Source organism: Saccopteryx leptura, chromosome 7 (assembly GCF_036850995.1).
Source record: "Saccopteryx leptura isolate mSacLep1 chromosome 7, mSacLep1_pri_phased_curated, whole genome shotgun sequence".
Classification (NCBI taxonomy): domain Eukaryota; kingdom Metazoa; phylum Chordata; class Mammalia; order Chiroptera; family Emballonuridae; genus Saccopteryx; species Saccopteryx leptura.
In genome coordinates this window covers 21,267,858-21,339,946 of record NC_089509.1, presented here as the reverse complement: position 1 = coordinate 21,339,946, position 72,089 = coordinate 21,267,858, and the positions used below count along the sequence as shown (strand labels likewise).

Genomic DNA, 72,089 nt, shown 5'->3' with positions numbered 1-72,089 from the left:
TGGTGTATAAAAATGTCACTGATTTCCAAATAATATATATCTTGTCAATTTGCCAAATTCATTTATCAGGTCTAATAGATTTTTACTGAGGTTTTAGGGTTTTATATGTATAGTATCATGTCAGCAAATAACAGTTTTACTTCTTCCTTCTAATTGGGATGCCTTTTATTCTTCTTGTCTGATTGCTCTGACTAGACTTTCAGTACTATGTTGAAGAAGAGTGGTGAAAAGGGGACACCTCTATTTTATTCCTGAACTTAAGGGGATTGCTTTTAGTTTTTCCCATTGAGTATGATGTTAAAGACACCAGAACTGTTTTCAATTTTTCATATACGGCCTTTATTATGTTGAGGTATGTTCCCTGTATTCCCACTTTGCTGAGAGTTTTGATCATAAATGGGTGCTGGATTTTAGCAAATGCTTTTTATTCACCTATTGATAAGATCATGTGACTTTTATCCTTCCTTTTGTTTATGTGATGAATCACATTTATTAATTTGCCAATATTAAACCAGCCTTGCTTCCCCAGAATAAACTCCACTTGATCATGGTGTATGATGTTTGTAATGTATTGCTGGATTCAGATTGTTGTATATTCATTTTCATTGTTTCAAGGAAATTTTTTATTTCTTTCTTGATCTTATTGTCTACTCATTTGTTACTTAATAACAAACTATTTGGCCTCCAAGTGTTTGAATGCTTTTCAGTTTTCTGTTATAGTTGATTTCTAGTTTCATGCCATTGTGGGCAGAGAAGATGCTTGATATGTTTTCAATCTTCTTAAATTCATTAAGACTTGTTTTATGTTCTAATATGTGGTGTAGCTTAGAAAATGTGATAAGCACTTGTAAAGAATGTATATTTTGCTGCTTTGGGGTGAAATGGTCTGAAGATATCAGTTATATCCAGTTGGTCTAGTGTATCATTTAAGGCCACTGATTCTTTGTAGATTTTCTGTCTGGAGGATCTATCCATTGATGTTAGTGGATATTAAAATACTCTATTGTTATTGCATTGCCGTTTATCTCTCCTTTTATGTACATCAAAATATGCTTTTTATAGTTAGGTGTTCCTAGAATGGGTATGTGAATATTTACCATGGTTTTCCTGTTGGATTGTTTCATTTATCGTTATGTAATAACCTCCTTGTTCCTTACTATAGCCTTTGTTTTAAAGGCTATTTTGTCAGACATAAGTATTGCTACCCCAGATTTTATTTTTATTTTATTTGCACAGCTCTTCCTGGGGATGCCAATCTCCCTCTCTTCTCTCCTGGCTGTAGTCTACTCAGCCCACCCTCTGATGGAGCACAAGGTAAGTGGCTATGAATGAGATTTTCTGTGTCAGCCCTTTAAGAGGGTTGCTGTATCAAAACTGCAATGAGATACCACCTCACACCTGTTCGATTAGCTATTATTAGCAAGACAGGTAATAGAAAATGTTGGAGAGGCTGTGGAGAAAAAGGAACCCTCATACACTGTTGGTGGGAATGTAAAGTAGTACAACCATTATGGAAGAAAGTATGGTCGTTCCTCAAAAAACTGAAAATAGAACTACCTTATGACCCAGCAATCCCTCTACTGGGTATATACCCCCAAAACTCAGAAACATTGATACGTAAAGACACATGCAGTCCCATGTTTATTGCAGCATTGTTCACAGTGGCCAGGACATGGAAACAACCAAAAAGCCCATCAATAGATGACTGGATAAAGAAGATGTGGCACATATACACTATGGAATACTACTCAGCCATAAGAAATGATGACATCGGAACATTTACAGCAAAATGGTGGGATCTTGATAACATGATACGAAGCGAAATAAGTAAATCAGAAAAAAAACCAGGAACTGCATTATTCCATACGTAGGTGGGACATAAAAGTGAAACTAAGAGACATTGATAAGAGTGTGGTGGTTACGGGGGGGAGGGGGGAATGGGAGAGGGAAAGGGGGAGGGGGAGGGGCACAAAGAAAACTAGATAGAAGGTGACAGAGGACAATCTGACTTTGAGTGATGGGTATGCAACATAATTGAATGACAAGATAACCTGGACTTGTTATCTTTGATTATATGTATCCTGATTTATTGATGTCACCCCATTAAAAAAATAAAATTATTATATATAAAAAAAAGAGGGTTGCTGAGTCTCTGTGAAATCCTGTCTCTTTCTTGCAGACAGAAACCTTGCCTCTATCAAATGCTGTATCGGCACCTCTTCTAAGCCCTGGTGTTGTAGGCTCTGTACCTGGCCTGGGGCTTAGAACCCACACCTCTCAGGAAAACCTCCCCCAGCTGAGATGAGCCTCTAGAACCTCAGCTACTACTGGTGGGAGCTGGGGCAGCCATTTTTGCATCTCCACCTTTCCTACCATTTTCCAGACGGCTTCTTCTGTGAATCTTTGGTTATAGACTCCTCTTCATTTAGTCCTGAATTGGTTTTCAGGATGATTTTTCTTAAGTTTAGTTATAACTTCTCTTTGGTCTTGAGATAAGGCAATGAAATGTCTGCCTACTCTGCTGCCATCTTGGATCTCTTGATTTACGTTCTTGAAAATGAGAAAGAGAGCCATCATCAGATGACTCATTATGCTTTTGTTGGCTTTCAGGTTGATTCCAAATGGCAAACTATTGCCTGGCAAAATATTTGAAGTCAAATGACCCTACTCTGTCTGACCGGGTGGTGGCGCAATGGATAGAGCATTGGACTAGGACGTGGAAGACCCAGGTTCAAGACCCTGAGGTCACCAGCTTGAGCACGGGCTCATCTGGTTTGAGCAAGGCTCACCAGCTTGAGCCCAAGGTCACTGGCTTGAGCAAGGGGTCATTCGGTCTGCTATAGCCCTCTGCTAAGGCACATGTGAGAAATCAATCAATGAATAACTAAGGAGTCACAACGAAGAATTGATGTTTCTCATCTCTTTCTTCCTGTCTGTCTGTCCCTATCTGTCCCTCTCTCTGACTCTCTCTGTCTCTGCCACAAAAAAAAAAATTAAAAATAAATAAAATGACCCTACTCTATTTGTTTAGAATATTTCAGTACTCTGTTGACTATGCAAGTCATATTCACCATTTTAAAAGACATAAAACTTGCTAGGAAAAATCTGCTATGTGTTGGAGCACTATGATGGAGTTTGAGAAAAAAGCAAGTGAAGCGAGTGAAGGAAGAGATAGCCATCACCGAGTGGCAAAGATACTCACAGGGGAAGAAAAGAATCTGAACACTTTGTGGAATTTGACTTAAGGTGGCAGACTTTTATCTCAGTGTGATCAAACTCTATTTGCTTTTCTTTTAAAGACACCAGAACTGTTTTCAAAAGAAATGGTGGGTCTTGAATTATGGATTTTCTTTTAAATAAGGTAAAGAGAATATGATACAATTTTGATAGAACCAATCATCTTTATGAGTAAATAAAATTTACTTTTTTCTTTGTGTAAAACATAAAATCACTGTATTTTGGAATAGCTCTTGAAAATAAAGAAAAATAAAACAGCAGAATAATGTATGACTAAAGAGCAAGTACTTGGACCTGAGAAGAAAAAAAAATTGAAGCATAGTTACTTAATTACATGAATTTAGGTTTGAATGGTGGGAACTAGCTGTCTCAATACTCTCTAGTATTATTAGAGATTGATTTCAAAACAACAGTATGGGTGCAAAGAGGCCAGAGTATGACACAGCCTGTACAATTAGATCAGCCCTGTTCTGAATTCCCACTGTACCACATAATAATTGTTTAATATAGGCAAATCTTAACCTAATTTGCCTTAGTTTCCACATTTTGCTGAAATATTTTGCTGAAGTGGAAATATTAAAACCTACTTTTTAACTTTCAGGAATGAATATGTATTATATTGCTTAGTATAATATATGGGACATAGATTTATAATTTTCATCTAGTCCTTCCCAGAAAATTTTCTATACAAAGTATTAAACTGGTCGGCAAAGTGCTACTTGCAAGCCACATGCGGTTCTTTGTCCCCTTGAGTGTGGCTCTTCCACAAAATACCGCATGCGGGCGCTACCTCGATAAGGAATGTACCTACCTATATAGTTTAAGTTTAAAAAATTTGACTCTCAAAAGAAATTTCAATCGTTGTACTGTTGATATTTGGCTCTGTTGACTAATGAGTTTGCCAACTAACTCAACTATTTAATTTTTCTTTCAAAGATGTTAAAAAATTGAAGGATCAATGTCCTGTTATTGTAGAGGCTAAAGGGACTTAGATATTAGAGTTTCCATGAAATAAAAATTAGACTTATTCCTTTTAGCTATGCTTTGGTTGCTCCCCATCTCTTTAAGCAATTGCTACCTTCTGGCTCTGATTTTGTCTTTGCCACTTCTAGAAGTTATACAAACATAAATTAGTCCACTCCACCCCAAGCTAGTGGTCATTCCTGAAATAAGAATCTATTTTTCTTCTCATGTTGTGACATATCCCAGAAAAGGGCTTTGCACTGGGGGGTTGATACTCTCTAACAAAAAAAAAAAAAATGCAGTAGAATTCTTCGAGATCCAGTTCAAATTGATCATGTTCATGAAGTCAGTTTTTTTAATCTTACCAAAGTAAGAGATTACTGCTTTACACTCCCTCAGTTAGTTTCTACATACAGCTTAATTTTGCATTTATGTTTTACTTCAGTATTATATTGTATATTTTTGTTTGTTTTCCTACTTGTCAGTCTCCCTTAGTAGTCAACACCTTTGAGGGCTAAGCCAAGTCTTCTCCTTCACTGCTAACATTTTCACTCTATCTAACACCTGGTCTTGCACAACAGTGTCTAAATGAGGTCAACCCCTATTTGTTACTCCCTCTCTGCAGAGCCCCAAGACCTAATACTCTTGGTTTCTATGATTGTGTCCATGAAAAATAAATGTCTTTACTCAGGTTTGAAGCCCCAAGTTTGCCAGCTTGAGCGCAGGCCCACCACCTTGAGCACAGGGTTGCTAGCTTGAGTGTGGGATCATAGACATGACCCCATGGATGCAGACTTGAGCCCAAAGACTGCTGCCTTGAAGCCCAAGGTTACTGGCTTGAGCCCAAGGTCGCTGTCTTGAGCAAGGGGTCAGTTGCTCTGCTGTAGACCCCAGTCAAGGCACATATGAGAAAGCAATCAATGAACAACTATGATGCCACGACAAAGAGTTGATGCTTCTTATCTCTTCCCCTTCCTGTTTTTCTGTCCCAGTCTGTCCCCACTACTTTCTCTCTTACTAAAAAAAAAAAAAATGCATGTTCCTAATTTGGAAATTTGGGCAATTTTACCTATAATTATGTAAAACCCTGTGTTGAAGTAAATAAGAAAGATCAGAGTTTGTGAAACCAGTCCCCATGGAACACAGATGAGAAGTGTCACAGACTGGGAAAGCTTGGCTCCAAGTAAAGGCACATCTATTTACAGAGTTGTGGCTATTTCTGTTTCAAATGAACATTTGCTTCTCCAACAATCCTCTCCCTTCTCAGTGATGTTTTCTCACCATTGCATATACATTCTTCTAGTTTTCAAATAATTGATCTAAATGATAGATATGTGTATTCCAAACTTCCCTCTTGATGTTCCACTTATCTGTCAGACCGCACCCTTACTGGACTATTGCCCCTGAGACAGAGGAATTCCAAAAAGCTGACAAGCTGCCCCAAGGAGGGGCTCCGGACATACCAGGATTTTTGATTCAACACCCACATGCTTGAAGCCCCCCAAGGAGGAGCATTCTGGACATACCAGGACTTTTGCTTCAGTATCCCCTCAGGCTCTATATAACTTGCCCCTAGTCTGTAACCCGGTGCACTTCTCCTGGAAGAATGCCCCGGCAGGTCTTTATCCTCTAATAAAGCCTGCACATCTGGTGATCCAGTGGTGTCTCACTCTTACACTAAAGAGAGTGGACACAGGAACTCTTTTCATGATAGGAAAAGAACACTTGGCATATGTAGTTGCATTGTATGCCTGACTTTTGAGTTTATGCAGCCTAAAAATTAAATAATGTGTTTTTAAGGCACAAAATTGTGACTGTTGGAAACTTCATAGATATCTGGGCCAGATCTAAACACAGTGTTGGTGGGAAATGATTGTGTCTTACAGATACCTTTAATACTATTGTGCACAAGCCAGCAGAGCTTTGTTCTTTTGAATGGACATGTAAATCACACTTCAGAATTGTTAACAAAAGAGTCTTGAGCTGAGTCTGTAGATACAAAATTGCAACTCACTGCAGATTCTGATAGTTGAGTTACAACTTACTGGAAATCAGAGATTTAAAATGGAAGCACCAACAAACCTTCAAGCCAGAACAGTACAAATGGCGTCTTGATAATTTATAGTCTACAGGCAGCTCTTGGGTTTATTATCACAATGACAAATGCACTGTCATTGTTAATAAGATATTCCCAGGAAGGACTTCTTGTTATGCAAGCCAGGTTCGGTATGTCATGCAGCATGATAGCAATAAAGTCTACAAGAATTTGTAATGAACTTCAATTACTAATACATTATGCTTAATGGGAAATATGTGCAGTAAAGATATGGGTTTTTATATGCACCTTCTGGTATTCTACAAGGCAGTGATTTATGCTACAATTTATGTTAACATTTTCTGCTATGAAAAGGCCCAATTTGGTAGAAAGCCACTTTATCCATAACAAATATTTAAGATAATTTTGCTCATAATATAAATGAAGGTATAAAATTAGATATTAATCTATTTAATTTTAGCATTTTTATTGAGAAAGGACACTTTTATTTCCCTCCTGAGTCATACTGTTAAAAATTCTTGCTATAAAACCAAAGCATGAGATCTATTGCTCTTTGAGTTAAATGTAACATTTTGTATGTGAGTTTATTTGCTTAACTTCCTACTGCAATTGAGGAACCAGTGATGATTTGATATGCACTAGTGTCCTGCTTATGTAAATATTATTTTAAATTAAGAAAACCATAAGTATTCACAGCTAATTAACATGATTTTTAAATTCACATCATGATTCCTCTCACTATAGAGACTGACAGCTGTGATATAAATGTGGAGATGCATATTTAAATGATTTATGTTTGTGTGTCTTTGTATCTGTGTGTATCACACACAGATGTATTTGGTCTATATACATATATAAACATTGAGAAAAAGTCACAACATGAAAAAATTGTAACTACAACTTAGCCATGTATACACCAAAAGCCCCCAATAATTCCTTTATTCAATGTCTCCATGCTGTATATGCTACCTGCCTGGTTGTCACTTAGTAGCCCTCTAGCTTACTAGATCTACTAGATCATCTGTGACAGTACTGCAGTGATTATGTTCAGGTCACCCTTATTTTATTGTTATACTTCTTCTATTGTTACTGTTATTTTATTACTGTGCTTAATGTATAAATTAAATTATATCATAGACATCCATGTATAGGGGAAAACATAGAATATAAGGGATTTGGTTCTGTCCATGGTTTTAAGCTTCCACTGAGGGTCTTGGGTATTCCCTATAGTTAAGTGGAGACCACTGTCATTGCAATCCTGCAGATTGACTATCGAGGATCTGCATGACAGATAAAATAGATACATGTATCATCTTCATATTTTGGCTCTATTTGGGAAAGAAAATATTTTCCTCAATAAACCATCACCTACTCTCCTAGGCCAAATACAACCTGCATTGTATTTTTCAAAATTGTTCTTTTATTTTGTCAATGTTCCTTTTGGCCCACTTTATAGGTTAGAACACAGATTCTGAAAAAGTAGGAAAGACTGGATCAGATTAATTTACTTTCTGTGGTTAGGGCCTGGGTACACATAGATTAGCATGACATACAGAAGGTAGAAAGTTATTTCTCTTTCATGTGCAGTCCAAACATCAGCCCTGATGTTTCAACTGCTCTCTCAGATCCAAGTTACCACCTTCTTCTACCTATTGCTTTGCATGTCCTAGGCATTGCCACTCTTGTCTGCATGACTGGAAATAGCTCACTGTAACATTCTACATTCTAGTTATCCAGAAGAAAAGAAGAAAGAGAATATACCTCTCCCTTTGTTCATATAGCTCAGGAATTGTTACTGCTCACATCCCATTGGCTAGAGTTTAGTCTTCTGTCTGCATGTATCTCAAAGGGAGTATAAGAAATTTAGTCATCTGGGCAGCTATGGACCTGATTTAAAAGAAAAGTCACATTATGTTACCATGGAAAGGGAGGATTGCTATTTTGGAACAGTTTCTGCCACCTTACCTTAAACTCTCTGACAGGCTAGAACTACACAAGTCTTATGACTTATCATTACAGTCTCTTTTGTTAAAGATATTCTTTTTTTCCCCTTCTTCTTCTTATTTGAGAGGAGGGGAGGCAGAAAGACAGATTCCCTCATGCGCCCAGACAGGGGTCCACCAGGCAAACCCGCTAAGGGGCAATGCTCTGCCCATCTGGGACTTTGCTCCATTGTTCAGCAACCAAGCTCTTCTTAGCACCTGAGGCGGTGGCCACAGAGCCATCCTCACCACCCAGGGCCAAGTCACTCCAATCAAACCATGTTTGTGGGAGGGGAAGAGAACAAAAGAGAGTGAGAGACAGAGAAAGAAGCAAGAGGGGGAGGGGGGAAGAGCATATGGTGCTTCTGCTGTGTGTACTGTGTGCCCTGACCAGAAATCAAACCCAGGACATCCACACACCAGGCTGATGCTCTACCACTGAGACCAGGACCTACAGATATTCAACAACTGTTTACATGAGGACAAAATAATAGGTCAATTCACTGGGATTGTCCTCCCCTGCCCAAGAGGACAGGCCACAGTCATATATGAGATGGGAAACTCATGGGTTGTTAACATTGTCCAAATCCATCCCATGAAGTCTCTTCTGAAGCAGTAAGAGCAGCTAATTTTCTTATCATGTTTTCTGGGTATCTTTTATACAATGAGAAATAAATCAAACTCTTCTTTCAATCAGCCCTGGATAAAACACTTAATAAAATAATAATAAACAAAACACAAATACAATAAAGCACTTCTCATTGGAAGTTGTCATGAGCTAGATTAAGCCTCTTGGAAAACCATGGAGAACAGTAGCAATATCCTTTTCTTTTTCTTTTTTTTTTCTGTATTTTTCTGAAGTTGGAAATGGGGAGGCAGTCAGACAGACTCCCGCATGCGCCCAACCAGGATCCACCCGGCATGCCCACCAGGGGGCAAAGCTCTACCCATCTGGGTCATCGCTCTGTTGCAACCAGAGCCATTCTAGCACCTGAGGCAGAGGCCATAGAGCCATCCTTAGCGCCCGGGCCAACTTTGCTCCAATGGAGCCTTGGCTGCGGGAGGGGAAGAGAAAGAGACAGAGAGGAAGGAGAGGGGGAGGGGTGGAGGAGCAGATGGGCACTTCTCCTGTGTGCCCTGGCCGGGAATCAAACCCGGGACTACTGCATGCCAGGCTGATGCTTTACCACTGAGCAAACCGGCCAGGGCTGCAATATCTTGATAAATAAGCCAAGTCTGCAATGACCTTGTGCTTTGCACTAAGTAGCATGGAACAACTGCCTCTTCTCCAGAACCCTGGGATTTATGTCCAGTCTGTCTGCACTGAAAACTAGAGAATGAACTCCTGAAACTCATTCATCAACACAGGGAGAAAAAGGAATCACAGCATAAAAATGAAATTAATATGGAATTAGTTCGCAATGGGACATAAATAGAAGTACTGACATTTTCCTGCATCTTCTGTGTCAAATATCTTTGGAAAACTCACCCAGTTTAGACTTCAAATTGATGGCCCCTGTGATTTATTTCAACATTTTCTACCCAAGGCAGGTTGTTCACAAAGTCCTTCAAGTGTCATTAGGATGAGTCGGGAAACACAGACAATTCTTCAAGAGAATATGATCAGGGGAAAAAAAAACTGCTTATCGAGAATATTCACAACATGTCACTGCAGCCTCCAGAAAAGCACATCACTGTATTTATTAATCCATCGCTACAGAGATTACGGCAATCGGACGTGGAGCCCTAATGAATTTTTGGCACGTTTAGAAATTGTGACTGTTGTTGCCCAGGGAGCGTCTTAAATCAACCCGCCTTTTACTGCAGTCTCTTCATGGTGTATATCACAGTAAGAAATAGATTACAAAATCCGTAGCTTTAACTACTCCTACGTTAGATCGCATACTATGGATGTATGTTGCACAGTGTATAAATCATGGAGGAGCTAGGATATGGAGACAGATAATTTAAACTTGAAATTAGTGATGCCTGGGTCTGGGTAGGAATAATAGAGATATACAAGCAAATGGATGGGAGAATCGAGGTACTTGTGATTAGATTAAAACAAACATTAGTGAAGCATAGTGTTTAGAAAAAGTTCTATTTCACCATTCAAGGAAGGGATTTTTTGCACTACACTTTAGCCCTACAATTGCTTCTTCTTGCCTTTGCAGATTCTTTTAAATTTGCAGATAGGCATTTGCGGGCAAAGGTAATTTAGGTCTATGAAGTGTTACTCTTAACTATAAGCTGCATCTAAGATGAAAGAGAGTCATAAATTTAACTTGCCCAAAATACAGACACACAATGTAAAGGCAGATGGCATAGGGTCCAGCTTACCTCCTGTTACACACTTGGTTAGAGGTGGGCTAAGCCATTTAACTTATCAGTTATCTCAGCTTCTTCACCACCATAATGGGATACAAACAACCAAACTTTTTTTTCTTTTTTTTTTACAGAGACAGAGAGAGTCAGAAAGAGGGATAGATAGGGACAGACAGACAGGAACGGACAAAGATGAGAAGCATCAATCATTAGTTTTTCATTGCGACACCTTAGTTGTTCATTGATTGCTTTCTTATATGTGCGTTGACAGGGGGGCTACAGCAGACCAAGTAACCCCTTGCTCGAACCAGCGACCTTGGGTCCAAGCTGGTGAGCTTTTGCTCAAACCAGATGAGCCCACGCTCAAGCTGGCAACCTCAAGGTCTCAAACCTGGGTCCTCTGCATCTCAGTCCGACGTTCTGTCCACTGTGCCACCGCCTGGTCAGGCACAACCAATCTTTTAAACTCAGTAATAATAAAATGAAACCTATATACTATTCTAGCTAGGACATTTGGGAGGCAAGAGGCAGACACAAAGTTATCTCAAGAAAAAACATAATTTGTTTTTAGGCTAGACTGGAATTGGAAATGACAAGAAGCATAATTTGAGACAGCCAACGCCCAACTTCTATTTAAAGGCTATGTGCTGTTATTCTCTCTGCAAATCCAACTGTGGTATCCTAGTGAGCTCCTCCCACATCTGGGCCACAGTAGCAACTTTGGACTTGAATCTATCTCATGACCTTTCAGTTTAGCTACTATAAAAAGCAATTCATCCTCCTGACTGTTTTCCAAATATGTCATTCTCATTCCTGCTTTCTTCCTCCTGAAATGCCCTTTCCCCAACTCTTTGCCTGGCTTGCTTTTTCACTTCATTTAAAACCTCTGTTCAAATCTCACACTTTTAAAAAAGATCTTCCCTGATCATTCCAACTAATATACCATCTGGTATTTTTCTCCTTGTCTACTTTTATTTTCTTAATGACTTTCACTGTCTCACTTTTTTTTTCTCTTAATTTGGTCTTTCTGTCCTCTTGATATTGGGTTGATGAGGTTAGGAACTTTGTTCTTTTTACTGCAGTACCACCCTTGCTTAGAACAATGCCTCACACAACCAATGTTGACTGAATGATATATTTTATGAATAAGTGAGAGAATGAATGTCGGACTTCTCCAGATTTATAATTCCAAATTTCTAAGATAAGAAGTAAATGATGCATTTCATATGTACTGCTCACAAAAAATTAGGGGATATTTCAAAATGAATATGAAACAATAAAAAAAGAAGCATTTGATATTTTTTATTAAACAAGAACATCAGAAAAGCAAATGACAAGTCAAAGAAAGTTGATTATGCAAATGAGATGCAAAACCAACTTTTATTTCATTGGTGAAAATGCACTATACAAAAGGCTGAAAGTACTGGAGGATCTGCAGCTTCTCTGATCCCCTAATTTTTGTGAGCAGTGTATTTCAAAGGGAACCACATCGATCTAATGCTGGCCAGCCTATGAGGTGCCATTCTTATGTTAGTGGCCCCATCCATTTGTCTGTTGGGAGACAGATGAGATGGGATCACTTCACAACATCCAGAGCACAGGGTCTTGCAGAGTTAGGGGCAGACTCCTAAGTGGCCCAGCTGTATGCCACCTTGAGGTCTATGAAGTGCCGGCTCAGCTCTGATAGACACAGAGAGGCCGTATACCTTTGACTAAAACTGTCCAAGGCCAAGAACAAGGTTGGCTTCTGTAGGTACTTTCTGGCCTTGGTCATAATTTTCCTTAATTTATTTTATCTGCTCTGAATCTTATATTGAATTTTTATGAATTAATGATAATCATAGTTAATACTTTTGAAATTCCTTAGGAGCCTCCTACTACTTTATGAGACTATTTATGTAGTTTAAGTCCTGAAATCTCACAACCCTCCTCTGAAGTAGGTCTTATGACTGACTACCTTCATTTTGAAAATAGAAGAAATGGGGGAATGGAGAGAAAATAAGTTGCCTGAGTCACCGAGGGCTGAGCAAGGAGAACTTAATTTCTTAGAAATAACATCCTGAGGGGATAAACACATGCAAATAAGCTCTTAGATTGTCAAAATATTTTGGGGATGCTATTCTTAATAAACATTTAAAATATATCAACTATTCCTTTGGGTCTGTGAGGTTTACAGGCTTAAGATCTAGTATTCTCTATGACCTTTGCATCTGTTTTTGCATATGTACACCAGAAATTTTAAATATTTTACCCAAATTGACAGTTTTCAATAGAGATATTTGGCAATTTTTATAATACACAAATACCCAAGCCCAAAACACTGTGCCCCACTTTAAATAAGTTAAAGTTTATACTACTAAGGGCAACAGTTTTGTTAGGTTTCTTGAGCTATGTTTATAATAAGAATATAAACACATAAGTATAAAAGAGATGCTTGGAGGAGAATTCACTGAACACCCATTATTTAGCATCTTCCACATGCATGGCACCATGTTAAACACTTGGAGATATACAGTGATGTATATGGACCGCAATGTTCCAAATTCATGTTGCAGATTTTTTTCCAAATCTCAATTAATGAACTTGAAGTCAGTATGTGACTGCCCTAATATTTTGCTGTATCATGCAGCCAGACCCAATAGTTGCATCTCTTGTATCAATATAGTATAGCTTTCCACCACCAACTGGTAAGAATTCATGGAGATTTTCTCTTAAAAGAAGCTTGAGTGTTCCTATTACACTAAATTGAAGCAAGGAAGAATTTTTTTATGCTTGTTTTTTATAGCTAAGGTCTGTATAGGGCCGAGGAAAAGCCATATTTACAAATGTGCATCTATGAATTACTATTTGTTTTCTGTCTTTATGTAGCATGTTAGTTCTACTCTTGTTTTGTTTTGCACATGTGTTTTTTAAAAAGGCCATAATTTGCTCTGTCAAGACTTGATTTCCATCTTTTTGGCAAAGTTGTTCAAGGTCACCATGGCCCATATTCATCAATCATGTGTGCTTCATGGATTTCCTCTGTCACTAGTACATATCAGTATGATTAATGGTTCAGGGTTCATATTTAGGAATCTGATTGAATAACTGTCGTTTTATTTGTAGGAACTTATAATTCAAAAAACATTGATGGAGTTGTTCAAAAAAAGAGGGCAATGCAAGTCAGTTTTACTTCTTATGAACAATAAAGCTTACTCATTCATTAACACAAATAGGCTGTGCACTCCAGCGTAGTACCTGAGCTTCAGCTATTAGACTAGAGAGGGACATTAACTCTGGGAGGAGACTCTCCTGCAGCATTAAGGAGAGTGCTGTAATGTGAGACTGTCTATCACACTGCGTTGCAGGCTTCCTTGCTGGAAGAATATGGGTTCCTGAGGGCTTTCACAAACCTAACTTTTATTTCTAACAGGGAGTAATAATTATTTATCTACTTTAAAAATATATTTATTTGTTAACTATAAAATTAATTATTTACTATTTTTATAAGAATTGTAGATGTTTCTTATTAAAAATAAAATAAAGAACAACAAGTAAGTTTTCAAAAATCCCCTGAAGTCTTTCTGTCAAAGGCGATTCTTGGTCTTAGAGGAGATCTTAGACAGAGAGACATGAAGACTACAGAATATGGAAAAAGATTTACTGTTTTCTAGAAATTTAGTAAGTGATAAAAGGTACATTTTAAGTCAGTGGACTTTTTTTTTAGATTTTATTTATTCATTTTTAGAGAGGAGAGAGAGAGAAGGGGGGCAGGAAAAGGAGGAATCAACTCCCATATGTCCTCTGACCAGGCAAGCCCAGAGTTTCGAACCAGAGACCTCAGTGTTCCAGTTCGATACTTTATCCAATGAGCCACCACAGGTCAGGCCAGTTGATTTTTTTCAAGTGAATTGAGATGATATAGGTGGCTTACCTTTTTGAGGGGCAACAGCTTGTTCTCAATCTCACATTAGTTTAAAACATCAAAGATTTATATTTTAAATCTGAAACTATAAAATTATTATGATAAAGTAGGTTAATATCTCAAAATAGTTTTAGAAGACCTTTCAAAATATGTCAGAAACCCAGATATTAAAAAAGAAAAAAAAATATCTTGATTGAATAAAATAGAAAAAATTCAGTATATAAGAAAAAAAAAACCACTATGAAAATCATAGATGAGCCTGACCAAGAGGTGGTGCAGTGGATGGAGCATTGGACTGGGATGCAGAAGACCCAGGTTCAAGACCCTGAGGTCGCCAGCTTGAGCGTAGGCTCATCTGGCTTGAGCAAAAGCTTGCCAGCTTGGGCCCAGGGTCACTGGCTTGAGTGGGGGGGGGTTGCTCAGTCTGCTGAGGGACCATGGTCAGGGCACATGTGAGAAAGCAATCAATGAGCAACTAAGATGTTGAAATGAAAAACTGATGATTGATGCTTCTCATCTCTCTCTGTTCCTGTCTGTCTGTTCCTATCTGTCCCTCTCTCTGACTCTGTTTTTGTAAAAAAAAAAAAAAAAAAAAAAAAAAGAAAGAAAGAAAGAAAATCATAGATGAGACTAAAAAGAAAACAAAATAAGAGACAATGGCAATATATGACATTTAAGATATTATAAAATATTATAAAATATCCTAAATGTGTTTACTTTTAACAATCAATAAAAATTAGATAGAAACTACAACAGAAGAATGTAAAAGACAAATACTTCATAAAAGGGGAAAAATCAATAAACATATGCTTTATTAGTGTTCAAAGTATCAATCAGCATATACTTTTCTAGTATTTAAAGAATCCATAGTACAGTCTTTTTAGTGTTCTGGGAAATTCCACTAAAATCAACAAATGGAAAGGATTTTGTTGTCAATAGCCAGTGAAACTTAGTAGTCTAATTTTTCCAGCTCAGGTGATCTTTAGCCTGCAATGTGGTCTCTTTGCCTAGAGAAGGAATGGGATAAGACCAGCAATATCATATATGATTGTATGTGGAAGTCCAAGAATGTATTGGAAATCTCTAAATTTTACATGAGACAATGCTCTATTCATATTATAAAATGTATTTGTAATTTTAATACAGAAATGATCAACACTGTTTCAAATATAATTTTTGAATATATTCTCTTGATTATTATTTATGCTTCCACTACTATGAAACTCAAATTATTATTAAAAAGAACTTTTCCATCTTTCTTTACACTGAATTCAGGCTCTTGCAGATCTTTTACAATTTCTGCTCTGAGATCACCTGGTGCTGTTGTATTAAAGTGGCAGGTTTCTGTCAAAAAATCCAAAAGCAGGTCTCCATTTTCATTGCCATCAATAAAACAGTCAGATATATCCATGGTGGACAGAAAGTCGTAACACTCATACTGAAGTCCCATCTTGTCCAGCATCTGAGTGAGATCAGTCGATGTGATATACAGGCAGAGGTCATCCCGGGGTAAGCGGGATCCATATTTTTTCCATAGCTTGCCCCAGCTACTGGTTCCTGTGAGACAGAACAAAAGTCATGCATTCATTTATTCTTTCTTTCATTTACCCACTCTGCCTGGCAGTACATTAGGTACTTGGGATAAAGGAATCAATAAAAAAATAAAATCTTGCCTTTGTGTAGCTGAATTCAAGGAGTGAAGGGTTTAGGGTAGGGATAAAGTTAATAAATAAATTGTATATCAAATATTGCTAAGTGCTAATGTAAAACAAAGCAGAGCAAAGAATAAAAAGGGTCAAAGAGTTGAATGGGTTGCTATTTTATATAAGCTGGTCATAGAAAGTCTCTCTTACTATGTGACATTTGAGCACAGACATGACAAGCCACATAGCTGTACCAGAGAGAAGGTTACTCCAAGATGAGGGAAGAATAACTGAAAAGGACCTGAGGCAGAAACATGTCTGGCATGCTTAGGAGCTAGCTAGCAAGGCAGTGAGATTGGAACTGAGTGGACAAGGAAAGTGGTAGAGGTGGGAAGCCATTGAGGTGCTGACTCAGAAACTTCTGGACTGATGATGGACATGTTCTCCATCTTCATTGTCATGTATGGTAGCCACTTGTGGCTATGGAACCTTTTAATTGTGGCTAGTGTGATTGAGGAAATGCATTTTGTTATATTTCATCTTAAGTCATTTAAATTTAAATTTCAGTAGCCAAATGTGGCTTCCATATTGAACAAGAGAGTTACTTATCCTGATTTGCATTTTACTAAGGTCACTTTGGCAGCACAGATAAGCATCAAGTATAGGGGCATAAGGACAGAAGAAGGAAGAACAGTAAGAAGGCTACTGTAATAACCTGGGTGACAGATGATGATAACTTGGACCAGTGAGCTTGGAGGTGATGAGAAATGGTTGGACATTTTATATCTTACACTACTAGATTCATTTCCATTGACCAACAATTTGGATACTAAGTGTGAGTAAAAAAAAAAAGTCAGTGATGATCCCACTAATTTTTGTCCAAGCACCTAAAAAGAGAGAACTGCCTTTATTAGAAATGAAAAAAATGAGAGAGGAGCATTTTTTAAAAATCATCAGGTATGATTTTAGAAATGTAAATTTGATCAAACTTGATCATGATGTATTATTTTTTTAAATGTATTGTTATATTTGGCTTGCTATTATTTTAAGACTTTTGCATCTGTATTCATTAGAGATATTGGTCTGTAGTTTTCTTTTTTGTGTTGTCCTTGCTAAGTTTTGGTGTCAGGGTTATGTTGGCCTCATACAATATATTATGAAGTATTGCCTCTTCTTTAATTTTTTGGAAGACTTTGAGAAGGCTATGTACCAAATCATTAGTGTAGCCATCTGGTCTTGGACTTTTATTTTTTTAGGAGGTTTTTGGTAGTTGTTTCTATATCTTCACTGCTTACTGGTCTATTTAGGTTTTCTACTTCTTTGTGCCTCACTCTAGGAAGACTATAGTTCTAGAAACCTATCCATTTCTTCTAGATTGTTGAATTTGGTGGCATATAATCTTTCATGATATTCTAGTATGATCCTTCATATATCTATGATATCTGTGTTAATTTCTCCTCTTTCATTTCAGATTTTGTCTATATGAGTCCTTCCTTTTTTTTCCTTAATGAGTCTGGCCAGGGGTTTGTCAATTTTATCAATTTTGTCAAAGAACCAACTTAGGAGTACAAGGATGGTTCAACATATGCAAATCTTTCAACGTGATACACCTCATCAACAAAACAGGAGACAAAAACCATATGATCCCATCAACAGATGAAGAAAAGGCATTTGAAAAATTACAACATCACTTATGATTAAAACACTCAATAAAATGGGTATAGAAGGAAAGTACCTCAACATAATAAAGGCCATATATGACAACCCCTCCCTCAATACCATACTAAATGGTAAAAAACTAAATACCCTTCCTCTAAAATCAAGAACAAGACAAAGCTGCCCACTCTTTCCGCTCTTATTCAACACAGTACTGGAAGTTTAGTCAGAGCAATAAGGCACAAGAAAGAGATTAAAGGTATCCATATCAGGAAAGAAGAAGTAAAGGTATCACTTTTTGGAGATGACATGATTCTGTATATAGAAAACACCAAAGATGCCACCAAAAAACCATTAGAAACAATAAAGAAACACAATAAAATCACAGGATACAAAATCAATATAAAAAAGTCTGCTGCTTTCCTATATGCCAACAAGAAAACTTCAGAAAATGAGCTGAATAAAACAATTCCTTTTATAATAGCAGCAACAACAACAAAGTACCTAAGAATAAACTTAACAAAGGATGTGAAGGACCTATATACTGAAAACTACAAAGCATTACTAAAAGAAATTGAAAAAGACACATTGAAATGAAAAAATATTCCATGTTCATTGATCAAAAGAATCAACATAGTAAAAACGGCCATATTACCCAAAGCAATATACAAATTTAATGCAATCACTAGTAAAATCGCAATGTCATATTTTAAATAAATAGAACAAAAATTCACCAGATTTGTATGGAACCATAAAAGACCTCAAATAGCCAAAGCAATCCTGACAAAAAAGAATAAAGCTGGAGGTATCACACTACCTGGTTTCAAATAATACTAGAGAGCCATGATAATCAAAACAGCATGGTATTGGCAGAAAAACAGACATAAAGACCAGTGGAAAAGAATCAAGAGCCCAGAAATCAAACCACTTACTTATAAGCAATCATCTTTGACAAAGAAGCCAAAAGCACACAATAGAAAAAATAAAGCCTCTTTAATAAATGGTGCTGACAAAATTGAAAAGCCACATGCAAAAGAATTAAACTTGACTACACCTTGTCCTCATGCACAAACATTAATTAAAAATGGATCAAAGACCTAAATATAAGATCTGAAATAATAAATTACTTAGAAGAAAATATATGTACTAAACTTTTGGACCTTGGCCGTAAAGAACATTTTATGAACTTGACCCTAAAGGCAAGGAAAAGTAAAGGCAAAAATAAATGAATGGGACTATCTTAAAGTAAGATTCTTCTGCAGAGGAAAAGAAACTGACCACAAAACAGAAAGGCAGCCAACCAAATGGGAGTTGATATTCACAAACAACAGTTCTGACAAGGAATTAATATCCCAAATATATAAAGAACTCACGAAGCTCAACAACAAACAACCAAACAATCCAATTAAAAAATGGAGAGATCTGAACAGACATTTCTCTCATGAATAGATATATGAAGAGATGCTCATCTTCACTAGCTATTAGTGAAATGCACATCAAAACTTCAATGAGATACCTCCTCTCACTTGTTAGATAGGCTGTTATCAAGAAGACAGTTAATAACATGTGCTGGAAAGGCAGAGGAAAAAAAATCCTCATTCACTCCTGATGGGAATGTTAACTGGTAGAAAGAAAGTATGGCGGGTCCTCAATAAATTAAGAATAGAGCTACCATATAACCCAGCAATCCCTCTACTGAGTGGCTACCCGAAAAACTCAAAAACATTGGTATGTGAAGACACATGCACATTCATTGTGTTCATTTGCAGCATTACTCATGGTGGCCAAGACATGAAAACAACCAAACATTTCCTCAATAGAGGGTTGGATAAAGAAGATACGCTACATATATGCAATGGGATATTACTCAGCCATAAGAAATGATGATAGATTGCCATTTATGACAACATGGATGGACCTTGAGAACATTGTACTAAGTGAAATAAGTAAATCCAAAAAAAGCCAAGAACTATATGATTTCACACATAAGTGGGATATAAAACAGAGACTCGTGGACATAGATAAAAATGAAGGGATTGCCAGGGGGAGGGGGGCTGGGAAGAGGGGAGTAAAGAGGGACAAATATATGATGACAGAAAATGATTTCACTTTGGGTGATGGGCACACAACATAATCGACATTTTAAATGTGATAGAGATGTTTACCTGAAAGTTATGTGTTCTTATGGACCAACGTCACACAATTAAATTTAATTCCCCCACCTCACCCCCAAAAAGTTATCACTAAAGCTTGACTGATTGAGTGTGAAGCCTAGTTTTTCCTCTTCTAACTTTTTTTTTTTTTACAGAGACAGAGAGAGAGTCAGAGAGAGGAATAGATAGTGACAGACAGACAGGAACAGAGAGAGATGAGAAGCATCAATCATCAGTTTTTCGTCGTGATACCTTAGTTGTTCATTGATTGCTTTCTCATATGTGCCTTGACCGTGGGCCTTCAGCAGACCGAGTAACCCCTTGCTCGAGCCAGTGACCTGGGGTCCAAGCTGGTGAGCTTTGCTCAAACCAGATTAGCCTGCGCTCAAACTGGCAACCTCAGGGTCTCAAACCTGGGTCTTCTGCATCCCAGTCCGATGCTTTATCCACTGTGCCACCACCTGGTCAGGCCTCTTACTAACCTTTTGAAACTGTGCCTCAGTTTCATTAACTGTTAAACAAGAATAATAATAGAATCTATTCACAGAATTTCTGGAAAGATCAACTAAGTTAAAAAAGTAAAGCACCACGAGAATCCCAAGATGGCCAACTTGGAGGATCAGGTGTCGGATGAAGAGCAGATCATTCTGGATCGCCTGTAGCTACAAGAAGGTTGCTGAAGGCCAGTCAAAAGCGGTGACTCCCACTGGTCTTCGCCAGTTTCTGGCCAAGGAGGTCCAGGGCCGATACATCCAGTCGCCAGATACGGAGAGAATCAGCTCAAGACCTAACAACCATAGTTAGAGTGGTATCTAAAGGAAAGGCTCCTCACACCTGACGCAGCTAAGGCATAGAAAATGTTGTCACAAACAGCAAAAAGAGCAGTAGCAGCAGACAAGTAGCCTACAGCAGATTACAAACAGCAGAATTCATCCCAGGAAGATTTAGAAATTTCACAACTGAAAGCTGGAGTCAGACAACAACAACCCTATACTCAGCTACACAAACAACTTATTTGAAGGAGCAGTCTATATAGAGACAAAATGGGAAGACAGAGAAGTGCAATTCAAATGAACCAACAAGAGAAATCCCCATAAAAAGAAGAGAATAAAATGGAAATAACTAAGATGCCAGATGCAGAGTTTAGAATAATGATTGTTAGGATGCTCAAGAATCTTAGAGCAACCACAGATAGGCAACATGAACATCTAAACAAAAAGATATCTGGCATCAAAAAGGACATTGAAATCATAAAAAAGAATCAGACAGAAATGACAAACACAATATCAGAAATGAAGACTACACTAGAAGGAATGAAAAGCAGGCAGGATGAAAGAGAGGACTGAATCAGCAATTTAGAGGACAAGATAAGCAAAAGCATGGAAGCAGAACAGCAAAAAAAAGGAGGATCAAAATGTCTGAGAAAGCTCTAAGACAGCTCTGTGACAATAAGAAGAGAAACAACATCCGCTTCATAGGGGTTCCTGAAGGAGAAGAGAAAGAACAAGGGATAGAGAACCTGATTGAAGAAATCATAGATGAAAATGTCTGAATATGATGCAGGAAAAAGTTACACAAGTTCAAGAAGCACAGAGAATTAAAAGGAGCCCAAATAAACCTACACGAAGATACATCATAATTAAAATACCAAAGCTAAGAAATAAAGAAAGAATATTAAAAGCTGCAAGAGAAAAGCAGTCAATCACCTACAAAGGAGACCCCAAAAGGATGATATCCGACTTCTCAACAAAAACACTTGAGGCGACAAGGGAATGGCAAGAAATATTCAAATTAATGCAGAACAAGAGCCTACAACCAAGACTTCTTTATCCAGCAAGGCTATCATTTAAAATAGGAGAAATAAAAAGCTTCCCATATAGAAAAAAATACAAAAAAAAAAAACCCTCAAGGGATTTATTACAACCAAACCAATGATGTAAAAATGTTAAGGGTCCTGTTGTAAACAGAACAAGGGGGGAGCGGGAAATCTAGTAAAGAGAAATGTAGATTTAAGATTTTAGAGATGCATCCAAATTGGAAAAGAAGAAATAAAACTATCATTATTTGCTGATGATATGATATTGTACATAGAAAATCTTAAAGTCTCAGTCAAAAAACTACTGGACCTGATAAATGAGTTCAGCAAAGTGGCAGGATATAAAATTAATATTCAGAAATCAGTGGCATTTTTATGCACCAACAATGAACTGTCTGAAAGAGAAATTAAGAAAACAATCCCCTTCACTACTGCAACAACAACAAAGAAAGTACCTAGGAGTAAATTTAACCAAGGAGGTTAAAGACTTGTACTCGGAAAATTATAAAACATTAATAAGAGAAATCAAGGAAGATACAAACAAGTGGAAGCATATACTGTGTTCAAGGATAAGAAGAATAAATTAAACATTATTAAAATGTCTATATTACCCAAAGCAACTTATAAATTCAATGCAATTTCCATTAAAATACCAATGACATACTTCAAAGATATATACTAGAATAAATATTCCAAAAATTTATACGGAACCAAAAAAGAACATGAATAGCCTCAGCAATCTTGAAGAAGAAGAATAAAGTTAGAGGTATCACACTTCCTGATATCAAGTTATACTACAAGGCCATTGTACTTAAAACAGCTTGGTACTGGCATAAGAATAGGCATACAGATCAATGGAACAGAACAGAGAACCCAGAAATAAACCCACACCTTTATGGACAATGGATATTTGACAAAGGAGGTACAAGCATACAATGGAGTAAAGACAGTCTCTTTAACAAGTGGTGTTAGGAAAATTGGAGAGCTACCTGCAAAAAAATAAAAGTAGACCACCAACTTACACCATTCACAGAAATAAACTCAAAATGGATAAAAGAATTAATGTAAGTCATGAAACCATAAGCATCTTAGAAGAAAACATAGGCAGTAAGCTCACCAACATCTCTCACAACAATATATTTGCTGATTTATCTCCACGGGCAAGTGAAATAAAAGACAGGATGAACAAATGGGACTATATCAAACTAAAAATCTTTTGCACAGCTAAAGACAATATGAACAAAATAAAAAGATAAACCACACGGCCCTGGCCGGTTGGCTCAGCAGTAGAGCGTCGGCCTGGCATGCGGGGGACCCGGGTTCGATTCCCGGCCAGGGCACATAGGAGAAGCGCCCATTTGCTTCTCCACCCCCCCCTCCTTCCTCTCTGTCTCTCTCTTCCCCTCCCGCAGCCATGGCTCCATTGGAGCAAAGATGGCCCGGGCGCTGGGGATGGCTCCTTGGCCTCTGCCCCAGGCGCTAGAGTGGCTTTGGTCGCGTCAGAGCGACGCCCCGGAGGGGCAGAGCATCGCCCCCTGGTGGGCAGAGCATCACCCCTGGTGGGCGTGCCGGGTGGATCCCAGTCGGGCGCATGCGGGAGTCTGTCTGACTGTCTCTCCCCGTTTCCAGCTTCAGAAAAACGCAAAAAAAAAAAAAAAAGATAAACCACACAATGGGATAACATATTTGAAAATATGTCTGATAAGGGGTTAATAACCAAAATTTATAAAGAACATAAAAACTCTACACCAGGGACATAATCCAATCAAAAAATGGGCAAAAGAAATGTATAGACACTTTAAACAGGACATACAGATGCCCACTAGCAAAAGAAAAAAACATTCAACATCACTAATCATTAGAGAAATACAAATTAAAACCACATGAGATATCACCACACACCAGTCAGAATGACACTCATTAACAAAACAAAACATATTAAGTGCTGGCAAGGCTGTGGAGTAAAGGGAATCCTCTTACACTGCTGGTGGGAATGCAGACTGGTGCAACCACTGTGGAAAATGGTATGGAGACTCCTCAAAAAATTAAAAATGGAACTGCCTTTTGACCCAGCCATCCCACTTTTAGGAATGTATCCTAAGAAAACCAAATCACTGATTCAAAAGAAGAAATGCACCCGCATGTTTATGTCAGCATTGTTTACAATAGCCAAGATCTGGAAACAGCCCAAGTGTCTGTCAGTGGATGAGTGGATTAAAAAGCTGTAGTACATATACACAATGGAATACTATGGGGCCATGAAAAAGAAGGAAATACTACCTTTTGTGACAACATGGATGGACCTGGAAACTATTATGTTAAGTGAAATAAGCCAGGCAAGAAATAAAAATATCATATACCTCACTCATATGAGGAATCCAAAGAACAATGTGAACTGAGGAACAGAATAGAGACAGAGGAGGGATCAAAGGAACCAGTGGGAAAGGGGATGAGAGGATGAGATTAGAGAAGGAAAAGAGATTGGTGAAATTATATATACATAACACAGCATTATAGAGAACAGAAAAGCAAATCCTGGAGGGAAGGGGGGAGGGTGTTTGGGGGAGGGAGACAAGGGGATTGTTGAGGGGAATTCGGGGATGGGAAGGATGTATTCGGTGGGACACTTGAATCTCTGTAAACACAATAAATTTAAATAAATAAAAAAAGAAATCATAAAAAAAAGTAAAGCACCTGGAACCATGACTGGCACATAGTAAACACTGTTGAAGTATTAGATAATGAAGTTGGACTTAGCCAAAGCATATAAAAAAAAACCCTACATTTTCTATGAACTTCTAGGATTAAAAGTGAAGATTTCAAAGGTTTGATTTTTTTTCAGTTCCCAAACATCTTTTATGATCTAATAAAAGTAAATGAGACTCCAGAAAAGTACACAAATAAGACACACCCATATAGTTGTGCATAGTCACAAATTGTGCAAAGACTCCTGACCCTCATCTCTGAACTAGGCTAAAGTTTCCATTTTAACTCAAAAGCATACTATCCCAAGCAAGCAGTAAATATAAATGGACTATTTCAGGGGTCGGGAACCTTTTTGGCTGAGAAAGCCATGAATGCCACATATTTTAAAATGTAATTCTGTGAGAGCCATACAATATGTTTAACACTAAATACAAGTAAATGTGTGCATTTTATATAAGACCAACACTTTTAAAGTACAATAAGTCTCTGAATTCTTTTTAATAACGTTGTTATGCTGTTGCTAACCAATGATGAATAAAGTACTTCTTACCATTAATGAGACTTTCGGTGCTGCATGGTTTTGCTGATGGCTTTGTAGTCCGGTTGATACGTGGTGAGGTTAAGCTTCATGCAGGCGTTGAGACTTCGATCCGTTAAACATGATTGTAGGTTGGTCTTAATGTTCTTTAGATGTGAGAAAGACTGCTCACCTGCATACGTAGAGCCAAACATTGTCAGTATAGCAATACTCACATGCTGCAGTGTGTGGTATGTGAAGGGAAGCACATTTTAAGAATTGACAATCAGCTGGTTCGTGGGTTGAAGTTTTTTCATTTCTCCCCACTTGTGTTTGCTCGCCAACTCTGCTTGCTGTTGTGCAGGTCTTTCCAAATCTTCATTCAGTGACTTGAACTTATTCACCCACATGTCTGAGGCCTTCAGATCAGCAGCTTGTAGCTCAAAATCTCTGACGGAGACACCAGGGATGTAACTCAGGTCGGCACTGTCCACTGCACACTCGTGTGAATGGGAGATGAACTTAAAAAGACGAGTGTACTCATGAAATTCTCCAAAGCGCACTTTGAATGACTGCAGGAGATTTGATGTGAAGCTCGCTAGCAGCTGGAGATCAAGACGTTGAGCAGGGTCACTTGCTGTGCATACATCTTTAAACTTTCCCAGTTTTTCAAAGTGTAGTAAACGACCTGTTTCAGTGTCAGCGATGAAGAGTTCCAGCTTGCTTTCAAATGCAAACACTGCTTGTTGAAGGGATAAGCGTGTATTTCCAACGCCTTGCATTTTCACACTGAGCTGGTTCAGATGTTCAGTCATGTCCACGAGATAGTAGAACTTCAGGAGCCACTCAATGTTAGCTAACTCAGGATGCTCGACATTTCTCATTTCAAGAAAAGTCCAGATTTCACTCAGACAAGCCATGAAACGGCTGACCACCTTCCCTCCTGACAACCAAAGCACATTGCTGTGCAGAAGCAGACCAGGATAATTATTCCCAACTTCACCCAGCAGTGTTTTAAACTGGTGATCATTTAAAGCTCGGGCAACAATAACGTTGACCAGCTGAATGACCAGTGACATCACCTCACCAAGCTGCTCACCACACATCTGAGCACAAAGCTCCCCTGATGTAGGATGCAGTGAAAACTTAGGATGGGTCTCTTCTCATGTTCACGAAGAAGCACTATGAATCCTCTGTTTTTCCCCACAATGCACGGAGCACCATCAGTACACACCGAAATAAGTTTATCCATCAGTAGATATTTTCTTTAGCGAACTCAGTGAAAGACTTGAATAAATCCTCCCCTCTTGTTTCTTTCATAGGCAAAACAGCAAGACTTTCCTCACATAGTGTGTCACCGACAGCATACCTTGCAATCACACTGAACTGGGATAAATGGCTTACATCAGTTGACTCATCCAAAGAAAGAGAAAAGAATGGTGCTGCATTTATGTCCTTCACTGTGTTGTCTCAATTTGATTTGCCATCATGATGGTTCGATCATGAACAGTTCTTGCCGACAGAGGCATGTCTTTTATTCATTTGATTATCTTGTCTTTATCCAAAAAGTTGTCAAAAAATTCATTGGCAACATCAAGCATGAATGTGTTGGCATACTCCCCATCTGTGAATGGCTTTCTGTTTCTCACAATTGCTAAAGCACCAGCAAAGGTAGCTGAATTCCAGTCACCTTGTTGGGTCCAAACATGGACTAGCTTGCACTCTGCACAGTAGCTCTTGACATGCTTTCTTCCTGCTGTCCCCTGCTGGATATTTCGATGCAAATGTAGTTTGGCATGTGTCGAAGTGCTGCTTTATATTTGACCGTTTCATCGATGCAATTTTATCATTGCATATTAGACACACTGCAGAACCTGCTCTCTCCACAAAGGCGAATTCCTCTGTCCATTCCTGCTGAAAAGTATGATACTCCTCATCCCTTTTTCTTTTATCCATCTTCTTCGACAAAAGTGTTTCTGCAATTAGCTAGCTGACTACTTGATTAAAAGGAGGGAAGTTTACTTCCTGACCTCACAATGACCTGTGTACATTACACATTATCCAATAAAAATTTGGTGTTGTCCCAGAGGACAGCTGTGATTGGCTCCAGCCAACCGCAACCATGAACATGAGTGGTAGGAAATGAATGGATTGTAATACATGAGACTGTTTTATATTTTTAACGTTATTATTTTTTTTTATTAAAGATTTGCCTGCGAGCCAGATGCAGCCATCAAAAGAGCCACATCTGGCTCGCAAGCTATAGGTTCCCAACCCCTGGCCTAGATCCCTGGTTGGCAAACTGCAGCTCATGAGCCACATGCAGCTCTTTTGCCCCTTGAGTGTGGCTTTTTCACAAAATACCATGTGCAGGCATTACCTTGATAAGGAATATACCTACCTATATAGTTTAAGTTTAAAAAATTTGGCTCTCAAAAGAAATTTCAATTGTTGTACTGTTGATATTTGGCTCTGTTGACTAATGACCACTGGCTTAGATAAATGACGTTCCACTAATATTTCAGAAGAGGAAGTGATAACTGCAGAATATGCTCTAGAAATTGGAATGAATCAGGAAAATTCAATCTCAGTTCAACAAAAATAAATGAAGGTCTTGAGTGCATACTGAAAGATCTTTCATTCTAAATACAGTGATTGCGGCCCTGGCCGGTTGGCTCAGTGGTAGAGCGTCAGCCTGGCGTGCGGAAGTCCTGGGTTTGATTCCCGGCCAGGGCACACAGGAGAAGCATCCATCTGCTTCTCCACCCCTCCCCCTCTCCTTCCTCTCTGTCTCTCTCTTCCCCTCCCGCAGCGAGGCTCCATTGGAGCAAAGATGGCCTGGGCGCTGGGGATGGCTCCTTGGCCTCTGCCCCATGTGCTAGAGTGGCTCTGGTCGCGACAGAGCAATGCCTCGGAGGGGCAGAGCATCACCCCCTGGTGGGCAGAGCGTCGACCCCCGGTGGGCGTGCTGGGTGGATCCCTGTCGGGCGCATGAGGGAGTCTGTCTGACTGTCTCTCCCCGTTTCTAGCTTCAGAAAAATAAATACAGTGATTACCTTCCCAAATAAAAATTTTCCCAAATACAAGATTTTATAAGAAAATAAATATTTCAGAGCTTGAGCAGAGGCTCTGTTATCATTATTTTTTTAACCTGGCAGAGAAAACAGAACAAAACAGTAATTGCAGAAAATTTGCTAGTGTCAGTGTTCTGTGACTGTTCCATTTCTGAGCTGAGCAATTATACACTTTCTGACTGATGCATTATCATAATGGCTTTCGATAGGCACAATATATAGTGTTACTTTTGTTTTCAACATGGTGTAAACCAGGTCCTCTTTTCCCAATGTATTAATAATAGCACACCATAATTTGCCTCCTTCCTTACTCAGGTAAGGAGAGGGAAGGACAGGAAACTATAATGATCTCCTTCTGGATAATCTCCCTTACTCAAATAGATCGCATTTTAGTTAGCAACTCATTCAACTAGTACCTGGCTACTAATTTACAGAAAAACATGTCACTGACATCATTTTACTGTGTGATATATCTCTTTTGTTTTTATTTCTCCTCTTTTTACTTCTCAATCAAATCTTTTTATCTTCATAATCAGGAACTTCTGTTTGTTATAAGTAAATGAATGTTTACTGAGCTGGGCTAGATCTGTAATGGATACTTAGGAACACAGAGGAAAGCCTCTCTTACCGAAGCAACATGTATTCTAATAGGCTGCCCTACAAATACTGTCATTTTATTCTGATTTTAATTTTTCTGACTTTTCCTAACTAGTTCCGCTTGCCCACCCTCCATTGCTTTTGTCCATCTATTTCATTGCGCACTGTGTGTACGAATATGTGTCTCTTCTTTATTGTCTTTTATTTCTCTTTATTAAAGCTATCTTCAAATCTCCAGAACTTTTTGTGTTATAGGATTCCATATCCATCATGTAGTAAAAAACATAGCATTTTTTTTTGGAAAAACATTCAGAATTAGTTGTAGTTTGGATATCTTAAAGGAGAAATAATAGGCAATATTCTGTTCAATTCAAACACATTTGCTGGGTGTCTTCTAGGTGCCAAAGGCTTTGCAAAGATCTGGGACTAGAGATAAGAGGCAGAGCCCTTGCTCTCACGCAGTAAACGCTCCTTAGATTCTTTTTAGGCAGCTGGTAGGAAACTGAGCACACTTCTGAAAGTGTTTACTTGTCTGAATCCTCCATTAAATTAGAGCCTTTTAAAGGCAAAGAAAAAGTATCTTTTGCAACCTTCAGAGCCTAGCAGTTACTGACTATAGGAACTCAGTATAAACTGGATGAACCAAATCTACACAGTGACTACCCTGTGCAGCCAACCCAGAACTGAGTCCAGTCTGTGTTTTGAAATGGCTGAATACACATAGCTCTTTAGCCAAGCTAGGTACTTTGCGTAATTAAATCTAAAAACTGACCCTATATTTCATTATCTTATAATCTAATAAATTATGAAAATGTGGATCTATATGGTCCTCAAATAACCGAGTAATTCAACTATTCAGAGAAATAACTGGTCAGTTCAGTAATAGGTCAGTGTCTGACCGAGATGGACAGGCAAGGACCTTAGTTGTGACATTTAAGATGACCATGTAGAGCAAGATGTTAATCCAGACATACCTTTATCTGCCTAGATAAGACATTGGCTGGATGAGAGCTCTTATTTAATTTAATGACAAATTTTAATTTAGGCTTTCCGAATCTGTCTTTATACAACAAGCACTCAGTTTTCTGTGTAGCTACGAATGACAACATTGCTCTTAAAGGAATATACAAACAAGTAACTTCCAGGTAATTATCAAGGGGATTCTATTTAGAAAGTGACTGTGAGAAACCCGATAAAAACAGAGCTTAATGTGAACCATTTCGGCGTAGGTGTTCCAAGTTTTACAGCAATATTTAAATTTAAGGAATATTTTCATTGGAAAAGTATGGAGAATGGAGGTTTTGAGAATCACAGTTTGGGCTGCAAAGGCTGTTTAGGACCATAGCTTTATACAGGGGTGAGGAGGGAAGTTGACTAGGCCCCTCAGATAAACGGGAGAGCTTTCTCAAACTTGTTTACTAGCCACAGAACAGTCTGGCACATAGGGATTTGAAGTGAAAATAAAATAAAAAAAAGATTAGTAATAAAAATGTGGATCAATCCAATACATATTGATGGACAATGATATAAGAGAAATCTGATTGGAAATTTCTCATGATTAAATTTGTTTCTACTGTTGGAAAGTGATCATGACTATTTTTCTAAAAGCTGACCCCATACATCTATATTGGCTTTATAAATACAATAAAGCAACTATTGCTCTTTTTTATAAAGGAAACTGCAGCCACGTCTATACACTTCTATACACTGAGGGGGCAACAGAATTTATCTTGGGGAATATATTGTTATTAAGACAAGTCTGTAGGTGCACAGATTTATAGAGGTGAGAGAGAGCAAAAGGGAGTTTTCTCTATGTAATAAATAAGATGTGTGAATCCGGGAAGTGCAGGAGTTGGTACCTTAACAAGAGTACTGAGCTAAGAGCATATGTGTGAGGTCTGAGAGAAGTTATGAGTAGGTGCAAGGGAAGTGGGTCCCACTTCCCACTTCACTGGGCCTGCTTTAGTTTTCACATTTCTTGATGGCAATAAACTATGGACTATATTAACTTACTCATGATATAGACAGCAGAATTCTATATCCTATCCATAAGGGCACCTAGTCAATTCTAAGTACTGCTCATGAGACTTTCTAAACCTTAGGCTGGCTTTTTCTTATGGGTAGACATTTACTCATAGAAAGCTGCTTTTTTGACACTCCAATACATAACTTCTAAAAATAATTAAGAATAAACCAAATATAAGTAAGCATGGATCTTTTATGGATATCACTGGGGAACAAAATTTTTGTTGCATCCACAAAAACACTTGTTCTTACCTAATTCAGGTGTGCTGATCTCAAATCTGACATTCGTTTTTCTCTGTAAGCTACAGTTTTTTTGCAATACAAGATTTTAGGTTTTCATCTTATTGTAAAATTTTCAATATTTAGTTTAACATAATGAAGTAGAATGTCTTCTTGGGCATCATCTTTGTGAAAATATAATAATTTATATAATGCAGTAAATACACTAATATATAATATACTAAAAGATATGACTGCATCAGAATTTGTCTACAGTTTCGAAATAGGACATATTAAAACACTTATTTTAATCATAAAATTTGTGCAAAACTTACTTAAATTCTATTCAGGCAAAAATTTGCGTTTGTAGCTCTTGTGTTTGTGTACTTGTTGAGGACAATCTCGTTTGATGCTCCAGCAGTAGTTTGCTCATCACTAACAGCTCCAAGATTTTCAGGAAACTTATTAAAGTGACTGTTCAGGAAGTGAATCTTAATGCTCATGTTACATCCAATGTTGTGGAAAGCCAACAGCATCCTTTGAACCAGAAGTTTATAGTTTTCTGCTTTTTTGTTGCCAAGGAAGTTCTTTGTAACTGCCACAAAAGAGTGCCATGCTGCTTCTCCTCCTTATTCATCTTCCTGGAAAATTCTTCATCATGTATGAGGGTTTCAATTTGAGGTCCATTGAATACACCTACTTTTACCTTCTCGAAAGACAAGGCAGAAAAAAGAAGAAATAATATGTTGAAAGCATTAAATTTCTCTATTCAAAGCTTGAACAAACTGCTTCATTAAGCCAAGTTTGATGTGAAGTGGAGAAAAAATGATCCTGTCTCAATTAACTACAGGTTCATTCACAATATTTTGCATCCCTACTTCCAGAGTTTCACATTTTGGCCACTCCTTCTGTGTCCAGTGTTTCTCTGGAGCTCGGCTGTCCCACAAACACAGAAAGCAAGGATACTTTGTGAAACCTCTCTGTTGTCCTAGCAGGAAATTTACCATTTTAAGATCCACACAAATGATCCAGTTATGCTCCTCATACTTCAGAGAGTTGAGGACAATTTTTATGTCATTATAATCTTCTCGCAGATGAGTTGAATAACCAATTGGAACTGCTGCATAAACATTACCATTGTGTAGAAGAACAAATTTCAGACTCCACTTAGAGCTGTCAAGAAAGAGCCGCCATTCTGTTGGACTATAAGTGGTAATACCTAGCTGGCTGAGAAGACTACTGATATCATGACAATAAATAAAGTCTTTGTCTTCAGAAAAAAAGTCCACAAAAACTTGTTCAGTCTTCCTGAAATGGGATACTTTAGCTGACTGGTAAAGTACAATCTTTTCTTGAAGCCTGGAGGCTAATAACTCAGCTGCTTTCTTTAATAGGCTCAAATCTCTTACTAAGTCATTCAATTCAGGTTGGCTAAACTGCTGAGGGGTTAATGACTGCTTGGCATCAGAAGAAGACCCTTCAGATTCTACAACCATTACCCTCATGCATCTTATCAAAATACACTGGATCACCAAGTTCACTTTCTTCGTCCTTAAAAGAAATAAAACCATTGAAAACTGGAACCAGGAGTGTCTCAGAGTGTAGGATAGGTCGTATTGCTGAAGAAATATTAAGATATGCGATCATATGCCATTTTTTCTTGCTGATGCCCTTTGTAGGATCAGACAGAAATAACAGTCACTGCTGTGGTCCGTAGGTTCATGCCAAACCATGGGAATGCCAAAAGGCATTCCTTTGCGTTTTCCTTTTGTCCAGTCATGAAGCATTTTCTCACAATTATGACACACAATATGAGGAGCCCAATTCTTGTGTTGATTGCCAAGGGGAACTTGAAAATAGGCAATATATGCATGTGTCACAAATGATGAAATATTGTGCCTTTGACATTGAAGTGTGTAACAGTCACATATATAACAGAAGGTGTCAGGACTATTCTTACATTTATGCCTACTCGAAGAAGCCATTATTCTATCTTAAAATAAAATAAGAGGTTGTTTTTATCAGATAATAATTTTTTTACATTTAAAAACAACTACAACTATGTAAAAGTGATGTTTGTAAAACATTAATTGCCTTGTGGTTATGTTCAATCCAAGAGTCGTTGCCCTTTAACTACAATTTAAAAACCAATGCATGCCATTAACTGTAACAAAAATAAATTAAAATTGCATAAAAACTCGAGCATGCACCAAAAATTGGATTTCAGATTTGGAATCAGCTATGCAGAAATATATAGAAACAGTTCTAAAACTTCATGCAACAGAAAATGAAAAAAAAATTGTTCTCCAGTGTATTCAATATGTTCTAAAATCAAACACATGACTTCTGGATGGATTTCTGTTTTTGTCAACAATAGTTTTTCTGTTTTGATACAGCTATCAAAAATAGATGGCCTTCCATGTTGGTAACCAAGTTTACTTTTGCATTCCTAAATGCAGAACAAAGTGCTTTACCTACTTATCCTAATTTAGAGAGAGATTAGCAAGAAGCACTCAAGTTACATAAGCATTTCTAAATGGGAAGACAGAACTCTTCTATCTAAATGATTATTTTAACTAACCTGAGATAAAAATAGCATATCAAATGGTCCCTTGGTGAAGAGGTTGTATACAGGAGCTCTCATCTACCGTCTACCAAAATCCCACATGAGGTCAAAAGCATGATTAAGGATAACAACTATGTCTGTCCTCCTTAAAGTTACCCTTCATATTTAAGGAAAAATGAATTCTGAGACATAGGGTTTTTTGAATACGGGGTTAGTATTAGTTTAGGAAGATAGAAACTGTTGTATAACTACAATCAACCTGCCTACACCTGCATGAACAGTCCATAAAGACTGATGAATGAAAGAAGTTATGAATTAATGAATTCAACAATGTCAGTGTTTTATTTGTCAATGTGTTTACTTATGCTCTCTGTGTGGTACTTATCATAACTCTGGAAGCAACACAAGGGGATCAAATGAGAGAAAAGTGAAACAACATACAACAAAATAAGTGAACTATTTATAATAGTTCATAGAGAAAACCTATAACAAACAATGTTGATAATGGCTCTAAAAATGCAAATTAGTCAAATATGATAGCATTCCAAATATTTAAACCTTTTATTAATTATTAATAAACATCACAGAGGGGAAAGAGACAGTCAAGGGACAAAAAGGAAGTAAATAGAAATATTTATTATTTTAGGTCTCAATTAAAAAATTACTAGCACTTGTATTTACTCTATGTTATATAAAAAAGAATTTATATATAGATAACAGCAACATCAAATTAACAAATTTTCTCAGGATAAAGAAGTAAATAGACATTTAATTTCACTAGATGCCCTAAATTGGGAGCTGTTGTGAAGGACTTTCCTAACAAGGCCTTCAAACACATGCATCCACACATATATGCATGATTGTTGTTTTAAAATTGAGACCAAGTAAAAATAACTTACCTGACACAATAATAATAAGAATCTTAGCATTGGTAGCTAAGAGACTATGGAAGAATTTCAGGGTAGCTGGGATGTCTTTTACATAATACAGCACCTAGAAATAAAAGAAAAGAGAAATGAGACACTTTCTATGTCAGCATCTTTGTGGGCTTACACTAGCTACTCACTAGAAAGTTTGATTTTTAAGTTGAGTAGATTTTACTGAACAAAAGCACTTAAGAAATTTAAATATTAAAGATGTTATATGGAGAGATAGAATAATAATGTGAGAAAATTTTTGAGGAAAGAGAAATTGTTATTTGCTCAACTAGAGCCAAATGGTTTTAAATTTACTCTTTCTGGCTTTACTAACACAAACATCTATAGCTGTAAACACTTAGTGTCCACTCTTCATGGAGGCAATGATTCTATACTTACTCTATATATTGTGAATTTTAGTTCTTCTGGGAGAAAATGATGCTGGCACCATAAACACAAGCTCCATTTCATGGAATGTTGTTTTAAGTTAAGCCCTTTGTACTAGCTTCACCATGTGCTCACAGATGCTTTTTATTAAATCACAGAAGATGTGACAGGCTCTAATGTTGACAGATTCTCTACAAAAGGACTAGATAAAGCATGAGATTACATGCATGGTCACAAGGTGCAAGGAGTCAGTCCACCCATATTTAAGCATCTCTGGACCATCTCCGGTGAATTGCAGGGAGAAGCCTTTATACCCAACAGACAGAATACATTGGCAGTGGGAATTTTTCCCTGAAGGCTTATATCCTTAGAATGTACCTCATAGACACTTATTTTGTTTCCTTTTTTTTTTTTTCTGAAGTGAAAAGTGGAGAGGTGGACAGACAGACTCCTGTATGTGCCCAACCAAAATCCACCCAGTGAGCCCACTAGGGGGTGATGCTCTGCCCATCTGGGGTGTTGCTCCATTGCAATCGGAGTCATTCTAGCACCTGAGGCAGAGGCCATGGAGCCATCCTCAGCACCCGGGCCAACACTGCTCCAATGGAGCCTTGGCTGCGGGAGGGGAAGAGAGAGACAGAGAGGAAGGAGAGGGGGAGGGGTGGAGAGGCAGATGGGCACTTCTCTTGTGTGCCAGGAATCGAACCTGGGACTCCTGCATGCCAGGCCGACTGGCCAGGGCTTTAGACACTTATTTCTTATATCTCATCCTCATCTCTCTTGGCTAATAATTCAATATTCTATGTAGATTCCCATGAGAGAATTTATTGCATAAAGCAAAACCAACTTATATGCCCCTCTCACTTGAGTAAATAAAATAAAATGGACCTGCACATGGTCTATGCCAGGGGTCGGGAATCTTTTTGGTTGAGAGTGCCATGAACGCCACATATTTTAAAATGTAATTCCGTGAGAGCTATAAAACGACTTCGTACAACAATGTACATTACACATTATCCAATAAAAACTTGGTGTTGTCCCAGAGGACAGCTGTGATTGGCTCCAGCCACCTGCAACCATGAACATTAGCGGTAGGAAATGAATGAATTGTTAATACATGAGAAAGTTTTATATTTTTAACATTATTGTTTATTTTTATTAAAGATTTGTCTGCAAGCCAGATGCAGCCATCAAAAGAGCCACATCTGGCTCGTGAGCCATAGGTTCCCAACCCCTGGTCTATGCTGTCTCAGCAACCATATTTGGTATTATGTAATTCCATAAGATTCACCACTGGGACCATATTTAGATAGGTTCCAGACATAGTGAATCCACAAGATGGTTAAAAATCTATGACATAGCCTGGTGAAAAAAGTGGAGCATCCACAGTAGATGCTATAAAATTGGACCTGATAGACAATGAGATTCTCAGTAGTTGACTGTGAATATTAAGTGGAAAGAATGTATGATAGTGTTAAGACTATGAGGAACAATGAAGAGATAGAGACATAGTACAGAAAAATGCAGAGCACACAGGGAATAGGAGAGGAATGGAGTAACACTGCAGAGGAAGCAGAGTTGCTGTAAGAAAAACCGAACATGGAAGTGTTAAGAGAAATGGAAGAATGACCTCTGAAGCTGCAAAACTTCATAACAGAGTGGGTACAGAGTATAAATGGAGGGACTGGCTTTTGGTGAAAGGAAGATATGATGGATACAGTTGCAGCTTTGTTTGTAAATGTGGAGGGTAAAGAAAGATGAGTTTCCATCTTATGGTTTCTCTTCTTCCTATTCAGTATGAAGTGAGGCCATCAGTTGGGGATGAGTGGTGGAGAAAGGGGTTGGAAGAGGTGTAAGGACAGAGAGGGAAGTATGAAATCACTGTATAAGGGGATGGGAAGTATGTGTGTCTAATAGAGAAATTATCACAGGCTTGCCGGGCACTCCCATACACATAAATGAGTTTGTCAGCTAATAGAGCAGAGATGTAGGACTTCCTAAATATACCAATCTTGGAGTCATTTCTTTCTTTAATATTTAATTTCTTTTAAGTTTATTCCTTTGAGGTAATTATACTTGTGGACTATAGAAAATAAGAAACATCATGATGTTAATTGTGGTATTTCTAAAATATAAACATCTTTAGCCTGACCAATGGTGGTGCAGGTGATAGAACGTTTACCTGGAACGCTGAGGTCCCTGGTTCGAAACCCCAAGGTTGCCAGATTGAGCACAGGGTCGCTGGCTTGAGCACAGGGATCATCAACATGATCTCAAGGTCTCTGGTTTGAAGCCCAAGGTCTCCATCTTGAGCCCAAAGTCACTTGCTTGAGCTTAAATTAAAGTTGATCAAGGGCTCAATGGCTCACCTTGAGCTCCCCAGTCAAGGCATGCATGAGAAGCAATCAATGAACAACTAAAGCAAAGCAATTACAAGTTGATGCTTCTCATCTCTCTCCTCCCTCCCTCTCTCTCCTTTCCTTATGGATGCCTATACTCCCTATGCTATCTAGAAATATCAAGGGAAATATGTCCCTGCCCCATACCATCTACTGAATGGTCATCCGTTTTCCAAGAAATACACTATCTGTCTGGACCACAGAAATAAATTCGTACTGAATGACTAACTGATATTAACAAAACTTCATTAACCTAAGGATACATCTAATTTTCCCCTTTTGTCATGTGCACACTAGCCAGGTCATCAACAAAAGGCAAAAGTGGGAGGATTCAGAAAAGCTCTGAGACATTGCTCCATCCAGACCATTAGAGCTACAAGAGAACTGTGCTAGGAAATGCTACACTATACTGTCCTGAAATCTACCCAAGAACTTTCAGTCCTAGGCAAACTAATTAAGCCAACATTGAAAAAAATCAATAACTCTGGAAGTATTTTGAATAGAGAAAACTGCCTTTTAAAATGTTACAGAGAATTCTTAGTATTATCAACATCTTTATCCGCAATTTGAATGTGCTCACTTAAAAATCAGAAATCGGATTCTCATTTTTCTCATCAGGCTCTCTTCATACATATTTCTGAAAATCGCCTTACTGAATATATATAATAACAAATATTTCTTACCTGAACCATATGAATAAAGTCCCACTTCTGAAGTTCCTTTTTCTCTATCATTCTGTTTTGATATTCGGATGCTGTCTCGTTATGCCAAGCAAACTTTATGTTCTTGAGATTTGATGACTTGGCTACTAACTCTAAAATCCAGAAAAGAGGTAGCACACCATCAATTTTAATTGCAAATTCCATTTTCATTTAGAATTTTAATGCAATCAATGTTATATACATACCAAATATAAAACACATTTTTCTTTTTTATGGAGCTATGGAAAACCAGAGAGTTCATCATGATTTTTTAATAGCATTAAATAAAATTAGAAAGGAAACAGTCAATAAGAAATAATTATGAGGACCCTGATCAAACATAGGTTATATTATCTCAGTATTAACAGAGAATCAACTGGTGGTTTTTATTGATGAAAAACTGATAAAAAACAGGTGATATTATTTTGTAACCCAGAAGTCAGCAAATCACAGCTCATGAGCCATATCTGACCCAATACATATTTTTAAATGAACTGCAAGCTAAAAACATACATACTATTTTGCCCTGTCAGATAGCTCAGTTGGTTGGAGCATCATCCCAAAGAGCAGAGGTTGCCTGTTCAGTCCCGGTCAGGGCACATACAGAATGATTTTTCTTTCTCTCTCTTTCTCTCTCCCTTCTTCTCTTTATAATCAATATACATTTTAATAAAATAAAATAAAAACACTATTTTACTTCCTGACTTTGTGCTTCTCTTTCATATCTCACACTATTACTCTTTCTCTTTCTTTCTTCCTTTCTTTCCTTCCTTCCTTCCTTCCTTCCTTCCTTCCTTCCTTCCTTCCTTCCTTTCTTTTTCTTTCTTTTCTTTCCTCCCTCTCTCCCTCCCTCCCTTTCTTCTCCCTTGCTTTCTTCCTTCTTTTCTTTCTTCTTCCCTCCCTCCCTCCCTTCCTTCCTTTTTTCTTTTCTAAGTGAGATACAGGGAGATAGTGAGACAGACTTCTGACTTCCACATTTGCCCTGATCAGGATCCACTTGGCAACCCCCGTCTGGGGCTGATGTTCATGCTTGAATCAATCGATCCATCCTCAGTGCCTGGGGTAATGGTCAAACCAATCAAGCCATGGGCTAAGGGAAAGGGAAGAGAGTGAGAAGGGGGAGAGAGAGGAGGAGAGAAGCAGATGATCACTTCTCTTGTGTCCCCTGCTGGGAATCGACCCAGGATGTCCATACACTGGGCCCACACTCTATCCACTGTGCAAACTGGCCAGGGCCACCATGACACTTTTAAATGAACAAAATCAAAAGAAAAATATCATTTTGTTATATGAGAAAACAATATCAAATTCGAGTTTTACTGTTTATAAACCAAATTTTATTGGAACATACACACAGTCATTAGTTAACATGTTATTTATGATTGCTTATAGTGTTACTGTGGCAGAGTTGAGAGTTGTGACAGAGAATTTATAGCCTTCTAAATTTAAAATATTTACTACTATGTCCTTTTTCAGAAAAAGTTTGCAGATTTCTACTGTAACCTAATAAACATAAGCTCTTTAAGGATGGGAATTCTGATTAAGTACTTCTAAATGAATTATTAATTCTGTCTCTAAGAATTAATTTTAAAAATAATAGATGATGACCAGTGAATAGATGGAAAGTCAATAAATAAATGAGTTTAATTATTCACTGTTCATATTCTGAGGTGTTTACTTATCCCTGCCAAACAAATTAATTAAGTTCTTCTAATAAGCTTACAAAGAACATACCATAGTAATAATGCTTTTAATGATTAAAGGGACAAATATGAGATGAAAAGCATTTTGAGATAGAATTTGACATAGAGCACCATGGGTTACAGGTACCTTTGTACTTGGCAATTTGTTCAGCACTCGGTTCAACAACTTCATTGTTGATATGAATTCCTGAGTATTGAGCCTGCACTTTGGAGAGAATCTGAAGATCAATTTCACCTAGAATACAAGCATAGGAAACAGATCACATCAGTCCAGAAAGAAATGGTTAAGAATAATATGAGCTAGTTTATTTGTCTTAGATTTACTAAGAAAGCCCAACATATATAAGGAATAATGCTCAATTGTTGCCCAGTATTGTCTGATGCAGAATAGCAAGGTTGTAAGTGGAATAATAATGTAATTTGAGGAGGGCTATGATTGCTATTCATTCATTCATTCATTCATTTATGTAACATCTGTTTAATATCTATTATTGTATTACATTAAGTCTAGGATGCCATTGATTATAGGATGCATTCTACCCTTCCTTTTGTATCACTAAGTCAGGGAAAAAAAACACTTTCAACTATAATTTTAAGGTATCATTAACTGGAAAGTGTATCCTAATTTCATAGATGTTAAAATATGAAAAAATGCACCTTAGAATAAAAAAGACTAGCTTGACTGGGTGGGGGTGTAGTGGATAGAGTGTTGGCCTGGGACACTGAAGACCCAGGTTGAAAACCCTGAGGTGGCCAACTTGAGCACAGGCTCATCTGGCTTGAGCACAGGCTCATCAGCTTGAGCACAGGGTTGCCAGCTTGAGCATGGTATCATAGACATGACCTCATGGTCGCTGGTTTGAGCCCAAAGGTCGCTGGCTTGAGCAAGGGGTCACTGACTCAGCTGGAGCGCCCCGGTCAAGGCACATATTAGAAGCAGTCAATGAACAACTAAAGTGCTGCAACTATAAGTTGATGCTTTTCATCTCTCTCCCTTCCTCTCTCTTTCTCTCACTAAAAAAAAAAAAAAAAAAGTCTGTCCAGACAGTGGCGTAGTGGATAGTGTCAGACTTGGACATGGAGGACCCAGGTTCAAGACCCAGAGGTCACCAGCTTGAGCGTGGGCTCATCTGCTTTGAGCAAAGCTCACCAGCTTGGACCCAAGGTCGCTGGCTTGAGCAAGGGGTTATTCGGTCTGCTGTAGTGCCCCAGTCAAGGCACATATGAGAAAGCAATCAATGAACAACTAAGGTGCCACAATGAAAAATTGATCCTTCTCATCTCTCTCCCTTCATGTCTGCCCCTATCTGTCCCTCTCTCCATCTCTCTCTCTGTCTCTGTCTCTGTCTCTCTCTCTCTCTCTCACACACACACACAGTAATAAACAAGGCTAGGCTAGAAAAATTAAAAAAAAATATGTCAGGTAAAAAAAAGATACAAAAATATGTCAGACATCTATTTTCAGAAAATACCATGGTAAAGGAAGAGATAGACATGGAAAGAACCACGATGGGGTTGGGCTGTGGCAGGAAGAGGAAAGGAAATGGTGAGGGGAAGGACATGAAGAGAGGCCAGAGAGATAGAAAGATTCATGGAGAAAGATCACCCCTGAGCTCTGTATCACGAGTAAGTGGCAGTTAGCCCAGAGACTTTTGGGGAAATGAGGACTTCCCCAAGGTAGAGAGGACAGGAAGATGGAGGCATAAAGTCAGGAAACAGCGGAGTACGTGGCACTACTGGCAGTACAGAGTTTTGAAATATTGGACAAAGCACAGCCTTCAAGAAAGAGGTGATACTGGAGAGATAAATGCACAGGAGGTTTTAGAACAGATATTTATTCATTAATTCATGCATCAACTATTAATTGGTTGTTTACTATATGCCAGACACTGCACTAGGTTCTAGCAAATGATAAGAACAGATATAAATACCTGATCTGATGAAAATACCTGTGATTGCATGAGAAAGATGGTGTTAAGTTGAATGGACTTGAGTCCCAGCCTTGTTTTTCTCGCTTACTAGGAATATATGACCTTTGGCACTTTGCTTTACCTTTCCAAGCTGTATTCTCTTCATCATGAATATATTAATGATGGCACATAATTTATCAGTTGTGAGGTTATATAAAGCAAGACATATATGGCACATTGCAAGATAGACTTGGCACCCAATAAATGTTAGCTGTTTTTTAAATTAATATTACTAAATTTCTCTCTTTAAAAATCTCTTCTCTTCCTATCACTGATGCCTCCAACTTAAGTTTGGCACTTTTACTCTCTTAGGTTGTGATATTGACACCTTCACTAAAGCAGACCTATGGGCTGGTATACATTTTGACATAAATTACATTAACAGACCTTTTCAAGGTTAGATATGGCAGGCAACACAAGCACAAATCATAAGACTGGGAGTTCTGGAAGAAAGGAGAGGAGGAAGATAAAGAACAAAACATGCTGATGTGGGAAAAGAAAGTAATATAATGGCATAATGAGAGCCCCAAGTAGTGGTAATAGGAGATGGGGGGGGGGGAGGAGTGGGACGGAAGCTGTGACAGAGGATGGAGGAGCCTATGTGAGTTTCCTCTGGAGCTGACCCCACCAACACGAGACATTTCATTTCTTCCTTATTAATTCTAGCTGCCATTCACTGGCCAGCTACTATTTGTCAAACACTATACTTGGGACTTTCTTGAATATCTCATTTAATCCTGACCACAATACTATTCTAAACTCTACAAGATTATTCCTAACCAGAAATGGTGATTTGAATAATTTGACACTTGGGGGATAATAATATGCCTAACTATGTCATACTAAAAAATAGGAAGATACCAAATACTAAAAAGATATAGGAAGTTTTTATTCTTCTCTTCAGTAACTATTTTTGAAGGGTAAATAAAATGACTAAGGCAAAGGCTGCTAAGAAAAGCTGTATAAAAAATGTGTGTGTGTGTGTGTGTGTGTGTATCTAACCTCTTAAGTTTTATTTATGATAGTAGTTTGTAAACAGTACCTCACCCATGAGTAATTTAATTATTTTTTTAATTTAGGAATTAATTTAGATAATAGCCACTCTAACTGGTGTGAGGTGGTATCTCGTAGTTTTGATGTGCATTTCTCTAATAGCTAACAGAAATAAGTGTCTTTTCATATATCTGTTGGCCATTTGTATGTCTTCTTGGTAGAACTGTCTATTCAGGCCCTCCCCTATTTTTTAATTGGATGTTTGCTTGTTTGTTGCTGAGCTCTGTGAGTTCCTTATATACTTTGGATATTAACACCTTATCAGAGCTGTTGTTTGTAAATATCTCCTGTTTGGTTGGCAGCCTTTTTGTTTTGTTGTCAGTTTTCTTTTGCTGTGAAAAGCTTTTTAGTTTAATATAGTCCCATTCATTTATTTTTGCCTTTACTTCCCTTGCCTTTGGGGTCAAGTTCATAAAATGTTCTTTACAGCAAAGGTCCATAAGTTTAGTACCTATGTTTTCTTCTAAGTAATTTATTGTTTCAGATCTTATATTTAGGTCTTTGACCCATTTTTAATTAATGTTTGTGCATGAGGACAAGCTGTAGCCAAGTTTTGGGGATTTTTGCATGTGGCTTTCCACTACTTATTGAAGGGCTTTTTCTTCTCCATTGTGTGCTTTGGCTCCTCTGTCAAAGATTATTTGCCTATATATATGTGGTTTGATTTCTGGGCTCTTAATTCTTTTCCACTGGTTGGTGTGTCTGTTTTTCTACCAATATCATGCTATTTTGCCTATCATGCCTCTGTAGTATATAATTTGCAGTCAGGTATAATACTCCGGCTTCATTCCTTTTTTTCAAGATTGCTTTGGCTATTGGGGTTTTTAATGGTTTCATACAAATCAGGTGATTATTTATTCTATTTTTTCTTTTCTTTTTTTTTTTAATTAAGTGAGAGGTGCGAGGCAGAGAGACAGACTCCTGCATGCTCCCCAACCGGGATCCACCTGGCAAGGCCCCCTACCAGGTGATGCTCTGCCCATCTAGGACTGCTGTTCCATTGCTCCGAAACAAAGCTATTTTAGTGCCTGAGGCAAGGCCATAGAGTTATCTTCCACACCCAGGGCCAACTCACTCAACCATTAGAACCATGTCTGTGGGAGAAGAAGAAGAGAGAGAGAGAAAATGGGAAGGGGAAAGGGTAGAAAAGCAAATGGGTCTCTTCTCCTGTGTGCCCTGTCCAGGAACTAAACCTGGGACTTCCACATGCCGAGCAGATGTTCTACCACTGAGCCAACAGGCCAGGGCCTGTTCTATTTCTTTAAAACATGACATTGGGATTTTAATGGGCATTGCATTAAATTAGTATATTGCATTGGGTAATATGGCCATTTTAATTATGTTAATTCTTCCAATCCCTGAAAAGATATTTGATAGACAATTCAGAAAAAATAAAATTTTACTTTAACGTTAATTTATAAAATTTAAACGTGTTGATAGTTAAATGCTAGCTACTTCAACTTATACATAGAGAGATAAATAATATGCATATAATATTGTAATATTTCTACTATATTGAGCTACCCTTAAAGAAGTGCTAACATTCTCCTACCTTGTTTGCCAATGACAAGATTTACCAGATGAAACTACTTGAACTGACAAAGACAGTCTAGGGCAGTGGTTCTCAAAGTGTGTACCAGGGCACACTGGTGCACCCTAGATTTCCAGATGCACCCTATGGTATTAAGATTTCCAGGTGCACCCTATGGTATTCCTGAGAAATATGAGCCTGTAGGAGACCAAAAAACCAACAGGGTTTTTGGAGTTTAGAGTTTTGGGAGATAAAGGTGTGGGGAATTGGCTGTAAGCTGACAGTCTGCCCAACGCCCCACCTCACTTGCCTGATTAGGTTGCAAAAGGCTGTTAAGCTGTGGTGCTGGATTGTTTACACTACCCCCCATGTTCCCCAGAAAGACTGGAGGCAAGTTTCCTCCATCCTTTGTTTGATGTAAAGTTAAGATGATATGTATGGTGGAGGTTTGGATTGATGATTAAACATTAGGAATTGTCTCTTAAAGCTTTTTGGATTTCTATAGAAGAAGAATATGTGGCAATATCTACAAAACTTTGAACATTTTACAATTTTCAACATCCTATTTATGTGAATTAGGATTTTCTACCCTCAATACAATTAAGAGTGAAAAGAGAGAAATTCTTCATTGTATTGATGAGGAAATGAGAGTTTGCCTTTCAAATATATGCCCAAACATTGGAGAAATAGCTAGGACACATCAGGCTCACGTTTCTCATAAACACAAGAATGAAAAAACTTAACACATTCATGCTGGGACCTGCCAAATTTACTAAATCTTACTAAGAATGTATCTATCTATCTATCTATCTATCTATCTATATACATATATATATATAGCTTTTTTGTCTTTTTTTAAATTTTTAACCCCTCTTTTTTATGAATTTTAAAAAGCATAACTCAAAAATGTAACATAAAAAAATTTTAATGTCAGAATAAATTTAATTTTGCCATATTTCATTTAATTACCATAAAAGCATGCTTGGACTTTATATATTTTTTCATTAATATTTGACTTAATCATTATAACATATTTCTCAGAAATTTGTATATAGTGCATCTATAATTATTTGTAGGATTTTATTTTTAAATGTGCCCCGACTTCAGAAAGTTTGAGAACCACTAATCACATCATTGGTGAGCTCATCAATATCAGTGTACCCATGCTGGCTCTAGCACTCTCTCCCTGACTCACTGGCTCTGTCTCTCTCTCCCTCAAAGAACCCTCACAGTCTTCCCTGAGCTTCATTCACTACATTGGCCCACTACATTAACAGTGCTTAAAACGTAAATGTTGCTGAGGATGGTTATTAGCCACAATCTAGTGTAAGTAGAGAGTCTAGAGCCTGCTGTCCTTCTGGAATAAGAAGCAAGAAATAATCAACAGAACACTTCAAGAACAGACAGACAGCAGACAGCTACCATCCTTCCCATCACCATCATCCTCAACCCCTCATTGGGCCAACGTGCCCTTGGAGCAGGCATGGGGAAGCTCTATCTGTAGAAAAGCTAGCTACAGCGCAGATGAGGTGGCTCTGAAAGCACTTCTTCAGGTAGGATATGATTACAGGGGAGTCAAGCATGGCCACTGACACCAGTCTGTCATGAAAACATGCCTCAGGACAGTGTTTTGGGCATCAGTCTAGCTGGAGGAGCTGCCAGACCCAGTGAGTCTGTGCTTGACCATCACCTCTCATCAACTAGGAAATCATTGTTTGCATTGGGTTCATTTGTCCTGTGCTTGTATATAAAATTAATATTACATAAAACCTGGGACGCCTGGCCTGTGGTGGCGCAGTGAATAAAGGGTCAATCTAGAATGCTCAGGCTGCTGGTTCGAAACCCTGGGCTTGCTGATCAAGGCACATGTGGGAGTTGATGCTTCCTGCTCCTCCCCCTCGTCTCTTCCTTCTCTCTCGCTTCTCTAAAATGAATAAATATTAAAACAAACAAACAAACAAAAAAAAACCTGGGACACAGATAGAAGTATCAGGTAGAAAATAACTACTACTAGAGAAAAAAAAAGTTAATGTTTGATTTATTTTCCCTAAGGTTATTTTTTGTATTTTTTTTTATTTTACTTTTTTTCTGTTGAGCAAATAATTTTCTTTAGTTTACACAGGTGAGATCATTTTATACATATATTATTTTGACTTTTTGACTTTCTTTGAGAGTTAAACCATGAATATGTCAAAATTTATCTGAATATTATTTGTAGTGACCATACTATTTTCTAAAAATATGTGCAACAATTGATTTAATTATTAACCTTTTTTAAATTCATTAAGAGGAGGGGAGGCAGAGAGACAGACTCCCACATGCGCCTTGACCAGGATCCATCCAGCAAAGCTCACTAGGGGACGATGTCTACTCATCTGGAGCATTGCTCTGTTGCTTAGCAACCAAGCTCTTCTTAGTGCAGGAGGCCAAAGCCATGGAACCATCCTCAGCACCTGGGGCCAACTCGCTCCAATCAAGTCATGACTGCAGGAGGAGAGAGAGAGAGAGAGAAAGAGAGAAAAAGAGAGGGAGAGAGAGAGAGAAAGAGAGAGAGAGAGAGAGAGAGAAGCAAGAGGGGGTGGGTGGAGAAACAGATGGGCACTTTTCCTGTGTGCTCTGACCAAGAATTAAACCCAGGACATATACACTGTGGGCCAATACTCTACCACTGAGCCAACAGGCCAGGGTCTAATTATTAACCTTTTATAAATATATTAAATGTATAAAAGTATACATTTATATATAGTTTTAAGTACAGTTTTAAATATTTATGCTTAATTTTAAGTTTTTTTTTCCTATTATGAGGAGCTTAACAATGAACCATAAATTTTTATGCAAAAAAAAATCCTTAATATTTTTCAGATTAATTCCAAGAACCCGCATTAATGGTTAGAATGGGATGCCTGATCTTGGGTGATACAGGCAAAAAAACCCCCAAAACCCTGGGTTGTGCCAGGTGCTGAGAAAGGATCCAGGCTGAAGAACTAGAGCACATTCATAGACTCTCTGGGTGGGCAAGACCAGTCCAACTGCTGGAGCCCACCGGGGTGGGGGCTGGGGTCCAGAGGAGGTGGGGGGTGGGATGTCCGGAAGTCAGGGGGAGGGGCTGGAGCAGCAGTTGGGGCTATGGTGAAACAGCAGGGGAGTGGCTCTTTACCAAGTGTGTCAATATTTTAACCAATAGCAGGACCAAGTTTTTGGGCATTAGAATATCAGAACTGTTCTGTGATATACAATTGCACATTATTTTCAGGAACACCTTGCTTCCTTTCGTGTGCTTATCTTTTGTATGGGAATGCTTTCATATCACTAGAACCTCATCACTTCTGCACACTGGCTTTTTAAATCTCAAATTGTTCTCAGTAAATATTTGAACATTTCTTTATATAGTTTCTTTATATATATTTTGTAGTAAATATATTTTAGCACAAATTTTTACATCATTTTCATCAGTCTGTGACTGTTAATAGACACTTACTCAGAGGACCCTGGGCACTGACCCCAGTCTCTATAACCCCAAAGCCACTGTGGCATTTATTATGAGGTTCAGTATGTGTCAAGTGAGGATGACAACAGACCCCTTACAACCAGGTTGCATGAGTGTATTAAGTCACAAAGGTTTTTTTTTTTAATTTTTATTTATTTTTTACAGAGACAGAGAGTGAGTCAGAGAGAGAGATAGACAGGGACAGACAGGAACGGAGAGAGATGATAAGCATCAATCATTAGTTTTTCATTGCTCACTGCAACACCTTAGTTGTTCATTGATTGCTTTCTCATATATGCCTTGACCGCGGGCCTTCAGCAGACCGAGTAACCCCTTGCTGGAGCCAGGGACCTTAGGTCCAAGCTGGTGGGCTTTTTGCTCAAATCAGATGAGTCCGCGCTCAAGCTGGCAAGCTCGAGGTCTCTAACCTGGGTCCTCTGCATCCCAGTCTTATGCTCTATCCACTGTGCCACCACCGGGTCAGGCTTAAGTCACAAAGTTTTATCCAACAGCGTATGTCAAGTGGAAACTTATTCACTGAGACACTGTGTCCTAAACTGCCACAAGAACTAGCAAGATACAAATTTTTCCTTCAGCAAAATTACAGATAACCACATGCCAGGGACTTTTGATTACATTGCAAATAATTAAAACTGTGCATGAAAAACACTCAAATGTTAACAACAACAGAGAGAATGTGAATCTGCCAAATTTTTTTGCCTAGTTTACCATACTTAAGCCATTAATGCATTCTTATTAATTCTAAGGCTGTACAACTGAGTTTGTTTTTCTAAGTATACAGTCATTTAATCTGCAAATAATGATAGATTTGTCTTTACTCTGCCCATTAGCCCAGGTTTTCCTGTTTCAAGTCTTATTGAATTTGCCAACAGAATATTGTTGACTCTGGTTTTGATGACAATGGGTCTGATGTTATAGCAACAGATTCAGTTCTCTCAAATCAAAAATGTATCTATCTGTCTTTAACAATATTTTCATGTTCACTGAAAGTTTTAAATGCAATACAATGACATAAACTATTTTAGTGTTGAAATATATATAGAGAATAGTTTATTTTTAAATAATATATACTGCTCACAAAAATTAGGGGATATTTCAAAATGAATATGAAGCAATAAAAAAAGCATTTGATTTTTTATTAAACAAGAATATCAGAAAAGCAAATGACAAGTCAAAGAAAGTTGTTCAATTATGCAAAGGAAATGCAAAACTAACTTTTATTTTATTGGTGAAAATGCACTATAAAAAAGGCTGAAAGTACTGGAGTATCTGCATGTTCCCTGATCCCCTAATTTTTGTGAGCAGTGTAGTTATAAATGCCTTTATATCTGAAGCTCCAAACTGATTACCTGAAATAGTCCTAAATTCTGTTATATTAGTAAAATGCTAGCGTAGATATCTTTCTAACAATCGAGTAATTGCTAGTATGCTGCACATAGTAAAACAGTTCGTACTTATTTCAAGTTATAAGCAATTAGAATGAAGATTGAAAATTGTCTGCACATCTAGAAGTCCCATATAAATTCCACTTCCTCAATCTAACCAAAAATAGTATTAGCCACACCACTATGGAAGAATGCCTACTTCTTTCTAGAAGGTTACACAGAAAATCATACATTTTTTTTTTAACTAAAGACATATTCAACAGCCTAACCACCAAAGCACTCAGTGCCCAAGTGTCTTCCATAGCATGTCTAAAAAGTACACTGCTTGGCCCTGGTCGGTTGGCTCAGCGGTAGAGCGTCGGCCTGGCGTGCGGGGGACCCGGGTTCGATTCCCGGCCAGGGCACATAGGAGAAGCGCCCATTTGCTTCTCCATCCCCCCCCCTTCCTCTCTGTCTCTCTCTTCCCCTCCCGCAGCCAACAGCCAAGGCTCCATTGGAGCAAAGATGGCTCGGGTGCTGGGGATGGCTCCTTGGCCGCTGCCCCAGGGGCTAGAGTGGCTCTGGTCGCGGCAGAGCATCACCCCCTGGTGGGCAGAGCGTAGCCCCTGGTGGGCGTGCCGGGTGGATCCTGGTAGGGCGCATGCGGGAGTCTGTCTCTCCCCGTTTCCAGCTTCAGAAAAATACAAAAAAAAAAAAAAGTACACTGCTCACAAAAACCAGGGGGTATTTCTTTTTTTTTTTTTTTTTTCATTTTTCTGAAGCTGGAAACAGGGAGAGACAGTCAGACAGACTCCCGCATGCTCCCGACCGGGATCCACCCGGCCCGCCCACCAGGGGCGGTGCTCTGCCCCCCAGGGGGCGATGCTCTGCCCATCCTGGGCGTCGCCATATTGCGACCAGAGCCACTCTAGCGCCTGAGGCAGAGGCCACAGAGCCATGCCCAGCGCCCGGGCCATCTTTGCTCCAATGGAGCCTTGGCTGCGGGAGGGGAAGAGAGAGACAGAGAGGAAAGCGCGGCGGAGGGGTGGGCGCTTCTCCTATGTGCCCTGGCCGGGAATCGAACCCGGGTCCTCCGCACGCTAGGCCGACGCTCTACCGCTGAGCCAACCGGCCAGGGCCAGGGGGTATTTCAAAATGAATGGGAAGCTATAAAACACCCTCTAATTTTTGTGAGCAGTATCTTTTTCCAGACTGTGCTGACATTTCTAGAGCAATAGAGAACTCTATACCGCCCAAGATGTGTGTTTTTCATTCTGGACAGGTAACCTCTAACTCTGAACCACCAAATCTCTCTCTTTCACCACTGGACCTTTAGGGGCAAATATCTATAATTTGATCAACAGAAAATATTTTAAAATGACAACAGACACATTCAAATTCTTATTTTCTGGGCAAAAATTCCTTCCATTCCTTATATTTCGCCAATCATCCGTAATGTGGTGATATAGATTGTTAGCTTACTCTGAACACTAGAAAATATAAAGTTCGCTACTTACCCCCTCCTAGCTGCTGAAGTGGACACGCAGGCTCTTTCAGTTCCTGCTTTAATTATTTGTTTCACGTCCATCTAACTAGCTTAGAACACTAAACCTTTGTGTAACCTTAACATGTCATTTATGAAAAGAGAAAAGATTAATAATTTGATAAGGTTAGATTTTCAAAGAGTTGGTCATTACTGAATATCTAATCTTTCCTTTGCTAAGTTAAAAATTAAATGTTACATTATTTAGTACAATTTGTTGAACTGGACTAAATCAGGAGCCCTGAATTTTGTCCTGCCTTGGTGGCTCTCAGTTTTATTTATAAAATGAGGGTGTTAATGGTTTCAAACTCTATTTTAACCTCTGTAGGAATGCTGGTGTCCATATGTTGTAGAAAAGAAAACCATCTAACATCTGTCAACATAATGTCAGAAAAATTGTGAACAACAAAATTGTTATGAGAGAGTTTAAACCAACTGTGTTTCATATGTGAGTTGCTTCAGTGGATTAAGAAACTATCTATAGATATATGTATATGCTATTATATAAGGCATGGCAATTGAGATGATACACAATAGATTAATAAGTAGAAAGCTGAATAAAATAAGATTGAGTTATAGTCCCATCTAACCCTTATAAAACTTTCTGGCATTGGACAGGAGAACTGAACAGTGCAGCAGATAAAATGATTCCCCTTTAAGCAAAGTCCAGAGCAAGGAGAACATATTGGCCACACTACCTTCTGAAACATTTTTCTAGGCATAAGTGTATGCACTAGAAATTTATAGCATTCTTCCTTACCAAAAAGAGCCTGGGTTTCTTTTTCTCTGTGTACCATAGGCGACACTCTTTAAAAGCTGAATAATAATGGAGCTCCACTGAATAGCTTCAATTTGGAACCGTCAGTGTCAAAGATAGACCAAAAAGCATAATCTATGAGGTTTAGAATATCATACAATTGCTCTCATTATCTAAAAAACAATGATGAAATGAACTTGACACGAATACTTCAAGTCCTTGAATAAGGCAATCTCAGCTGCTCATTTTATTTCATTAAAACTCATAGCACACAACTTTATACTTCCCAGTTTGACTTCTGGTCTGTATGTCTGTTCATGATTTGCTTTTCTCTTGATATTCTGTCTTTTTTGGGTTTCACATGTTTATTTCATACATTTTCCTGTATACTCTATGAATGGCAATGCTATTTATCATTTGTATTTTATTGATATGGAAGATTACTTAAAGATGACATTAAAAAGTTTGCCACTGACTTCCTTTCTTTTGTGCTGCTTAGCCCTAATTTTCTCTTGGCTTCTAACCTGAATTTCCCAATACTTCTTCAAATATCTTACATTCTTTCTCAATTGTGAAACCTCTCTCCACACAAACATCCACCTTTACAGAGAGCCAAGAGACAGAAAGGGTACTTATGCACCCCTGCATGTTTCTGAAAAGGAAATCAAATAGGCTACCAAAGCGCAATGATCATTAAGAGATATAAAAGCTATGATTTCATGTGGGAAGGTGTTTAGTTTGTTTGCTCTTTGTATGTTTCTTCATTGTAGTGGGAAAAGTGGTAGCACCATTATGAATTCAGAGAGAATATTTAAAACAAAGATATGTGGAATATGACCTGTAGATGTCTCGGCAAAAAGGAAGAGAAGATCCAGGAGGTAAAATGAGAGAGCAGTGTAAGATAAGACTGAAGTAGAACTAAGTTAGATGCATTATAGGACCCATAAGCAATAATATATTATTTTAGTTCAAACACTCTATAAGATCATTCATGACAAGATGCTTTATTATTTCTCCTTATTCTTTTCTATTTTATGGTGAAAGATGATAATAAAATAAAATGATTATAAGGGTTAGTTCTTATTATATTATATTACAGTGTAATTTATGAGAAATGAAGAAATAATGACCTGAAAAGTAGCTATATCATTAAAGTTTCCTTGGTTTCTTTGTATGAGCCAACAAGTTACTCATTCATGTGTTGCTTAAACGCCTATACTTAAGAGACTCAAGAAATTACAACTTGTTACTATGTAACATCCACTTATTACCAAGTGGTAATAAGTACTAAGCAATGATTGTTTCAAAAGAAAACAGTAAAGAAAGACAAAGGGAGGAAAGGAGGGATCAAGGAAAGGAGGGAGGGACCAAGAAAAGGAGGGAGAGACCAAGGAAAGGAGGGAGGGATATAAAAATAATATATTTGACAGCATTTTATATATAATATATTAACTCAGGCCTCCAGATGAGGAGCAACTTAAAAATGAAGCAACACAACTCAGGAGTTTGATATGAGGCTAAGTCTGGTGATGAAATTTTTTCTTTTGTTTTTGCAAAAAGGATCAGCTCCCACCTTATAGGAGCAGTAACAATGTGCAAACCACTTCACAAATGTTATCTATATAATTCTCCCTACCACTTTATGAGGTATGATACACTGTTCCCATTTTACTGAGAAGAAAACTGAAGCCTATGTTTCAGCCAAGGTCACACATTTCATTGGTGCCAGAGTCATAAACTATATCCACATCAATCTGCCTTTCCAACTTCCCATTTTTCTCTAAGATAAAACAGCACTGGCATGAAGAGTAGTGATGCTATGAAAAGCTCATGAAAGGGAACTGGGGAGTGTACTGAATTCTTAGAAGGCAGTTTTGGAATTGAATTGGAGGAAGGGAATGGTTTACGAAAGTGCAATTCAAAGAGTAGGGCCACAAGAGGGTAAATGAATGATGTCATGAAGCATATGTGCCTTTTCAATGAACGGAGCTATGCATTTATTTACATCCCAGTGTGCTTTCTATCTCCTGTGGGCTGGCAACAGTTTGCAAAACAGCAACCAGTCCACAAACCACATTTTAAGAGGAACAAGCTTAAGAAATGCCTTATGAAATTTTTCTTTTCTGTGAATAGTTAAGTATATTTGGATAAAAGTTAACCAAATATATTCTATATGTCTTTCTACTTATGAAAAAAGAAAGCTACATCTTACCCACATTGTAGATCAGGGGTCCCCAAACTACGGCCCGTGGGCCACATGCGGCCCTTGAGGCCATTTATCTGGCCCCTGCCGCACTTCTGGAAGGGGCACCTCTTTCATTGATGGTCAGTGAGAGGAGCACAGGATGCAGATGCAAAGCGCGGCGGCGCTCACATATAGTACTACTTCCGGTGACGCGTCACGACTCTGGAAGCTTGTCATATCACTTGTTCCAGCTAGCATTGACAAATATGGAACCGGACATTGACCATCTCATTAGCCAAAAGTAGGCCCATAGTTCCCATTGAAATACTGGTCAGTTTGTTGATTTAAATTTACTTGTTCTTTATTTTAAATATTGTATTTGTTCCTGTTTTGTTTTTTTACTTTAAAATAAGATATGTGCAGTGTGCATAGGGATTTGTTCATTTTTTTTTTCATTTGTTCAGTTTTTTTTTATAGTCCGGCCCTCCAATGGTCTGAGGAACAGTGAACTGGCCCCCTGTGTAAAAAGTTTGGGGACCCCTGTGTAGATAGTAATAAAAGCTGATGTCCTAAACCCTATCAATCTATGGAGACATTTATCTTAGTTGAAGTGGCATTGATCTTACTGGTTTTAATAAGTGAACCTCTTCCAAAAGTAGCTTTTCTAAAGAATGAACAAAATTGCCATCAAACAGCATGATATGTGGAATGAAATATAAATTTTAAAATGTGTTAATCATACCTGCACCTCCGCCAATGCTTAGAATCTTAATTTCTGATTTTTTATCTCCAATCCTGAAAAAAAAAGGTAGTTTAAGAAAAATGTGCTAGGTGCTCAGGAAAATCTGATTAAGTCTGGTTGAGGCCCTGGCCAGTTTGCTTAGTGGACAGAGCATCGGTCCAGCATATGGACATCCCAAGTTTGATTCCTGGTCAGGGCACACAAGGGAATATCCTTGTGCCCTTCTCTCTCTCTTCTCCTACTGCAACTAGTGGCTTGATTGGTTCTAGCCTGGCCAGGTGCTAAGGATAGCATAAGTCTCAGGTGCTAAAAATAGGTTGGTTGATTTGAGCATTGGCCTCAGATGGGCGTTGCTGGGTGGATCCCAGTCAGTGCGCATGCAGGAGTCTGTCTTACTATCTCCCCTCTTCTCAGTTAGAAAGAAAGAAAGAAAGAAAGAAAGAAAGAAAGAAAGAAAGAAAGAAAGAAGGAAGGAAGGAAGGAAGGAAGGAAGGAAGGAAGGAAGGAAGGAAGGAAGGAAGGAAGGAAGGAAGAAAGAAAGAAAGAAAGAAAGAAAGAAAGAAAGAAAGAAAGAAAGAAAGAAAGAAAGAAAGAAAGAAAGAAAGAAAGAAAGAAAGAAAGTCTAGTTGAAGAGAACAGCCTAAAATTAGAGTGACAGAACTAGGCCAACATAATGATTCACATTATTTAATTATATTGCTGTCTTTCGAAATACAATCTTGAACTGGCAGGCTTTTAGAAACACACTATAAACATCACAGAGGTAAGGTAAACAATTTGTTGAGAATTTATTTGGAGAATAAGAACAGAAGAAGTGAGTCCTGGAGTCCTGGGTTATAATGAGTCATGCTCTATATATGGGGAAAGGCTGGGGTGATTTATACTAGCTCTATGATATCTGCCTGCTTTCTTTTTTTCATGCTTCTTTTTAACAAACAGGTGTCTATTAAATTTATTCTATGCCTATTCTAGGCATTGAAACTATAAAACTGAATAAGACACTACTTTGCTCTCAAAGTGAAATGTGAGATAAGGAAGCCTGACAAATAGCTCTAATACCAGAAATGGAGTGGAATTAATGGCTTGGAGACCACTATGACTTGCTTTAGAATGATGTAAGGGGGTCAAAAAAAGTATGAGTGCACCACGACTGCCAAATTTCCAGCAAGGGTGACATGGTAAAGCATGGCGCCAAAGAGGAACCTGGAGAATATAGCTGGACAGCAAATTTATGTTTTGTCAGGGCTTTTTGTTTGTTCCTTTTTAGTTTTGTTATATATTCTTTTGATAAATCTGAAATTAACAGATATTTGAATATGCAAGCTTTAATCTGGATGAAAGATGTGTTATATAAATAATGTATTCTGGAGAATTATTGTCATAAAGTAATCAAAAATAGGAAAGAAGATTCCATTATCCAAGGATATTGCAAGTAGAAGAGCAGTAGGATGACAAAGCAATACCAACTTTTTAAACTCACCAGAGGCCCTGGCCAGTTTGCTCAGTGGTAGAGCATCAGCCCAGGTATGGATGTACTGGGTGCAACTGCCAGTCAGGGCACACAGGAGAAGCGACCATCTGCTTCTCCACCCTCCCCCACCCCCTTCTTTCTTTCTCCCCCTCCCTTCTCCTCCTGCAACCATGGCTTGATTGGTTCAAGCATGTTGGTCCTGGGTGCTAAGGATGACTCCGTGGAGCCTCCACCTCAGGCACTAAAAATAGCTGGGTTGAGAGCATGGCCCCAGATGGGCAGAGCATCAGACCCAGATGGGAGTTGCCAGATGGGTCCTGATTGGGGCACATGCAGGAATCTGTCTTTCTATCACCCCTCCTCTCACTAGGAAAAGAAGAAAAAATAAAAAATAAAAGTCATTGGATTATGAGACATACACAAAGAGGACAGAGGGAAACAGCAAAGCTTGGAGATATGATAGGAGCATTAGAGAAGAAGAATGTTATCAGTAATGTCAGAGGTGGGAGGGTGTACTACTAAAAAATATATATATAGGGAAAAATCTTTATTGAATTTGGTAATTGGCAATATAAATATATTTGATAATAGCAGTTTTAAAAGTAGGTTGTGAGCCAAAGTCAGATGTCATTGTAATTAAAAAGTGAACTTGATGAAAAGGAAAGAGATCTAGAGGGATTGCTGAAATAGGATGAGAGTAACAAGAAAGGTGTGCCTGCTAGAGGGAGACATGAATGAAAGGATGTTTGTTTGTTGGGCTTTAAGGTAGCAAACAAGTCTGTTCTTTGGCTAAAGTTAAAGAACCTGCACAGAGTGATAGGATGAAGACAGAGCTTAAAGTCAGGTTCTAAGGAAATAACAAAGTATAGAGTAAAAGACACCTATGGATGAGTTGCTTTCCTTAGTTCTAATTATCTTCCAACTCATAATCATAGCCTTAATATATCCATTCCTATCTATGTTCTTGGTTACTTTTTTAAATGTGTGTATTTGTGGATAGAATAGCGAGACCATGAATCAGAGCATAAGGTTGAAATCCCAGGTTACTAATTTGTTATCCTGAGCAAGTTATTTAATTTTGCTGTGTATTTATTACCTATGAAACAGAATAATAACACCACCTACCTTATAGGATTGCAATAATGACATCTAACAGAAGAGTTAGGAGAATTAAATTATTTAATTCATGTAAATCTCTAAGATATGTGTCTCCTCATGGCAAGCACACAACATATATTAGCAATTGTTATTATTTCAGACACAGCTAAGTGATTTAAATGAATTAACTCTTTGAAACTTTACAACTCCTCTGTGAGTTAGATAATATTATTATTTCATTTCATATATTATAATGATACCTAATAATTATTAGAAACTTACTGTTTTCCAGGCAAGGATCTAAATGCATTATATATAACAACAACAAAAGCAAAACAAAAGAACACTTTGCTATTGATAGCTATAAAGTAACTCTATCCACCCTACTATTCACCCCCAGATAGGGGAATCTCAGTGAATAAACTTACGTATATTGGCACCTGAAAATATCCCAGCAAAGAGCTGAGTCCATATCCAATTGCTACAGCAAGCCACCCACTCAATGAATTCTTCCCTTCCATACACAAGGAGGATCTGGATCCCTTTTAAGTGCCTCATTATTTAATTTGATAGACAACCAAGGTTTATCAGGTAGTTTAAGAGCTCCACTAACATGAAAGACAGAAACCAAAACAAAACCAGAACTCAGAAGAAACATGCAGAGAACAGTGGAAAATTTTATTACAGATAAAAGAAGGTATCACATGTGTGAAAGATGAACAGGATGCTATAAAAAATAACATTTTTGAAAATTAAAAATATAATAGCAAATATGTAATACATTAAAGATAAAATTGTAGAAAACTGAAAATATAAGAAAATTAGAGCATCAATTCAGGAGGTATGGTGTTTAGTGAATACAAGTTCCAGAAAGAGAAAAGGAGAAGATAAGAATGATTTAAAAATATCAAAATTTCCCTGAAGGATCTGAATTGACCCAGGCAATACTAACAAAAAAGGGTGAAAAAGGCCTGCAGCACAACTCATTATCTTAAAATTTATAATACCAGCTTTAAGAGATCTTAAAAGCTTCTAAGTAGGGAAAACAAAAACAAACAAAACAAGGAAAAGGTTATAAGGCAAAGATGACCAATTTGAGTGGTATTGAATTTCCCAACAGTAAATCTAGTAGCTAAAAGACAATGGAAGAATATTTTTAAATTTATAATATAACATCATTTCAGCACAGAGTCTTAAACCCAAAGTATCCAAAGATGAACATAAAGTAAAGGCATTTTTAAAGTTAAAAAGTCTCAAAAAGTCATTAGCTGAAGGAGAAAGAAGGGAGGGAGGGAGGGAGGGAGGGCATGAGATCCAGAATCAGAGAATCTAATATCAGAGAGAGAAGAGAATTTATAGAAGATGAAATAAATTCCCTTATCAATAATTGAAATAAATTCTTTATCAATCAATAGCAGGCCAAGAGCAAATCACCACACTGGGGAAAAAAAGAACAGAGAACTCCTGAAAAGATGTTCCCATGGAGGGAAAGTAACAGATTAATTATTTGATCTACTGAAATGTACTGCTCACAAAAATTAGGGAATATGTTATTGCTTCATATTAATTTTGAAATATCCCCTAATATTTGTGAGCAGTATATATTGAAAGGAGGTTAATACTTGCTTTGGAGCATATGTAATGATAGGTTCATAGAAAACTAAAGAAAGAAGCTGCCTGACCTGTGGTGGCACAGTGGATAAAGCGTTGACCTGGAAATGCTGAGGTCGCCAGTTCGAAACCCTGGGCTTGCCTGGTCAAGGCACATATGGGAGTTGATGCTTCCAGCTCCTCCCCCCTTCTCTCTTTCTGTCTCTCCTCTCTCTCTCTCCCTCTGTCTCTCCCTCTCCTCTCTAAAAAAAAGTGAATAAATAAAAAAAAAATTAAAAAAAAAAAGAAAGAAGCTAAAGTCAAGATAATAACTCTAGGAAAAACAAAAAGTTAGACATGAAATGAAATGAATTGTAGTATAATGCATTGTTCAACTATGAATATTATGTACACAGGCAAAATGTTATAAACACTCAAATTATTTAATCAAAAATTTTGAACTACATGGATTGACATGATAGAGAATATGTGCATGGTTAGTTAGCTATTTTAACAGTGTGAATAATGAGTTTTTTTCATGCTTGCTAACCCCCCCAGGAGTGAGTTTTTTTTTCAAAAAGTGAAATAGTTCAGCCTGACTAGGCGGTGGCATAGTGGATAGAGCGTCAGACTGGGATTTGGAGGACCCAAGTTCAAGGCCCCGAGGTCACCAGCTTGAGCACAGCTTCATCTGGTTTGAGTAAAGCTCAAAGGTCGCTGGCTCGAGCAAGGGTTTACTTGGTCTGCTGAAGGACCACGGTCAAGGCACATATGAAAAAGCAATCAATGAACAACCAAGGTGTCGCAACAAAAAACTAATGATTGATGCTTCTCATCTCTCTCCGTTCCTGTCTGTCTGTCCCTGTCTATCCCTCTCTGACTCTCTCTCTCTGTCTCTGAAAAAAAAAAAAAAAGAAAGAAAGAAATAGTTCATTTACAGTTTTATTAACTTAAAATCATGTTTGTTTGATAACAATTTTTGAAACAAGAAGAACATACATTTGCTTCTAAATTTGCCTTACACATTTTTAAAATAAATCGATCATACTCTGGATGGTCAGGAGGCATGAGGACATACATGATCATTTGTACTACTCCAAGGGTTAATACAGCAAACTTAAGAAAGAGAAGAATAACATATTATTAAGATTTAGTAAAGAAAATGCCATAAGAAACAACTTAAAGATTTCATTGTTGAAAGTGGTTACCAGGCCCTGGTGGGTTGGCTTAGTAGTAGAGCATCGACCTGGCCTGTGGAAGTCTCCAGTTTGAGTCCCAGTCAGGGCACACAGGAAAAGCGACCATCTGCTTCTCCTCCTCTCACCCTCCTGTTGGGCAGATCAAGTTATTTTTTTCTCACCCTATTGTTAAAGATGGGGCTGCCCACATGGACAGCTGTGGAGATACCATTAATGCCCTTCTTGCTTGGAAGGAGCATGGTTATGCTAATGTGTGTTGGGGGAGGGCTTTCTCGCCAAAAGGTTTTAGAAGGAGAAGAATGATTATGTTCTAGGAAGATCCCATGGAGGCAGGGAAGCCACATGTAGAGGCAGCCAAATGGCGGATTAGGAGAAGGAGAAGCCAGTTTGTGGAAGAGAAGAAGATGGGGAACAGAGGTGAAGAAGGCTGGTGGGGCCTGTGATTCTAGGAATACTCAGATGAGTCAGTGGCTTTGGGAGCCCTGAATGGAAAGGGAAGTGTTTTCCTATTGTGTGTATTTTCTCTCCCACCGGGTGTGAGCTAGGATTAAAGGAAAATGGAACACCAGTTCTCGGCTCAGTTGCCTCTTTACCATCTATCCAAATCAAACCTGAACATGTGTTGGCCAGGTGGCTTTGATGGCAGCCGTGAATACTGGCTATACACTCCTCTTCTTTCTCTCTCTCTCTGACTCTCTTTCTTTTCCCCTTCCACAGCTATGGCTCAAATGGTTTGAGCACATGGGCCCATGCACTGAGTATGGCACAATGGACCCTCCGCCTCACGCACTAAAAATAGCTCAGTTGCTAGGATGGACAAAGCACTGGCCCCAGATGGAGAAGGTCAGGTGGATCCTGGTTGGGCATGCATGAGGGAGTCTGTCTCTGTATCTCCCCTCCTTTCACTTAAAAAAAGGAAAAAAAAAAGTGGTTGCCTCCAGGAAGAGAGGCACAAAGAGGGTTGGGAGTGAGTAAGGCAAGGAACCAGTAGTTTTATTTATGTATATATTTATTTATTTAGCTGTGTAAAGCCAGTAGCAACGGCCACCATCACAGCCACTGGGCCCATGCAGGCTCGGTTCGCATTTTATTAAGACAGACGGTAATGAAACAACAGAGCCAAGAACTGGTGGGCCATTAGCTTTAATCCTAGCTTGTATGCAGAGGGCAAGAAATACACACAGTGGGAAAACACTTCCCTTTCCATTCAGGGCTCCCAAAGCCACTGACTTATACAAGTTTCCTAGAATCAAAGGTTTCTTTCTACCTTACCAGCCTTATTCACCTCTGTTCCCCATCTCCTTCTCTCTTCACAAACTCTGCACAAACTGGCTTCTCCTTCAGCACTCCACCATCTTAGCTGCTTCTCCTCTCCTCCGTGTGGCCTTTCTCTGCTCTCTTCCAGCATGGGCTCCTCTGCCCCATTTTATAGTGTAGAAATCAAAACCTTTAATCCAATATACAAACAAGGAAGTCTCTGATACAAAGTCACTTATCTGAGGCATAATGGGATTCCTCATAGGAGTGCACCACACCACATCATGCAACAGTCAAGGGTGTGGGGAAAAGCTTAGTTTTGAAAAGATCTCAGTATTAAAAGGGTGAGAAAGCCTTAGTCTTAAAACTAAGCCTTAGGCTATAACAACCCTGACTGCTTACACCCTGTCCCCCACACCCAATGCAAACTATAAGGGAGCAAACAAATATATCATATTTACAAACTTATTTGACCAACAAGCTGTTCTTATAAAATTTTTAGAACCATTTGACTTTTAAAAGTTTTTTAAAATGACAAATAAATCAGGCAGGTTGAATACTTATATAACTTAAAACCAACTCTTAGCAATTTTAAAGGTCCTTCAGCTAAATCATATTCCAAACCCCACCTTCAGGAAAAAAATTACTTTTTAAATAAATGATACTTTTATTTAGATCATTTATAATTATATAGTACCACTACGTATAATGCAAACTTATTTATCTCTTTGAAAGTTCTCCACTCTCACTAATTCCACATTTGATATTTCCTACTGGACTGTATAAACCTTGCAAAGAAAGGTCATCATTTATTATGTTATATCCATCCATGTTGCCCCTTCAAACCAAACCAATGGCCAAAGAAAACCAAGTATCTGGATAAGCTATAGACATGAATAAAGACGCTTAGTTCTGCAAAAGAACTCACAAATTAACTCATTACTTTTCATTTAGAATTGAAGAAAAAGACCTAAGGAAGTAAACTAATTATTTACCAGATAAGTCTGTATTTATTGTCTACTTTGATTGTTTTACATCATTATTGTATTACTTTTTAATTAATAAATTACATTATACTCTACTTTTAAAAATCACATTTAAACTGTATGGCCACTGTAATTGAAAATGTTTTGAAATTTAAAAACACATTTAAAAACTACTAAACCATCAAAAATAGAAAGGGTAATAGAATTACATATACATCCAGCATGTCTGCTCTGGTCAGGCAGAGAGAACAACCCGGTGAAAGAATTTCAGGCCTATAATAGAGAAGAATTTCAGGCTTATAATAGAGGAGAATTTCAGGCTTATAATAGAGAAAGCCTGCAAAAGATACAATTTCAGTTTCCTTTGCTGTTACTCATTGCATCTCCAGTCGTTTCTTTACAGTTTTCCATCATTATTTCCTGAAGCAGAGTAAGTTACAACAATCCACCCCTAGATAAGTAATTTGATTATCTTTAGCATGTGGAATCTGTTCCTCTCATAATGCTTATCAGCCCTGGCACAAATTGAACACATTAATCACCAAACAAAGCAGTCTGCAAGAAGGATAGGAACTAGTGAGTTTCACTGATAAAAGGAAAACGCTTTTTCTTCTGGACCACCACACTGCTAATATTAAGTTGAAAGAAAGACAAAATATATTTTGGAGCATGATAACTATAATGGATAAGAAAAATGAATTTAAATGGATATTAGGAGAACTGAGAGACACCCACTCAATACTAGGGAGCAAATAGTATTTGGTAATTATTTGTATTTGATTCTAAGGAATAGTAGCCTCCACTGGGGACGTTTTTGAATGAAAAATGTAGAGGAGGGCTGAAAAAAACGGAGCTCCAAGATTTGCATCTTATCTGTTCCAAGCTAACATGGAGTTGTGCCTTCACATGGTTAATGCTTCTATCTCTGTGCAGCCGGAAATGCCGCACACAAATAGGATTCTTTGACTGTTTAAAACAAATGTCTAACTGCAGCGCCACAAGAAAAGGAGCACAGTGGGCGAGGAGGCAGTGGAGCTGCTATCAGTAGCAGGTTCTTATCCTGGAGCCCAGCCTGCAGGGTTGGGCGCAACCCATCTATCACTGAAAAGAAAGCTGCGAGGGTTGTCCCTTACTCAAAAACGTTCTTTTTTGTTACCTTGCTATTATGCCTGGCAGCTTCTTGTCCATGAATTCCTGCATGCACTGGTGTTCCGTGGAAGTGTTGAGAAACCTCCGAAAAGATTCAACATATCTGCTGTGATCAGAAAACAAGCTCCTCATGGAAGATGCCATATTTGGTTTTCTGAGGAAGACAGGGAGGGAGTGAAGGTTTAACTTCCCCTTTCCTTCTTTTCCCAGTTCCTTTTTTCTCTCCCCACCCCCACCAGTTTGTATCGAGAAAGAAAAAAAGCTTGCATTGCATTTCACAGGCAAGGGAAAGGGTGGTGTGCAAAGGTCTTTACCAAGTCAGTCTTTGTATGGGACTTTGCACTGATTCTTTAACCCCTGCATAGTTGTTTTTCAGGAATTGCAGGTAGTAAAGCAACGCAGTAAATCCATTGCTGGAACTTGCTTTAAAACTCCCACAATTAAAACAAACATTCTAATCACTTCCTGTTTCGTCAGCAGCTGCCTGCTACTAAGTTCCCAGTTGGAAAAGCGGCTGCTTTCCTGTCCCAAGTTGACAAACACAATAAACACAGCAGCTACTAAACTACAAAGCGCTTTCTGAAATTTAAAGCTGCTAGAAATTTTGGATACGTGACTGTCCTCACTTTCGTGATTTCTGTGAAGACTTTCATGCCTTCATGTCCCTCAACAGTTGAATTTGAAGCTCATCTGTTGCCATTCTTCAAACGTTGATTCATTTGTTGTAATTTAGGAACTAGAACAAACCATCAAAGACCAAAAAACTAGCTAGAAGGTCTCAGAAACCTATGGGGGGGGAGTAAAGCAGGGACAAATAGTAACAGAAGGAGACTCGACTTTGGGTGGTGAAAACACAATACAATGTACAGACGATGCATTACAGAATTATACACTTGAAAGCTGTCTAATTTTATTAACCATTCACACCCCAATAAATTCAATAAAATTTTAAAAAATTAAAAAGAAATTGGAATTAATTGGTTACCTTTCTTTATTTTATTTTATTTTTCTCTTTGTTGATTTTAGCGAGAAAGAATCTGTTCCTATATGTGCCCCCACCGGGGATAGAAATAACAACCTATACCTGCACTTCAAGATGATGCCCTGTAAGGCCAGTAGCCAGGGCCACCATCACAGCAGCCTGGGCCATGCAGGTTCGTATTAGATTCGGACAGTCGGTAAAGAAACAACGGAGCAGCCCTGGCCGGTTGGCTCAGTGGTAGAGCGTCGGCCTGGCGTGCAGAAGTCCCGGGTTCGATTCCTGGCCAGGGCACACAGGAGAAGCGCCCATCTGCTTCTCCACCCCTCCCCCTCTCCTTCCTCTCTGTCTTTCTCTCCCCCTCCCGCAGCTGAGGCTCCATTGGAGCAAAGATGGCCCGGGTGCTGGGGATAGCTTCTTGGCCTCTGCCCCAGGCGCTGGAGTGGCTCTGGTCGCAACAGAGCGACACCCCAGAGGGGCAGAGCATCGCCCCCTGGTGGACAGAGTGTCGCCCCCTGGTGGGCGTGCCGGGTGGATCCCGGTCGGGTGCATGCGGGAGTCTGTCTGACTGTATCTCCCCGTTTCCAGCTTCAGAAAAATACAAAAAAAAAAAAAAGAAACAACGGAGCCAAAAACTGATGGGCCATCATTTTTTAATCCTAGCTTGCATCAGGCAGGCAAGTAAAAACACACACTGGGCTCCAAAACCCACTTACATTCAGTGCTCACAAAGCTACTGACTTATCCGAGTTTCCTAGAATCAAAGGTTTCTAGCTCATCAAACTTATTCACCTCTGTTCCCCATCTCCTTCCTTCTCCCTGCACAAACTCTGCACAAACTGGCTTCTCACTCAGCACTCCATTATCTTGGCTGCTTCTCCTGGCCTCCTCCACGTGGCCTTACTCTGCTCTCCTCTCTGCTCTCTCCTCTAATGATAATCTCAGAAACCAAGAGACCAAGCTCCCGTTCTGCCTCCATTTTATAGTATAGAAATCCAAACCTTTAATCCAATATACAAAAAGAGAAGTCTCTAATACAAAGTCACTTATCTGGGGGATGATGGGATTGCACCACCCCACATCAAAAAGGGTGGGAAAGGCTTAGTCCTAAAACCAAGCCCCAGACTACAAGGATTCTGTCTGCCCACAGCCCACCCCCAACACACATTAATATCACCTGGGTGATGGGCCTCTACGTGGGCAGCGCCATCTTTAACAAAGTGAGCATAATACATTTTATCTGCCCAACATGCCCCAACCAACAGAGTTATCTGGCCACAGTAAGGTTAGCTTTATTTTTTTAAAAAAAGGGGGAAAAACATAACCGAATTAAAGAATGATTATAATAGAATAAACCTTTACTAGATTTAATGGTAAAAAAAATAGCACTTTTAAACTTTAATTACATTTAAAAACAAATTAAAATGGCATGCTAAACCCTACAATTTTCCTTTAAAAAAAGAAAAAGACAAATAGCACAGCAAGTGAAAAAAAAAAGATTATCTTAAGCAGGGTGGAAACAATGAGAATAGAGAGAAAATCCTTAATGAGACTTATGTGAAGATCCGATTGTTGGAAAGATCTGACAAGTGAGGCAGGTTATCAAAGTAGGAGAAGATTGGGTTTTAGTTAAAGGTAAGAACTTTTGAAGATGTGGACAAAAAAGAAGCCACATGCTGAACCTCACAAGCTCAGGGAAATCCTGCATGGTGGTCTTGTAAACTCAGAGAACTAACGTAAATACAGCCTTTATACCCATTCATCTACCGATGGGCACTCGAGCTGCTTCTAAATCCTGGCTATTGTAAATAACACTGCACATAAGAGTGCATACATTCTTTAGAATTAGTGTTTCCAATTTCTTTAGCTGTATTCCCAGAAGTGGAAACGCTGGGTCATAAGCCCTGTCCATTTTTAATGTGTTTGAGGTAACGCCATACTGCTTTCCACAGTGGCTCCACCAGTCTGCATTCCCACCAGCAGCACATAAGGTTTCCCTTTTCTCCACACCCTCACCAACACTTGTTGCTTGATGACTTATTAATGATAGCCTTTCTGACAAATGTGAGGTGATATATCATCGTAGTTTTAACTGCATGTTTCTGATGATTAGTGACATTGAGCATCTTTTCATATGTCTATTGGCCATATATGTCTTCTTTGGAGAAGGATCTAGTAAAGTCCTTTGCCTATTTTTTTAATTGGATTGTTTGGGATTTTAGTGTTGATTTGTATAAGGTTTTTTTTTTTTTAATAAATTTTAGATATTAACCCTTTATCAGATTTATCCCATTTCAGTGGGTTTTCTTTTAAAGTTTTTGAAGTATCTTTGGCTGTTCAAATAATATTTAGTTTGATGTAGTTCCATTTGTTTAATTTTTTCTTTGTTTCCCTTGCCCAAGGAGCTATATCAGAAAAAAATATTGCAATGAGCTGTTCTAGGATTTTTATGGTTTCATGCTTTACATTAAAGTCTTTAGTCCATTTTGAGTTAATTCTTGTGTATGGGGTAAGAAGGTGGTTTAGTTTCATTTTTTGCACATTATCTGTCCAATTCTCTCAACACCATTTATTGAATAGAACTGTGGTTTTCAACCACCTGTTTGTGGACTGGTGCTGGTACACCAGAAATTTTGTGCCTGTCTGCAAAAGATTTAACCACCTTGATACTGTATGAAGATTATAGAGTTTATAATCATTGGGTATATAATCTTCATACAACATCAAGGTGGTTAACTCTTTCATAAACAGGCACAAAATTTCTAGTGCACTGGCAGTTGTAAACCACTAGAATTAGACTATTTATACTCCATATATGTCCTTTCTCAAATATTTATGGACCATAAAGGCATGGACTTATTTCTGGGCTCTCTGTTCTGTTCTATTGATATGTATATCTATTTTTATGCTAGTACCATGCTATTTTGATTGCTATAACCTTGTGGTGTAGTCTGACATTAAGTAGCATGATTCCTTCAACTTTGTTCTCTTTCTTAAGATCTCTGATGACATTTGGGGTCTTTTGTGGATCCAAATAATTTTCTGAAATATTTGTTCTAGTGTGTGAAATACATAATTAGTATCTTGATAGGAATTGTGTTGACTCTACAGGTTAGTTTGGGTATTATGTATGGACATTTTAATGATGTTATTTCTCCATATCCATAAATATGGTATATGCTTTCATTTATTTGTATCTTCATCAATTCCTTTCTTTAAAGTCTTATAGTTATCTGAGTATAGGTCTTTTACATCTTATTAAATTTATTCCGAGGTGTTTTTAAAATATAATTATAAATGGAATGGTTTTCTTAGTTTCCCTTTCTGATAGTTCATTACCAGTGTATAAAAATGCAAATGATTTCTAAATATTGATTTTGTATTCTTCTACTTACTAAATTCATTTATCAGTTCTAGTAGTTTTGTTTGTTTGTTTGTTTTTTAGTGGAAACTATAGGGTTCCCTGTATATGGTATCATGTCATCTGCAAATAATGACAGTTTTACTTCTTTCTTTCCTATGGCTAGAACTTCCGGTACTATATTGAATAAGAGTTGTGAAAGCAAATATCCCTGTCTTGTTCCAGATCTTAAAGAAAACACTTTTACTTTTTTCCGACTGTGTACAATGTTGGCTGCGGGTTTATCATATATGGCTTTTATGATGTTGAGCTAGTGTAACATAGAATAAATATGCTTTATTACTGATATAGTAATCTTAATCTGGGTAGCCAGAAAGTAAAGCTAAATGAGAATGTACTAGCAAAGTCAGTATATAAAATAATTTCTATAGAATGTTAAATATAATTTATTGCTCTTATAACCATGACTTAGTATTACCATTTTAGTGATCACAGCTATGTATTCTATAACAAATATATTGTATATATTTAACCCTGTGTTTTCACATCTGGACAAAATCTTGTTACAGTTAGAAGGCCTGTTCTTTTCTGGCTGATGCACATCAAGGATTAGCATATGATTCAAAAATATAAGCATAAGGGGGAGCTACACCTCACCCCCATCCTTTGCATCACTCCCACCATACTGATTCTCACTCAAGGCCAAGAGGACAAACTGACTGTAAGTTTGCATATATTACAGATGAGAAAACTATTATTCTGAGAGGTTAGGTCCTTTGCTCAGGACACCTAACTAGAAAGTTGCAGGATTTGACATATAATTTTAATCTACCAAATCTCAAAATCAGTACTCTTACAAGTCTTTGTATTCAGCCAAAATGTGCCTCCCTGTAACTTCTACAACAGTTCTCATATTTCTGGTTGCTTAAACTAAACAGAAGAATGATTCTAATTCATTCTTTTTATTACACCCATTGAAATTTTTGAAATAAGCTTATAGAATAGCTGTACTTCCAAAGGTGTCTTTTTCATATTTTTTAGAGCATTTAGACTGCTATAACAAAAATAACAGACTGTGTGGCTAAACAACAAGCATTTAGTTCGAATTGTTCTGAAGGTTGAGAAGTCTAAAATCAAAGCGATGGCGAATTTGATGTCCTGTGACTGCCTTTTTCCTGATGCTTAGCCATTTTCTTACTGCTTCATCACCTGTTAAAAGAGGTAAGAAAGCTCTTAGGGAATATCTTTTGTAAGAATTCTTAATCCCATTCATGAGTGCTGTATCCTCAGGACCTAATCCCCTTCCATAGGTCTCTCCCTCTTAATGGTACCGGTGTTCTGTGGGTCCAGGTATCCAAAGATTTGTGACCCATTGTAGGTTCTTGGCTTTATGCAGAAAAGAATTTAAATGCTAGCTAGCATAGAGTTTAAAGCAGAAGAGAATTTATTAGTGAAACAGTGGGATAGAGAATGGCCTACTTTACAGACAGAGCAGCCCCTTCTTAATGGGATTCACTTCTTTTACTGGGGCTCATTTAATTGAAGGGTAGGGCATTCCATAAGGGTGAGGGATATGCAGGATTTTTCTGAGACAGGGGTGAAGACTTCTCAGAAAAAGTGTGTAAACCATTTTGTGTCTTTTTTCCCTTTCTTTTGAATTTATTGGGGTGACAATGGTTAACAAAATTATACAGATATTTTCAGGTGCACACCTTTAGAGCACATTGTACACTGAATTGTGTGCTCAAAAAGGGAACCCTTGCACACTGTTGGTGGAATGCAGATTGGTGCAGTCACTGTAGAAAGCAGCATGGAGTTACCTCAAAAGAATTAAAACTGAAACTGCCTTTTGATCATGATTTCACTTCTGGGAATATATCCAAAAAACACAAAATACTAATTCAAAAGAATATATGTACCCCTATATTCACTGCAGCATTATTATAATACAATTTATAACAGCAATTTTGTGTTCTTATATGAATTTCCCATTTCCAATCATGGTGGGTCAGGTTGTGTCATTTGGTATGCTAATATGTTACAATAAGCATATAAGGAAGCTAGGGATTACCATAAAGTGAAATTAGTTGCTATGTTGGATCGAGTTTGTCTTCCACTGGTTCTAAACTGTAAATCTGTTGAGGATTGGTCTTACCATCTCCACGATAGTCTTTCTAGTTTTTATCAGTTGTAGCCATTTTGCCACATACTCATCTCAACACCATCACATTAGGGGTTAAGGTTTTAAAATATGATTTTAGGGATACACAAATGTTTAGTTCATAATAGTTACCATTAGTGCATAATAGTTACTATTTCCTTTACAATATAGCTTTATATAATCAATTATGCTGGTATGGTTCCTTTAAAAATGGCATTTTGAAATAAACACAATATCCCAACATCTGCCTAACTAGTGTAGATTCTTACTGTTCATGCTTAGGTGGATTAGTGTTTCCCAACAATGTTCTGGCCACCAAAGTTCTTTCAGATGTTACTAGGTGCTCTATTAAAAAATGGGTTTCCTGGTGATATAATATAGAAAGTACTGTATTCAATAGCTTCTTCTGAATAGTCATTATGCATATTAACCTATTAATGGTCCGTGAAACCTTTGTCACATGTGGCATTTTCCTAATTAGTCTTTAGCCCCCCAAAAACAAAAAAAAGAAAAAAGAAGAAATTTAAATTTGTTGCTTTCACTTGTCTAAATGCTGGTTTTAGCAATCACAAATTCTTTTTTAAATTGTATATATGACCAGGCGGTGGTGCAGTGGATAGAGCGTCGGACTGGAATACAGAGGACCCAGGTTCGGGACCCCGAGGTCGCCAACTTGAGTGCGGGCTCATCTGGTTTGAGGAAAAAGCCCACCAGCTTGAACCCAAGGTCGCTGGCTCCAGCAAGGGGTTACTCGGTCTGCTGAAGGCCCGCGGTCAAGGCACATATGAGAAAGCAATCAATGAACAACTAAGGTGTTGCAACGCGCAATGAAAAACTAATGATTGATGCTTCTCATCTCTCTCCGTTCCTGTCTGTCTATCCCCATCTATCCCTCTCTCTGACTCTCTCTCTGTCTCTGTAAAAAACAAAACAAAACAAAAAAAACAAAAACTAAATTGTATATAGAGTATTTCTTTCTCAATACATAATGCATTTGGAATGTCCCTGGGGATTAAAACATCTAGCTGGCTGCTTGGAATTATTAAATTTTGAATATAATTTCTTCCCATTTTTTTTTAATATTAAGGCAGTTGTCTAACACATCTATTATTTGCCATGACTGCTTGAGACTTACTCCCAATAATACTAATACTGCTTTAACAAATTATTTCAGTCCAGGTAAAATTATTTTAGGCCTTGAGAAATTGTATAATTAAGAATTCTTAGATATTGTCTTACCAATTTTGGGCTTCTGTCCACTGTTACCTATCATTTATTAAGCTATTACTGTGTCAAAGTGCCTTCCATACAGTATCTCATTTAATACTACTAAACCCTCTGGGATGAAACTATTGATACCACTGAGCAAGACTCAGAGCAAATAAGTTGCATAAGATTATATAACTCATGTAAGAAAAGTATGGCTTCAAATTCATGTTTTTTAACTCTGGAAACTGTTTTGTTTTTGTTTTTTAATTACATCATATTATTTGTCACTACTCTGTACTTTTCCAACATAAAGATTATTTTTCATGTTAGACAAGACTGGAACAAAGAAAAAAACAGAGTAATTCTGTGTACTTCCTATCACCAATTAGTATACAGTTGGCCCCTCATATCTGAAGGTTTTGCATCCACAGATTCAACCAACTGTTGATTTAAAATATTCAAAACTAAAAAATAATTATAGAGCATTTCAAAAGCAAAACTTGAATTTTTCATACACTAAGCACTATGATAAATCCACTGAAATGAAATGATATGAATACTTATTCTTCTGTAGCCTATAATTCATATATAGGTAATATGCAAATACTATGACATTTTATGTAAGAGACTTGACTACCTATAGATTTTAATATCCCCAGGGGGTCCTGGAACAAACCTCCATGAATATGTAAGGATTACTCTCATACTATTCATGCTGGACCAGAAAATAAGTTTTTCTTGTTTATTCTTATTGCTCTGTATGTGCTGTACAAAAAAAAAAATTAAAAAAGAAAAGAGAAAAGAAAAAACTAAACAACTAAACAAAAGAGAAGAATAAATAATAGCATGATCCTAAAGATCTATTTCATTGTACAAAGTATTCTTCACCTATCTTCCTCTACCCTGGTCCGTAGTATTCTTCACCTATCTTCTTCTACCCTGGTCCGTAGTATTCTTCACCTATCTTCTTCTACCCTGGTCCGTAGTATTCTTCACCTATCTTCTTCTACCCTGGTCCGTAGTATTCTTCACCTATCTTCCTCTACCCTGGTCCATAGTATTCTTCACCTATCTTCCTCTACCCTGGTCCATAGTATTCTGAGCACTGTTCTTATTGGTCTGGCTTCTTATCTTGAGTTATGTGCCCTATAGCATAACATATATGTTTATGATAATGGCAGTATTGTTAAATTATATTAATCAAGTAATTAGAAGAATTCCATTTTATTTTCCCTTGACAAGAAAATGATACAAATTGATTAGTTCACTTGGTGTGCTTGGTTATTTGAAAGTTAGCAATAGATTGACCAAATTGTGGTCTTGATGAGAGGTTTGAGATAGTACAGTAGTTCTTCTTAACCATGGGGGAGGGGGATATGTTATAAGATCACAGTGACTGCCTGAAACCTATATATACTATGTTTTTCTTA

At 38.0% G+C, this 72,089-nt stretch overlaps 1 protein-coding gene across 1 annotated transcript; it reads right to left on the bottom strand.

Annotated features, from left to right (window-relative positions):
* Nucleotides 1–15,248: 15,248 nt before the first annotated feature.
* On the bottom strand, nucleotides 15,249–63,381 carry HNMT (histamine N-methyltransferase). Its single transcript, XM_066345086.1, has 7 exons — nucleotides 63,264–63,381; nucleotides 62,957–63,103; nucleotides 54,200–54,252; nucleotides 39,674–39,781; nucleotides 37,826–37,956; nucleotides 34,339–34,432; nucleotides 15,249–16,024 (listed from the first exon to the last, which is right to left on the bottom strand). The coding sequence occupies exons 2-7, from the start codon at nucleotides 63,091–63,093 to the stop codon at nucleotides 15,669–15,671; spliced, it is 879 nt and encodes a 292-aa protein (XP_066201183.1). The 5' UTR covers nucleotides 63,094–63,103; nucleotides 63,264–63,381; the 3' UTR covers nucleotides 15,249–15,668.
* Nucleotides 63,382–72,089: the final 8,708 nt, after the last annotated feature.

What these genes read in the sequence shown, in the direction of transcription:
- HNMT (XM_066345086.1), bottom strand. Translation starts at nt 63,093, where the DNA reads ATGGCATCTTCCATGAGGAGCTTGTTTTCTGATCACAGCAGATATGTT. An exon ending in CTGCCAGGCATAATAGCAAG is followed by an intron (nt 54,253 to 62,956) that starts GTAACAAAAAAG and finishes TTTTTTTTTCAG; the next exon opens with GATTGGAGATAAAAAATCAG. An exon ending in ACTTTATTCATATGGTTCAG is followed by an intron (nt 34,433 to 37,825) that starts GTAAGAAATATT and finishes TTTTATTTCTAG; the next exon opens with GTGCTGTATTATGTAAAAGA.